This window comes from Cannabis sativa, chromosome 9 (assembly GCF_029168945.1).
Source record: "Cannabis sativa cultivar Pink pepper isolate KNU-18-1 chromosome 9, ASM2916894v1, whole genome shotgun sequence".
In the NCBI taxonomy this organism is placed as follows: domain Eukaryota; kingdom Viridiplantae; phylum Streptophyta; class Magnoliopsida; order Rosales; family Cannabaceae; genus Cannabis; species Cannabis sativa.
In genome coordinates, this window is record NC_083609.1 from 30,792,729 (window position 1) to 30,864,817 (window position 72,089).

General features: G+C 33.3%; 4 protein-coding genes and 3 non-coding genes across 9 annotated transcripts; 2 read left to right on the forward strand and 5 right to left on the reverse strand.

Annotated features, from left to right (window-relative positions):
* Positions 1–3,448: 3,448 nt before the first annotated feature.
* On the reverse strand, positions 3,449–3,856 carry LOC115723714 (histone deacetylase HDT2-like). The gene has a single exon (XM_030653192.2). The coding sequence runs from the start codon at positions 3,854–3,856 to the stop codon at positions 3,449–3,451; it is 408 nt and encodes a 135-aa protein (XP_030509052.2).
* Positions 3,857–6,087: 2,231 nt separating this feature from the next.
* Positions 6,088–11,968, forward strand: LOC115722543 (uncharacterized protein At3g49140). Of its 2 annotated transcripts, none has more exons than XM_030651782.2 (12): positions 6,088–6,355; positions 6,611–6,737; positions 6,955–7,180; positions 7,301–7,403; positions 7,500–7,564; positions 7,933–8,046; positions 8,254–8,352; positions 8,923–9,076; positions 9,169–9,278; positions 10,341–10,490; positions 11,414–11,509; positions 11,654–11,968. In XM_030651782.2, exons 1-12 carry the CDS (start codon positions 6,313–6,315, stop codon positions 11,762–11,764), a joined length of 1,398 nt encoding a protein of 465 aa, XP_030507642.2. In that variant the 5' UTR covers positions 6,088–6,312; the 3' UTR covers positions 11,765–11,968. The 2 variants fall into 2 exon arrangements, with proteins under 2 accessions (XP_030507642.2, XP_030507641.2); XM_030651781.2 differs by having other exon boundaries at positions 6,089–6,355; positions 6,641–6,737.
* Positions 11,969–15,575: 3,607 nt separating this feature from the next.
* LOC115724289 (small nucleolar RNA R71) lies at positions 15,576–15,682 on the reverse strand. The gene has a single exon (XR_004013087.1). It is a non-coding gene; the product is annotated as a small nucleolar RNA R71 (small nucleolar RNA).
* Positions 15,683–18,735: 3,053 nt separating this feature from the next.
* On the reverse strand, positions 18,736–24,793 carry LOC115722968 (uncharacterized). Of its 2 annotated transcripts, none has more exons than XM_030652360.2 (12): positions 24,643–24,793; positions 24,312–24,507; positions 23,667–23,761; positions 22,643–22,700; positions 21,927–22,121; positions 21,566–21,642; positions 20,980–21,062; positions 20,476–20,527; positions 20,026–20,094; positions 19,638–19,724; positions 19,467–19,528; positions 18,736–19,076 (listed from the first exon to the last, which is right to left on the reverse strand). In XM_030652360.2, the coding sequence occupies exons 2-12, from the start codon at positions 24,427–24,429 to the stop codon at positions 18,884–18,886; spliced, it is 1,089 nt and encodes a 362-aa protein (XP_030508220.2). In that variant the 5' UTR covers positions 24,430–24,507; positions 24,643–24,793; the 3' UTR covers positions 18,736–18,883. The 2 variants fall into 2 exon arrangements, with proteins under 2 accessions (XP_030508220.2, XP_030508219.2); XM_030652359.2 differs by having other exon boundaries at positions 24,619–24,787.
* A 34,768-nt stretch (positions 24,794–59,561) lies between these two features.
* On the reverse strand, positions 59,562–59,668 carry LOC133031636 (small nucleolar RNA R71). The gene has a single exon (XR_009684737.1). It is a non-coding gene; the product is annotated as a small nucleolar RNA R71 (small nucleolar RNA).
* Positions 59,669–68,026: 8,358 nt separating this feature from the next.
* Positions 68,027–69,310, reverse strand: LOC133031356 (uncharacterized). The gene is made up of 2 exons (XM_061104841.1): positions 69,175–69,310; positions 68,027–69,057 (listed from the first exon to the last, which is right to left on the reverse strand). Exons 1-2 carry the CDS (start codon positions 69,308–69,310, stop codon positions 68,027–68,029), a joined length of 1,167 nt encoding a protein of 388 aa, XP_060960824.1.
* A 666-nt stretch (positions 69,311–69,976) lies between these two features.
* LOC115711854 (small nucleolar RNA R71) lies at positions 69,977–70,083 on the forward strand. Its single transcript, XR_004010722.1, has one exon. It is a non-coding gene; the product is annotated as a small nucleolar RNA R71 (small nucleolar RNA).
* The last annotated feature ends 2,006 nt before the right edge of the window (positions 70,084–72,089 follow it).

Here is a 72,089-nt window from a genome sequence, read left to right on the forward strand (position 1 = left end):
TTTCAATATAATCAGATTTACTTATTGATAAAGATCAGAAATAACATTTAATGTTGCATGGTTCACATGATTTATTTCATGATTATTTACATAATGTATGAATTCTATTTAAGTCCAGAACATATCAATTTGTTAATGATTATAGTGTTGTCAACACAGTGGAATATAATCTTAATTATATGTTCGAAAGTTTATTCCCTGATTTGTCAGTTCACTAGATTTAGACTGACATGATAATCAGCGATAGGTATTCTTACACCTTGGATAAGTGTTATGTCCTTTCCAAGACATTGGCAAAGTTTACCAGCATCGGATGTACGGAGTATACATCGGAAGGGACCGATATTGTACTTTGATTAGATATATTAAAACTTACCGTAATATCTATTCAATTCAATATCACCTGTTGATTCTAGATCAAATGATCTTAATCCTGATATGATTAGGTTAAATCTCAAGAGTGTTATTCGTGTTCTTTGATTTGTTAGTTAAGCCTACTTTTGGGTCAGGGTGATACGTACATTTTGGGAATACGGTAGTGCAATTGAGTGGGAGCGCTAACATAAATATGGAATCTATAGCTTCTATTTGGCGAATAGAAAGTAAAGGATGATTTCCTTCGAGCTTAACCAAACGAAAATAAATGGTGGAGATCTCATTTCACTTAGCTGAAATATCATTTATACAGGGTTAAGTGTTTTAAGGATAAAATACATTGTAGGGTGTTACGGTAATTTAATCCCTTTACAGTGTAAATCATGTATATAAAGGATCATTGATCACATTAGGATTATAACAATAGATAACTAATGACGTGTCTATATCGTGGAACATATAGAGCGTTCTATGTACTGAGAGTGCAATTCTAAGTTCTATGCGTGGATTCAACGAAGAATTAATAAGTCAGTGAATTTAAGATATAAATTCTTGATCTGCTTATTGGAAGCTCGGATATATAGACCCATGGTCCCCATACTAGTTGAGACCATACTGCTTGTGAGACTCAGTTAATTGATTTTAATTAATCAATTATAATTCTAAAGTTAGACTATGTCTACTTTATGAATTTTCACTAAGCAAGGGCGAAATTGTAAAGAAAAGAGATTCTAGGTTTGTTTATTAATTAAGAGACTTTATATGTCTAATTAATAAATATATTAAATGACAATATTATTTAATAATTAATTTTTAGTTATTAAATAATTAGAATTGACATTTAAATGGTTGAATTTGAAAATTGGCGTTTTTGAGAAAATGAGATGTAGAAATGATAAAACAACAAAATTTCATAAGTGAGGCCCATTATCCAAGGCCCATGGCCGGCCACACTTATAGGCTTTTATCATTTATTTTTTCATTATTTAAATGCCAAATAATTCTAACCTAAACCTAGGTGGTTACCTATAAATAGATAGTGATGGCTCTCATTCACACTTGAACTTTGTCAGATGAAAACTGAGCCTCTTTCTATTCTCTATAGCCGAAACCTCTTCTTCTCTTTTCTTCTCTAAATTTCGAAATTCTTGAGTGAATGAGTGAGTGCCCACACACATCAAGTGGTATCTCAATCATAGTGTGTAAGACTGTGGAAAATCAACCAACAAGAAGGAGATTCAGCATCAAAGGAAGGAGAGAAAGAGATCCAGGTTCAAATATTGATAAAGCTCTACTACAGAAAGGAATCAAGGGCTAGATATCTGAACGGAAGGAGTCATTATATTCCGCTGCACCCAATGTAAGGTTTTCTTAAACTCTTATGTGTTTATTTCATTGTTTTAGAATTCATATTAAGATGTTAATGAAACATACTTGTTAGTAAATCTAGATCCTGGTAAAATATTTCCAACAGTCCAGCCCATGGATAAGATGATTTGCTTACTAGGCGAATCAGAATTGGACTGATCTGGTCAACACTGCGTACACTAATCGTAGACAATTAATCTGAATTAATTGCACAATATTTATTATAGGAAGTTTCCCCTTTAATCTTGATATGATACTCTGTTGTGATCTAATAATTAAAATTTCCTTATTTGTGTGCATGAATATAAAGGAAAATCAGAAGGGTCTTTCGAGAACGTCTGTCTTTCCTCTCCGGTCTCGTGGTACAAGACATGTCTTTCAGGCACAATTTGCAAAGGGCAGAAGGTTTTGCAAATGCAGAATCATGGTGTGTTCCTAGAAGGTAACATCCCAATGGCCTTGGCCCACTTTACCTTAACTGAAGGTCCCACTAATGGGTCTTGATGTTGATTTGGAGTCCATGTGTCCAATGCTAAAAATGTGGATAACAGTTATCATAAACAAGATCTCGTTCTAGTTATGGTTGCTAGAACGTGGCTGAATTCATTAAAAATATATAAAAACAATTTATATAAATATTTTATAGTATTCTCATCCCCACCACTCTTCTACTAAACACCCTATTTGAATAAAAAAACTAACATATAAGTGTTACGGGTTTCATTTGGTTCCTGCTTAATGTTCGTCAGTGAGTTGACTTCCGTATCAAAGTCTCTTCTGGCCATGAACTATTTTTTGAACATGGACTAAAGTTGTTGCCAATTTTCTACTGATCTAGGCTTCAGTCGTTTCCACCACTTTTCAACGAATTTGGATAAGGTAAGTGAAAACATAAGAACTTTCCATCATCATTTGCATTTTCCACTTTTATTAGCCAATTGAACTGAGAGAAATGATCCCTCAGATCCGTCTTTCCTTCATAGTTGACTACGAAAGGTAACCTAAAACACTCTGGTAGGAATACATCCAATATATGTCTAACACATTGCTTTGAATCTTCACCTTCTAAGTTAGACCCGACTCCATTTTGCTTATGAACCAAGCGATCCATGACCTTATGTAATGTGGCTATTTGTTTCTTTAGCTGTTGAGTTTTGTCATCACCAACATCACGACCCCAAATTTGGTCATTGATGTTGCTTCTCACGTTGCCTCCATGAGATTGTATTCTCTCACGACATACCTTTCCTCTACACGCGTTCAAGTTTTCCTAGAGGTCAACGGTTGAGGCACTATCCTTGAAACTGAGTTCTTCATATTTGTCTACCTTGTTCATAGAAGCGCTCGGGTGGTGTTTCCTTCCCTGGGCTTTAGGTCTTGAAGCCTGATCTTGAATCCTATTGCCCTGAAGGATCCACCCTTGTGGATTGGTTGGGTGACCCTACCTTGGAGCTTGGTCTACCCACTTTTTATTGCGAAGGATAGTAAGATACACCCTGGTTATGGGAATTGGAGGACTTGAAAGATTTGGCCTTGTCAGATTTTCCATCTTTTAGGGATTGCTAGCTATGACTTTCCCTTTGTCACTTGCAGGTTGTGAGGGTACAACTCCAAGATGATTAAATTTTCCTAAAGGGGGTCTCATGTTGGTTTAAGTTTAGACTCCAACGGCTGGGGTTTGATTGACGCCAATGGGGCCTCCAGATTAAGACCTCTTGATGCAATGAGGGCTTGAAGCTGGATCAATCTCTCTTGCATTTGGTGTGGCCTCTTTTTGTTCAACCATCTTCGCTTCTTGGTCTAAGACTTTCTGTCTTAGTTGCATTACTTCAGGATCTTTTGGAAGGTCCTCCTCCATATTTTCTTGATCATCTTGGTCGTTTGGATCAACCGTGTCTTCCTCCTCCACGTCATAACCACCTCCCCGTCCGTCCTCATAGTACCCGTCATGGTTATCTTCATCGTTGGGGTTTTCTTTATTATTTTCCTCAAGGGGTTCTTCTGGTTGGTTGAGGTTATCAAGGTGACCACCACCTACAACAAAGGCTTCCTCTCTTCCTTTGGCTGCTTGGACATTGGTCTGAGGAAGGGGGTTTTGGGTTTTTTTCACCATTGCTTCTTGCTACTTGGCCAGGTGGCCTTGTAGCTTGGTTTCTAGTGGCTACCATTGTTGTAAATGACAATAACTTTCTTCAGCTCCCAATGAATGTACCAAAATATTTACTGAGATTTTTAAAAATCGATTTAAAGAAGATATTTAGATCTTAAAGAAAGATTAAAATGAAATACACAAGAGATTTTTATATAGTTGGGACATTAATGAGACTTAGTCCACGAGTCAATAGTATTGAGCTTTCTGACAATGGCGTTCTTACAACTTTCATCTTAAGAATACTCATAAAAAATTATGAATATTTGAACCCCTTTCATGATGATTGCAAGATCCTATTTATAGACAGTCATGCACTGTGGGTCGAACGGATCTAGGCTCAACTAAGGTTTGTGAATAGAAAATGGCCCACTAATGGGGAAGATACAAGGTAAATGCTTAAGTTAAGTGTAGGCGTATTGGGCCTAGTAGGTGAAGCCTAATTCTTGTAAGTTATAGTTGTTGCTATTCATTGTACTGTTGATAGTGACAGACGTGCATGAGCCGTCGTTTGGAGCATGGGGAAAGGTTATGTTAGAGTAGTGGATGTGACAATCCCAAAGGGGATTGTATCCATTTGTCGTGGCCTTTTGGCGTGTTGGTAGAGGGGACATAGATTTCTTGGAATTGTGTCAGTAGTGTGACATGTAGATATTGTCCGAAATGGTAGACATTGTCAAATGCCCCTTCGGGTTCCATTCCTGGATAGCCTTGTAGAAGGTATCTATGTAAGTTGGGATCCCCTAAGGGGTTTCTAGCCAGCTTCCGAACATCTATGATAGACCAGAGGACCATGGCATGTTTGGATCGGGGGACTTTCCCAGATACAAGATCTGGGTATTTTGATACTTGATAAATACTATTATCTTTACACTTCTTTTGGATCGAAAATTGGGTCTAGCATCCTTTGGAATTTTCTAAAAAGGCTAAATGTTACTCGGAAGAAAACGCGTACAACAACTTAATCTCCTAAGTAAATTCTTTGTATAAATAAGTTTCATCTCTAATCTCCAATGAAATGATACACAATTTTTCTAACTTCAATTCTTCATTTATTTTTTTCTCTTTATTACATTCTAAATTTAATCTTAATTTTACGGTTCTTTTATATTAAAGTTGAATGTACTTTATCTTTTTTTCTTTTTTTTTGAAAGGTTGAATGTACTTTATCTTCAATTAAATATACTTCGACTTCCAAATAATTAACAACCGTTAGAGATAAACATAATACCTTCAAAAAGAAAACGATCATCATCTTTGCTTACTAATGTTGTTCTTTTCAAATGAATGTAGACAAAGTAAACGGCTCAAGTAAATTACTTTGGAATGATTCAAATTTTTTATAACTAATAGTTCTATAAGTTTTTCAATGGAAGTTAAATTTGAAAAAAAAAAGCTTTTTTATTTTTACACTTCAAAACAATTTTCTTTGCATTTTTACGAAATTCTATATATAAACCCCTATTGCAACTAGCGCTCCAACTAGGGATGCACATTTTCCCCATGGGGATGGTGCCCCGCGGACCCGCCCCTAATGGGGCGGGAATTCCCTGTTTAAATGGGGAACAGGACGGGGATGATATTCCCCACCCCGACGGGGACCCGTTTAATTTATTGCTTATTTTTTATTAATATTTTATATTTTATAAATACGTTTGTATTTTTTTTAGTATATTAATATCATTTTTACAATTTTTGAAGTTGTATTTTTATATAATAATTACTATATTGAATAGTAAATAATATGTAATATTTTATCTTTTCTGTAATTTAATAATTTTATACATTTAATTTTTTAAAATAAATTTTATTTTTACAATAGGAAATTTCCCGCCTCGTCCCCGCCCCATCCCTGATGGGGAATAAGTGGGGATGAGACGGGGATGGGGATTAAAATCCTTAACGCTGATGGGGACGGGGAGAGCACTCCCCGCTAATTCCCTACTCTGTGTGCATCCCTAGCTCCAACTTAAATTGCAACAAAAAATCGTATAAAAACTCCTATTACAACTAGCACTGCAACCACCTTAGAAAATCCAAACTAAAAATTTAAAAAAAAATTAAAAAAATAATATATTGGATAATTTAAAAAAAATAAAATAAAAACAATTGGATTAACAGGGGAAGTAATAGTAGTAGGGAGTGATATGATTATATAATAATATTATATATATTATTATATATTTATTTGAAGGTGAAGGTGAGGAAAACAAAACAAAATCTATGTGGATGTGGATTATATCTGCGACATCGTAACCCCTCTCCTCTGACTATATCTGTGTTACTTTCCGCTGTTCTCTCTGACAACATAACATCTCTCTTTAATGGCTTAATCAGATCTCACATCACGCCACGCTCCATCCAACATAAACGACAACTCTCAACTCAAACTCACCCTTCTACTCTCCTTTCTCTAACTCATGCCTATGGCCGCATCGCTCACACCTTCCTCACTTTCCCTCGGTACTCACTATTTGCCACCACTTTTCCTTCCAACTTTTCACGCCATCTTTTTACATCCACTGGATCATAACTCTTTTGGGGTTTTCTCATAGATTTTCGAATTTGATTGATTGATTGATTCCTTCATTCATTAATTCATTGGATGAGGTTGTAGAATAGAGGAAATGAAATGATTTTGAGCTCAATTTGATTGCTTTATTTATTTGTTAAGTTGGTTTCTTGTGGGGTGACTCTCATTGTTACTGTATTTTTCAGCTCATTGTCATTCGAATTCGTGCTATGCAGAAGGGTTTTATGGTTATACTTCTTGTGGGATTTCAAGCAAATTCAAGAAACCTCCTTTAGATGGTCGAACGCTTTCAGGGTGTTCCGGCAGCATAAGGTTGGTATTCTAGTTTGTAAAATTAACAACACTATCGTTTTATTCTAAATCTTCCTTCTTATTCTTTCTTTTTAATGGCGATTCAAAGAGAAATTATAACCATTATTTAGCATTGCATTTACCTTTAGTTCCCATGTTCACCTTTCTTTCGTAATGAATTTGAGTCCTATTTTCTGAATGGCGAAGATTCATTTTCATATGTTGGTTAAAATCTTAGATGCAGGAATCCGTTTTTGGGGTCAACCCCATTTCAATGGTTGTCTATTGGACACGATCTTTCCCTCTTCAAAGTTTCAGTTGCTGCTGATTACTCAGATTCTGTTCCGGATTCCTCGAATTACATGACTAATAGTGGTTATCATCCTCTCGAAGACTTGAAAGTGTCCAATAAGGTCTGGGAGACTAAACTCACTTCTGCTGAAACTGCGAGGACAACGGTTGAGGTATGTTGCATTCACTGTGTTTTTGCAGTTCATTACTTAGGGAAGTTTATAAGATACTTTGGGTTTCATCGTGTATGGTTAAATGTTTTGTTTTGTTCTTTCTTGATTTTCTTCTTTCAGGCCAACGGCAGTGCTTTGCTGATATTTCCTGGGACAGTACATTCAGAACCACATGAACAAATATCATGGGCCGAGTTTCAATATGTTGTTGATGATTATGGAGGTCTAGCACAACATCAATGTGCATTAGTATAGTGTTTCTATGCATTTTGATGTGCATTATGATTCAAATTATTTTCTTTTTTTTCTTTATTTGTAGACATCTATTTTGAAATATTTGATGATGCAAACATCTTGGAAGACCCTGCAGCTAGTAACCCCGTGGTAAGGTTGAGCTATTTTTTAATTATCAGTTCTTCATTTTTTACTTGAATGGAAATTTGTAAATGACTTTTGTGGCAAATAAACTATCTTACTGAAGATTGAAATTATGTCCATATTATCTAACTGTTAAGATAGAGAAGCTGATTTCAGTTGTATCATAATAAAGCAGAATTGGTTTTTTTTTTATTCTGTTGGCGTGATCTTTGGGCCTTCCATTTTCAACGTTTCGTGATCCAAATCTATTGAAACTCAATTTAACATAGTCCGGGAGTGTCTTTATTTTTAGTTCTGTTTTTGTTTTGTTTTACTTCTCTATAACTAGTTGAATTTCTTCTTATGTATATTTAAACTGAACATTTATCCTCCAGAATGCTTTGATTGGGATGGATATGCCAATATACGAGAACAAAAGGATAATTGGTGAATACAACATTTTCGACAGTGATATTGATGAACTGCTCTTTGATGATGACTATTTTGAGGTGACACATGAAGTACTCTTGACTTTTAGAATCAATATATAGTCCTTCAGATGTATTCAATTACTATTATATAGTCCTATGCCATTTACAGTCTTATCTATTCACATATACCTATATCTTGAAGCTTGACCATTTTTAGCAAAAACAGTTGCAAATTTTCACTTCTGTATTTTAGTTTTCAAGGTGGAAATTTTCTTTTGGTTATAGGTGGTAGATTCGGAAGTTTCTGAAGTTCCAGTAGATTGGGAGGCTCCACATGCTTCTAGTCCAATTCATCCTATTTACTTTGCCAAGTGCTTGACAAAAGTATGCAAAACATTTCTTAAGTATTACATAAATTCATGATGTGGAGATTTAGGTAAGATTTTGTTGCTTGCTAATGTAGCTGCAGTGTTAACACAACCATTCATCTAAAATTTAAAACAATTTTAAGTTTTGTTCTGAAGCACTTATTGCATGAATTTCTCTATAGTTACAAGACTACATTTAAATTCAGTGGTACATTTATCAAAGAAGGTTCTTTTAGTGTCTCAGGTAGTTTAATCTCATTTCTAAACTTTACTTGTGTGCGTGTGTGTATGTATCGAGGTACATATATTTTTGTTTTCCTGATATCTTCTAGACTTTTCCTTGTACATTGAAATTTACTCTGGCTCACTTTTCTATGTGCGTCTGTTCCAACAACGATGACATTTTAATCTAATAAAAATTTTAAAAATATATTGTGTAGAATGTTTATTTTCTACTTTAAAGGTTACCGTTGTTTCATGTTTTAATTATTTAATGATATTATTACTTGTTATCTTCTTAGTAATTCCACAATTTATTCATTGTATGCTCATTGAAATTATTTACTTTCAATGTATTTTCTTCTAGGTTGTTAATATGGAATATGATAGGGAAATGGATCATCCATCAAATGGTGTTTCTATATTGGGATGTCTCAGACCAACTTTTGCAGATGAAGAATCATATATAAGAAGATTATTTCGCCACGTAGACGGTGATGAATACTTATCTGATTGGTCAGGTATTGTAGAGTGTGATACTTAAAGTAATAATGAAATGAAAAAGTGGATTTCACTCACAAGATACTGAGAGGTTTGTTATTGTGATGGCTAGATGGTGAAATTTTAAGTTTGGACTCAAAAGGTGATCGAAGCAACAATGGATCAACCCTATACAGGTTGGAGATATTGAGAATAGAGCTTTTCTCTGTATACGGCTTTCAGGCATGTATATTTTACCTTTTATAGAACATTTTTTCAATCGCTTTATTCAAGTAGCCTGGAAAGAAAATAGAATTCTTTAGACGTAATTATTATAATGGGAATTATGATTAATTTACCATTTCAGTTACTTTTTTATTAGATAATTCCCACATTGTCTTCAGGCACTGCAATTATGTATTCCTAGTAACTTTAATTTTTCATAGTATACTATTCTCATTTTTTAAAAAGGATGGATAATTATACCTTGCATTTTGACATTTTGTTCAGTATAATCATGTATTTTAAATGAAATCAACATTAACCTTTATTGCTTTAGAAAAAAAAAACATTAACCTTTATTTTATGAAATTCATACTCAAATATCAATTTTAACAATTAGTTACCAAAATACCATTTGTAGAATTTTAACTCATATAAATATATATTTTAAATAATTGAATCTAAATCCAATATATGCTTTCCCTCTCATTGATCTCTTTCTCTTTCAACTTATTTTGTCTTCATGTCCAACTACCAACCACCAGCTTAGGCCTATGAACAAAACTATTTTCAATTCGAACAGTATTTTCCTCTCCTCTTTCTGAGTTTTTTCTCATTCCCACTGTCTACTTTCAGTCACGAATTGAGAATTAGGGACTCCAGAATTTTGTGGCCTATGATGATGATTATGTTGAGGGACCTAGAGGTGGCAATGGAAGTAGGATTTTTTATTTTGTATGTGTGTTACCATTTTTATTTTAATGAATGGTTTACTGATAGATTATTACCAAGTAGCTGTTTTAGGTCTCAGTTCCAGAAACAGAAAGAGGAACAAGTCAATATTGGAGGAAATAGAGGGGAGGAATGTGTACAGTTTTTTAAGATGGATTTTAAATACCTTATCATTTTAATTTATTTTTAAATTAGACTCTTAACTTTGAATATATATATGTTGAAATTTGAAAATGGTGGTAATAAATTGGTCAAAATAGATGTACAAAATGCAAGGTTTTAGTTATATAAATTTCAATTCCCTTGAAAATGTTGGACTAAAGCTCATCATTTTTGTTTTGCATATTGCAGTCTGCAATTAGTTTGCAAGACTTTCAAGATGCAGAGCCTGATTTTCTTGTGCATTCTACTTCAGCAATTGTAGAGCGCTTCATTGAAAGAGGCATTAGGTGTGATGTTGCTCTTAAAGCGCTTTGCAAAAAGAAAGGTCTACTGGTTGAGGTAAAACACTGTGCTGGTCGTTCTTGTATGATAGAGGTGCACTGCCAGTTGTTTTATTATGCTTGATTTTCATACAGGTCATTTATACGCTACAGGTTTTCCTGTTATCTTTTTGTTTTGACCTTATTACTGTATATGTGATAAAGTTGACCACTCAGCTGCCAGCCTATTTCCCTATACTTTAATTAAGGTTTGCGGCTGTTTGTGTTAAAATCTGAGATATTTAGCAAAGCAAAGCTAGATTTTTATATCATAGGATTATTGAGAAGCAAGACGAGTAGAGTTCAAAATAATGATGGTGTTTATACTCTTAGTAGAGGACCTAAACTGCCAGACTTGGATTATTTGATCTATGCCCTCAAACTTTTCAAGATGGATCTGTTGAAGAAGTATAATTTCATCCAGAAGTTGTTTTATATGGTTTGGTTTGGTCATTTCCTTTTAAAGAATAAAATGGATTCACACTTGTAGTAAAAGTAGGATTGTAGTGGATGAAATAATTAATGTTGATTTAGGCCTCTTATAGCTTGAACAAGTTCTAAATATATAAGCTACAAAAATGGGAACATGTGTGATGTGTTCATGAATTAAACATGCAATATGTGCTAACCTTAGAATTGTGCTGCATTTTGATAAGTTAGTCTTGAACTACAATTTGCATGTATCTGAAGTAAATCATTCACAAACTTGACTGAACATCTTAGGAAATCAAAGAGACAATGGAGGAAGAAAATTGGAAACAGTTAAATGTAAAGAAAGCTCAAAAAATGCCCCATCTGTATCCTTAGAATATTTCAATTAGACAACTTTGGAAAGAACTTTTTCTTCTCTATTAGGTTTCTGTAAATGAACTGAAAAAATTGGTCAACATCGACTACTTAGCGTAACACTTTTGATACTGAACAAGCAATCTAATCTTGTAGGGAGCTGGTTTGATTGGCGTTGACAGTCTTGGAATGGATGTTAGAGTTTCTATTGGGCGGGAAGTACAGACTCATCGTTTTCCCTTCAAAGTTCGGGTAAGTACTTTCCAGTAGTCTTTAGAGGAGCTTTGCAATTTGTTTCTCAGAGTTCCTGTACTGTTTCCTAAGCATAAAACATATGCCCATTTTAGATAGGAACAAAGTGTTAATAGATTTGTGTGAATGAACAAACAACTACAGGCCACTTCTGAAGTTGCAGCAGAAAAGCAGATTCAACAACTTTTGTTTCCGCGGTCTCGTCGTAAGAAATTAAAAAGTCACGCGACTAGTTTTAGAGACCCTGCTTTTTAACTTAATTCCATCTTTTGTATTGTTAGAATGGAGAATAAATCTTCAGAAAAATCTCCCGAGGCATGAAACCATTTATCTCTTTTTTTTTTCTTTTACAAATACCTTTTAGGGGAGGGGGTTGAAATCCTCTTTTGTACATTGGTATTGATATTGTATAGCTTTTAATTTTCCAGCAAATAAAGAAGAAAGGTACCGGTTTTCATCTGCCATGTTTATCAGAAAAAATAGTTTTGTATTTTGTATTTTTTTTAATATAATAACTAATTTTATTGTTGAGAGTCAAATAATACATTAGTTATTAAATAAGGAAAAATATCTTCCAACTAAGAAATCTTGTTTTCCATTTGTAGTGCATATCATACTTATTATCATTTCGCATTATATGTTGAAGACATACATTCCGAAAGACCGATAACAAGAACCTAAAGATCTTACAACAGTTCTACTCAGAGACATTCTCAGGAAAAAAGAATGGATAGATTTCATAACAACTCCAAAATCACTCTTTATAAAAGAAACAAAAACCTAGTAACGAACAACTCTGGGCGGTAGGAGATTGTCTAAGCAACATGAAGGTGAGGAGCTTGTGCTCATGAAAATTGACTCCTTCGAAGAGAAATTTTTTTAATTGCAAATAAATAAAATATACATTAGTGAGGGAGAAAAATAAGAAATAAAAAATAGGGGTGTTCACTAAGTATCCGATCCAATCCAATCTGCATGATCTAATCCAATCTAATTTGCAAAATACGGATATCTGCACTTGCGCAGATTGGATTGGATTGAAAAATCTAAAATCCGCACTTGTGCGGATTTGATGTTGTTTGACCTTAAAAAGTAAGTGTAACGCCCTAATGCTAAGGCACGCTACAGTGCTGTCTTTGCTAATAAATTTTTTTATTGAAAAACGTGTCAAATTTAAAATTTTATATTAATTAATAAACTTCATAATATACAAAACTATTTACAAGTTTCGGGATCCCGCTCTCAAACTTTTAAAACATAATACTCCAAATATATATTATCCAGGTCGCACAGCGACTACAAAATACAATCCCAGATGTCCCGAGACCGAACACTCCAAGTCCCGCTACTTCGACATGTACAACCTCATCCCACCTCAGGTTCACTCCTGTTCAGCTTTCGCCTTTCCTTTACCTACACATGGAAGCAGAACTGTGAGTCGACAGACTCAGTAAGAAAAACATATAACATATCATATAATTTCCGACTTGTATTTAGGCGCCCACACACCTATCTACAAGGCTCTACAGATGAGTAAGAACGTTCCATACTAGGGTATAGCCACTATACCACATACACTACGTACCTCACTGTACAAGTGTTGGTAGGGTTTGTTTCAAACCCTGAGTACCACTGAGTGATATACCACACACACTCAGTACTTTCCCGTACTTGTGCTGGTATCACTGTAATGTACTCTCAAATAATATTCACTATGCCAATGCACTCTATACCATAACTGTACAAATGTTGGTAGTGCAACTAACATTTTAAGCATGCATATACACATAACATATACATACACTCAGATATTGATATCACACATTATATACAGTTCTTACCTTCTTTCCGGATTCAAGTGTGCTGGCCGACCTGAACGGAAAGTCTCGTGCTAGATGGATGCCCTAATCACATTATGAAACCGGGTAAGTTACATGATCAAAACCCTAATCCCAGGAAACCCGAACCCACAACCTTAGGTTCTGTTATACTCCCTAGAGGTTACTCAAACTCTGGAAATAGGGAAAAACCCAACCACGACACTAAAATGGACGAAAATCGAGAAAATGAAGCATTTGGGGACCCTGCCAAAACCGGCTAGTCGATTTTATAGATCTGGTAAAACCGGCTAGCCGGTTTGTGTTAGGCAATTTTTAGCCTATGTTCAGGTCATAATTATGTTCGCTTTTCGATGTTTTAGGACAGAATTACGCTTGTTTTTGATGTTTTCAGGTTTCTCGAAGCTAAGGAAGCTCCGGGCCACAAAAGTGCAGCAAAAGACAAGTGGAGACAAGAAAAACGCAAAATTTATGTTCGGTGCACTTTTGGCCGCAGCGACCCTACTTGTGGTCGCGGCTAAATAGTCTGGGTAGAGAGACGGTTTTGGGTTGAATCAGTAGCCGCAACGAGACGTTCCACCGCCGTGGCCACGTCATCACTCGCCGCGGCGAGGGAAGCTATGGCGCGACGAGAGCCCGTACAAGTGAGGGCAATTTTGTCTTTTGAATCCTGAAAATGAGAAATAAAAAGAAAAGTGCGATTGGAAATGAAGGGAAGCGATTTGGAGACCTAAAACGCAGTCAAGAGCGGTTGGAGGAGCAAAGTGGAGATCCAGATTCATTCCACCAACAGTTTCTTTCTTCCTTCCTTTTTTAATTTCTTTATGTTAAATTCTGTTTTTGGAATGGTTATGGATTTGAACATAAGCTAATCTTCCATTTAGGGAAGATGATGAATGTTTGTTAAAGTTTGCCTAGTTAATGTTAATTGCCATTCCTGTTCATTTTGATTGTGAAATTATCCTTATTTGTGTTATTTCCATGTTTAAGCTTGATCACCTTTTGCATGTCTATGATCTCAATTCGAAATCTGAAAAGTGAGAATTGAGAATGCTAAAATTTGGATAATCTAGGTTTATGTAAAACGAAGGTATTTGCATGACTTATGTGACGATTTAGATTATTGTTTAATGCAGATTTTATGTGATTCTAATTAAGAGATTAATTAGAGAGCATGAGATTTAGAACCTAGAAGATCTGAAAAGAGCTAGGTTAATTTGAATAATCTGTCATTCACAACAAGAACTAGAATAGTAATTAGGCATTAACAATTGGGTAAACCTATCAACATAATTCTCTTCCCTATCTTCTCATCTTGATTAATTTTTATTGTCTCTTTAAGCTTCTTGAATTTTTATTCAATTATTGAACTCGAGAAATATTGATTTGCCAAATAGAAACATAGATTTAATCAAGTGGTACTCAATCCAATTTCCTGTGGTTCGACCTCACCTGTGTGAGCTTACTACTTAATTACGTGCACTTGCGTACTATTTACAAAATTTGTAACAAGTTTTCGGCGCCGTTGCTGAGGAAATGTTTAAAGATTGATATTACATAAGATTATATTAAATTCTACTTTGGTTTATTTTTTTCTTGCTAATTGCTAGTCTGTTTCTTTCAATATTGTCTTTGTCTATTTCAGGAATTTTAGGTGTATGCGCCGTCAAGGACAAGTAGTCATAGTGCCAGTTGATCCTGAAATCGAGAAAACTTGTAGGAAAAACAGAAGGAACAAGAGGCAAGAAAGAGTTTCAGCAACTATTGAAACACTAGAAATTATGGCTGAGAATGCTAATGCTGCTAATAATGGAGGTAACAACGGTAATAATGGAGGTGCCGTTGAAGATCAAGCAAATGGTCGTAGTCTGAGAGATTACATTCTCCCAACGCTTACGGGGGTTCAATCATGCCTCATGCCGCCCGCCGTAGATGCCAACAACTTCGAGATTAAGACTGGAATACTACAAATGGTGCAGTCTTCAGTCCAGTTTGGTGGACTCCCTTGAGAAGACCCCAATTTGCACCTATCAAACATCATGGAGTTATGTCAGACTTTCAAAGTCAATGGAGTTAGTGATGATGCCATTCGTTTGAGACTTTTTCCATTTTCGCTGAGAGAGCGAGCCAAGAGTTAGTTAATCCCCTTGCCACCAAATTCTATAGCAACATGGACCGACTTGGCAACATAGTTTTTGTCCAAGTTCTTTCCTCCAGCAAAGTCTGCTAAGCTGCGAGGAGAGATTAATAACTTCTGTCAGCTAGATAATGAGTCTCTCCATGAGTCCTGGGAGAGGTTCAAAGATCTTATCAGAAAGTGTCCTCATCACGGAATTAAGAAGTGGATGCTGGTTTACAATTTTTACAACGGGCTGGTTGGTAACACCAGAACACTCATAGATGCTGCAGCCGGTGGAACAGTTATGAGGAAGAATGCAAATGAGGCTTATGATTTGCTAGAGGAGATGGCCCTGAATAATCAGTAGTGGCCAACTGAAAGTAGTCAATCTAAAAAGGTGGCTGGTATGCATGAAGTAGATGCCATCACTAAATTGACAGCCCAGGTAGAGGCCCTAACAAAACTGATAGCTCTGCAAGCAAAACAAGCTTAGATTGTCTGTGAGCTATGTAGAGGTAAACAACATGTTAAAATAATGATTCTGTTCTATAACATTTTATTCCCTTTCATTTCTTCCATTAGTTTATTCTGATAACGATTATGCTTTAGTAAACATGCCATAAGTATATTACATGTGTTCTTTCACCTGTTTGTTAAAGCTAACTAAGTAGATTGGCACAACACTTACATCTTGAGAATTATAGTAGTGCAATTTAGTGGGAGCACTAATCATAGATATAAAATCTATAACTTTTTTAATCACATAAAAGTGAAACGATACTTTCCTTAGAGGTTAGCTAAATGAGTTTAAATGGTGGAGTACTCATTTTAGTAATTATATTAATTTAGTGGAATATCATTTACAAGTACTAAGTGTTTTAAGGATAAAATACATTAAAGAGTAAAACAATAAATTTCTCCCTACTCATCATCCATAAAGGATCATTGATTATTTAGATTAAAATAATGAATAATTTATAGCGTATCTATACTTGGTATAGAACTATCTATTGAATCAACTGTGCAATTTTGAATTTATAGTGGAAGCAGGAGAAATTAATAAAAATAGAGAATTTACTTAGTAAATTCTAATACTACTTGTTGGAGCTTGATTATATATGCCCATTGTCCTTACACTACTTGAGATAATATTATCTTGTAGACTCAATTAATTGATTTTATTAATCAATTAGAATTCTGAGTAAGATTATGTCTTATTTATGAGTTTCACTAAGCAAGTGCAATTTTGATAAGAAAAGAGATTTTAGGATTTATTTCTTAATTAATGGTCTAATTAATGAATATGCTAAATAGTAATTTTATTTGATAATTAATTATAATTATCAAAAAGACAAAATTGACATTTATAAAGTTAGAATGAAAAATTGTAATTTTGAAAAGAAAGATAAAATTTTATTAAATGGCAAAATTAAAACCTATGAGCCCACATAGTATTTCGGCCATAAGGTTTATTCTATTTAAATTCTAAACCTAACCTTAAAGTTACTATATAAATAGAATATGATAATTTTTATTTTCATAACATGATTGACTCTATTAGAAAAAGAAAAAAAAAAATCAATCAGAGCTCTTCATAATTCGAATTCTCCTTTTCTTCTCGTAATTTTTGAACTTTGAGTGATTGCTCACATATTTCAAAGCAATACTCAAGATAGTGGAAATATTGTGTAGTCTTTTTATTACTTGAAAGATAATTCAGGTTAGATCTTAATCATACTCTGCAACAGAAAGGATCAAGGGTTAAAGATCTGGACAGAAAGAATCATATTATTTCGCTGCCATCAATTTAAAGTTTTCTATACCTTTATGTGTTTCATTCATTATTTTTAAGAAATTCATATTTAGGGTGTTAGATTATAGAATTATAATCCAATATACATGGTAGTAAATCTAGATCCTGGTAAAATATTTCCAACAATTGATGCATAGCTTCACCAGCAGAGGTCACTGCAACATCAATTTTCTCATCCTTCTTTGAATTACTCACTTTAGCCCCTTCATTTGTTCTTACAGTTTTTTGCAAATCAGTTAGGATTGGCCTTGTTAGTCTGAGCTTTTTTCACTCATCCCTTAATTCCATTTTTCCTACATTGCGCCATATTGTGACCATAACCACAAGCGTTACCACATTTGATCAGGAGCCACTCATATTCAACAATTTGATCTTGAATTTGCCCCTCTCGTTCTCAAAATAGATTATGAAAGGAGGATCATCCGAAATTTTCATTTCCACTAAAACTCGAGCATATCTAATCATAGACCTCTCTTTGGTGAATTTATCAACCATTATAAGCTTTCCAATTGTACTCACAATAGCACTCAAAAAATTGTCCCTAATATTGTAAGCCTAAATTAGGTAATCAAATCCACAAAGGGACAAATTTGACTAACATTATAGCATCAATATCTTGCGTCAAACCAGGTCCCTTGTAGCTTCATCGTTAAATTTTACTATTTTCAACCCCATATGCATATGAACCACACGGTCGATCCCTAAATGACCCCAAATTCTCTTGACAAACCCTTCAAAAACTACACATGAGGGGTTTTGCCCCTAGGAACATACAAATCAATATTGTATTCCGATTCTAAGCTTGTTCTTTCACATCTTCCAGGTCCAATTGAGCAACTCTCTTAACCTCTTTCACCATAGGTTCTGCATAGTGCAACTTCAGATCAACACTAATTTGCTATTTTCCTCAAAACTTTGCCCATTTTTCTTGAGCTGAGTTATGAAATCGTCCTTCTCAAAATCTTCAGCCCAATTAGTCTTGATCTGCAAACCTTCCTCTTGAATTGGTCCTACTCGAATCGATCTAGAAATAATCGTAAAAAGTGAACTTTTCCCTATTATCAATTATCTCCGTAAGTAAATCTTTCACATGACTGCAACTAATCTTCTCCTGAGTATCATTAATCTCTGAACCCTCATCTTGAATCTGGTTTGAAGTGGGGCTCCTCAACTTGAGTGCAGGTTCATATTAATAAAACACAAATAATAACATTTTTTTTTGAAAAAATTTAATCGAGAGCTTTTAAGTGAACAACAGAAAGGATAACATGTAATTTCAAGTGAGTTTTTCTCATTATTATCAATTATCTCAGTTAAATCATAACCATAATGGCTGAAGATATTTTCTTTCCATTAGGATGTATGTTTTAGCTGCCAAATTTCGCAAGAAAATTGCACATATATAAAAATAGGACATTTTCTAATAGGAACTTCTCAGATTTTGGCTACGAAGAAATATCAATGCTGAAAACATTTCTCAGCCCCCTAAGCACCTTCCATTGAATAGATTGTGATATAATTATAGATATTTGAGTTCACAATAATTACAACTAGAAGAATGGGTTAAAAAATGAATTACTCATAAGTCATGATAAAACTTCTAATCATGATGCAGCAATTGGTGTTCTGTAAGGATCGTGCTGAACTAGTTTGTTGTCCTTCTCTCCAACTCTCTCTAGAAAGCTATTAGAAGTCTCACCTGTTTTCAGGCTCCCTTCCATTGTTCCATAGTTGCAGCTTCCGGAACCAGCTTCCTCATCTGCAACACCAGCATGAGGATTCTCTTCTTTGTCACCGCTGCAGAAAAAATCCAAATGACAGATGATGATCATAAGCATTAATCAAGATGCTTGAAAGGAAAGGCCAAAACATTGAGCAGATGAAAAGTGTTGAATCAGAAAGCAAAAGTGGCGAAGCAAGCACATGGCAATGCCATTATTGCAACTATGATGCATTGGTACATTAGATAAGCATTATCAATGATCATCGTTTGTTCAAGTTGACGGTCAAGCCAAAATAGCAGATCAAGGAACCCAGTTTAGGGGAGAGTTAGGAGTCTCTCGAACACCCACGGATTTACTTGTATGAGTTTTGATTAGAGTATTATAGTGGCTGATTCTATTCTTGTTTTATGGGGTTGTTCCTGTTGTGTGTGTAGGAACTCTATCACAAGTAATAAGAACTTACCCTGAGTAGATAATAAGCCCAACAGAAACAGCAGCAAACGCCAAGAAGTACATCCAATCAACCTATGTAATTACACAGAATAATACCAAAGTTTTATAATTCATAATGTTAAAGAAGGTTATTACCAAATGAAGAAAATAAATAAGGAACCAATTTTAACAGATCACAAACCTTCTCATGGTACGCGAAGATGCGAATTATGACAGCCCACATGTCCGATGTCAGCAAAGACAGGTTAAGCATCGTAGACCCATTTGTCTGCAACACATACAGATTTCACTAATAAATAAACAGAAGAATTTTTCCAAAGTTGCTTAGACTATATCAATTAGATTGTTACAGCTACTTGGATAGAACTAACTCCCAAAAGACTAGCCTAAGAGAGGAGGGTGCCCAAATAGTTACAAACCACCAACCAATCCCACAGTTAGTCAATGTGGGATCCTAACATAGATCAACCAATGCTCAAACAATAGTTTGAATTTATTATCAATAACGATAAGCAGCATATTCTTTCATAATTATTGTGTTGAAATCAGGTTTTGGGTTTGAAACATACCTTAAGCAAGATTGGTACTAATGAGTAAAAGAGAAACATAGCCACTGAGAATCCAACAAAAGGAAGAGCCTGAAATTAACAGCATCATCAACTTCATTAAAAAGAAAAGAAAAGATACAAAACTCATGCAACTAAATACAAAGAACAATGTTTTATTTATCACTTGCTCCAAACTAGAAACTCAAACCTTTTCTTTTCTTTCAATAAATTTTCTATGCATCAGCCTATCAAGACAACTTGCAATGAATTTTCCAACATGCTCAATTTATTTATTTATTTTTATATAGTTAGCTGCCAAATTTCGAGACTCTTAGTCAAAATCTTAGTTGTTTTCATCTATAACAAACTGGAACTTGTCTCACAGACTGACTTTGCTGTATGCCAATACAACTTTAACTGGTATGACTAATGGTAGAGAAACTAGCACATGGTAGAGAGAGAGAGACTTACAGCCCCAGCTGACCAATGAATTGATTTGAGATTGTCCCGCTCTAGAATGCTTCTGTGCAAATCATTAAGGACTATACTTGATAATAGAATCATATATCATATTAGATATAACATTTATATTGCATTTTTTCTAATGACATCAAGGATTCATAGGGCGTTTGATTCGAAGTTGACACAATCCATGGTCAAAGGAGATCATACAGATATCACAACAAGCAAAATGATTATCTCCTAAAATCTATTCGATCAGGATAATTGACAGGGTTTACAAGGTAAGAGCTTATCTATGAACTATGTATGTCCGTTTTCATGTTCAACAATTGAAGATGTATTTCTATCCCTCTTGGAATCTCTTACAACTTATAGCATTCTCTCTTACTGTAAAATCCCTATTTCTCTATCACCTCCATTGGAACAATTAATAAACAATCTTACTGTATTAAAAGGATCATAATTCTCTAGATGCAGCAAAAAAATCACATTGAAAGTAAGACTTAAGGATACACTTGTATAGCACTGATAATGGCACCAAAGAGGCCCAGCATTGACATGAGCTCAATTCTGTCAGCAGTCTTTACAAAAAACTCCTGCAAACATATAAAAATCAAGAATTAACTACTAAGAACATGTTCTATAAATCACCTTGAATAAAAGAAAACTATTAACCAAATATTCTTGAAATTGTTAACAAAACTTATATTTTAAAATATGAAAGAGAATTCTACACCTGATGAAATTAGTCAGATCACAAAAATTTGTAATTAATACAAAGATTAGTATTTAAATGAATATATATATTTTTTTATATATATATATATATATATTTTGTGGGAAGCATATCGAAAAGCACAACATAAAAAGAAATAGGGGGTGGAAAATACAGCATAACTTATTTGTTACTCTTAGATTAAGAAATCGGTCAGTACAACATGTGCACTATCACTACAATTCCCATAATTCTTTTACGAGTAACTAAAAATTTCTCTATACCATGTGCACTATCACTACAACATGTTCCTTTTTGGTAGCACAAAAACAGCGGTAAATTAACAAAACACCCAATAGCCATAGATGAGGTAAAACCACTTACCTCACTGACATTACTGACAGCATAGAGTGTGGCACCAGCTATAACAAGCACATCCCCTTTACGTGGGTTACTTCCACCTAAAAGCAAAAACAGTGAATTTGACAAAAGAAAGACATATATGTGTTTGGAAATATGAACATTATAAATATAATAGATAGTTAATAAACATGTTATTTTTACTATGCCTCAATATTGTGTTTGTTCTCATGTAATGAACAGGGTAAAACCACTAAGTAACTTGGACTACTGCTCATAGATTTTACTTTAACCAATGAGATTTTTGCAGTACTTTGGAAGTAAACAGATTAAATAATTCAAAAATGAACATGAAGAATACAGTTAGCAACAAAAAAAAATTTACCTGCTCTATCACCTGCATGTACATCTGAAAATACAACAGTAACAAGGCCAGCAATACAGACAACCACACCAGTTATCTTTCTATATCTATATTTCGTTTTCAAGAAAATCCACGTGAGAAGCATTACAGATGGAATAGACCAACAATCGAGCAACATTACACTTGTAATAGCTGTATACTGATAAGCCTTGACCACTGCACATCAAATGAAAGTAAATCAGGTCTTCATATTGCCATGACATCATAAAGAATAAAAATACATTTCAAGGGTGCAAAGAGAAAGACAATATAGCAAACACAACTCTATCCTTGGTAAGAGAGAATTATAAATAGGTTTCATACTTGTTTAGTGGTTAGTAGCTCTTTTAAAAAGTAAACAATTGCAGTTACATGTTACAACCAAGAAAAGGATCAAGTTGGTTGGTGTGCTAGAAAACATCGCTTAAGCACATTATATTTTAAAGCAGAAAGCATAGTCTCATACTTTACAATGAAATACTGAGAGGATGCAATGTATGATGCACATAAAGGAAAAGAAAATCAAATGGGAAAAATATTTATTTGACTTCAATCATTTAAGTTGGGTGATTCAGTTTTAGTATGTGCAGTACATCATAAATGTATTGCAGACCCACACATATTCCAAAACATATAAATGAGAAGAAAAAAAAAAGTAGCTGTAGGACATGCTAGGACAGAAATTCAAGTTTACTCACCTAGAAAATTGGCCTCAACGTCTACCAATCCAAGAAGTAAATAATAATACCATTTTGACTGCACATAATGAAAAGGTAATATAGAATGGTTATATGACATTTAATATACAGCAAAGATAATAAATGAAAACAAAAGGTAGAAAACTATTTGTATTCTGTGCTGTAAATAAATATACATATTTATATGTACAGAGATATGTATCTTCGTGCATGTGTGCGTGTATATATGGGAGCTGACATCATGCTAGGTAGGTTCCCTTGAGAATATGAACCCAAAAATTTGTGAGAGAAAACATAGGGGTGACCACTCAAGCTATTCAGAGAGCAAATACCCTGAGAGACTAAACTATGATTTAACTTAGCTTCATCGGTTCCTTCTATCACAAAAGATTGATAAAAAACATGGACAACCTCCAAAGTCATGGTTACAATTGACATAAACACGAATGCAACTGTCAAGTGTATGAACAAGTAAGAAGTACTTTATGCCTATAGTTGTAATATGTCTCAACTTTTTACATGATCCAATTAAAGACACTATACACGATCATTTTGAATCATCTTTCAAAAGAAGACTGTCACTTTAATTGCACATATCAAGTCATAAATTACCAATCCAATAGAATCAGCAAACTTTTTCTTTTCTTTATTCAATTAATGTGATTGCTGAAGCATCATGGAACAAAAAACTTTTCCTTTGATAGTGAGCCATAATTTGGTAGGTTACTTAAGAGGTCTTTAATTATTCACTTTTACAGGATATCATCTAAATTTGTCATAATCACTAGGTCTTCATCCACTCAACTAAGTTATTGTCATGATAAGAAAGGGTTCATGTTATATTTAAAGGAAATTAAAATCTGTCAAATGTAGAAACTGCAATCAAACTTAACCATTTATATTCAAGAATACCTAAAGCAGCTACCAAGCCTGGTTATTGGATAAATGCTGTATTTGGTGCGATTAAATTTATCGAAAACAAAAAAAGAGCAAGGTAAAGCAGCTAGTGGATGCAAGAAACAACCTTAAGTGGTTGCCTTCGATAGAGCATGATGCTTCCGTATACAATCGCCAAGAGCACATAATTTAGAAATGACTGCGAAGTTGGTGCATCGATTCCTACAAAAGAGAGAGAGAGCAGATAATAAATTCAAACAATTTCTCAATATAATATTTCCTTGTTCATTTGATCAAACAAGTGAAATTTTTTGAATATTACAAAGAAAAAAATTCAAGGCTAAACACAGTAATATTATAATTTTCTTTATTTGCTTTGAGTGGTTCTCAAAGAACTCAAAACAGAGGTAACACAAAAAGTGAGACATATGAACGTGAATCATATAAGCCTATACCCAAGTTTCACATATAAATTCATCAATAATGACTTAAAAGATATTATTTTCTAGTAATCAAATTCTCAAGTGTGTGAAAAGAAGACCACAAAAGTTGCTACTGTCAAAAATCAATCATGTATCCAGTGCACCAATTCTATAATTAACCAATTCCAAATGTTTTTCTATTTTTAACAACAAAATTTTGAGAGATAGAAATCTGTTGAATATCGCATTACTACTATGTTCTTCAGAAACGACTCACTACAATGATCAGAGAGAGAATGAAGTAGAAAGGTTTAAAAAACAACCGAGACAAAAAAGGAAAAAAAAAAAACCTTTTTTAGAGAGTTCCGAAGATGAGAAGCCAGTGGAAGTGATCAAAAGGGAGAGAAATTGCCCCAGCCCAAGACCTATCAATGTCTTCTTAGTCCAAAACTCTTTGGAGGTCAACATTATTTCTTCTAATGGCTAAAACCCTCCACGCAAAAGGCAAGACCAAAATGACCCACAAAAAGAATGGCCTTAAATAACCTAAGAACAAAAGAGCAGAAAGATCCTTTTACAGGTACTCCATTATTGAATATTGCTTAAAATATCAAATCGGAATTTTTAATGGAATTAAAAGTGAGTTGAGTAACAAACAGAGGTTTATCTGTGAAAACACACAAGGGACAATAAACCAACGGTAGAGCAGAGTTCCCTAAAATTCCACCATGAGAGTGTTTACGGCCGTTCAATGTTGGAGAATGTATTGGAATTTGACAATACAATCTTTTATTTTCCCTGTTATTAATCATTCAAAACCAGAAAAGAAAACAACAAATTATTTTAATATAAATAAAGCTCTGAGGTCAACTCAGGTACAGACCGACCCACCATAAGCTAGATATGCCCAATTATTAGTGTACACTTGTCCAGTCAAATTTGTTATTAAACTTATCCATTATTAAAACAAGATTATTTTTCTTCATATTTTGAAAAAAATACTAGCAGATTTTTTGGGATGAGAATACATTCATTTGAAAAAGATTTTTATTTCAATTTTTAAAAAAGTAGTTAAGTTTAAGTGAGGAAGATGCAAGTGCAAGTGAATTGGGTGGTACCAAAGTAAAACCCTATGAAATAAATAGTATATAGAAAACATCATTGACAATCTGACATTGTGAATGAAGTAATTAAAAATAAGCAATATGCAATGCATTGTGTAAGATGTGGGTCCTGCACACACCTACTTCAATTTTGACTTGATTCCCTTAAGTTGTAAGTTGTGCGTATTGATGGTGGGCACTGAGAAGAGCATAAATATAATGAGAGATAAAAGTTGCATCCCCACTAGTAAAACCCGGAGAAAAGGACACAACCCCTCTTTTCAAACTCAGATTACGTGTTATTGAGTGATAAAGGTGAATGCTTCCATGTCAACTCCTTTGCTGCATACTCTGATTACAACTTTTTTCTCAATATTTATTATAGTTACTGTTGAGAAACGTAGCAAAATAATAAATAATAAATGGCCAATTATGTAATCCCTCACTAACTTTTTGAAGGATTACACCCCTCAAATAAGACAAAATAACTATAGGTTGATAATAGTGAATTACATGTTAGAGATTTTATAACAATGAAAGAAAATCAAGATATTACAACTCTATTGTAAAATAATACAAGGACTAAAATAAGAGGTTGATTAAATATATGTTACAATACATATATATACACTATATATTATATATATATGAAAGGTAGAAGAGAAGATTACAACACATGCAATATAAAATATGTATATATATAATAAGAGAATAATATATATATATAAACACTCACTCACAACCTTGAGTGTAGATTAGTGGGGATCACCATAACTTGAACAAGGTATTACACCTTTGTCCAAAAGCTTATTTCCCCCTATCTCTAAGCACTAAGGGAACTCTCTAGGAAATAGCTTTGGGAATTATCAAGCCTTAGGGTTTTCTAGCAAAGTGCTTTCTTGATAGAAAACTTCATCTCTCAATGAGCACATTAGACTCCTTTATATAGTGTTTAGGTGATCACTCTTAGGATTCAAACACACCATCTCATTTCTCTCATAAAATGAGCATTAATATAGTTTGTAACAACTATATTTCAAACCATTTGAATCCTATCATCAAATTGTGTAACATCTCTTTTATTACACAATATTATGATCAACCAAAAGAAGTTACAAAAGCAATTAACTTTGTAACTCTTCTCCATGTTATAAAGTGTAGGTTACAATTTTAGGTTAAATAAATTATATGTTACACAATTTATTTACTAAACACCTAATACATATTATTCACATAATAATATATATTACTACATTTTAATCTACACTTATTATATTATAAAATAATATAACAATCCCCCACTAGATTAAAATGTGTAACACACTTGTAACACACTTGTAACATTTATTTAATCAATCAAAATATTATATCAAAATATAACATTCCCCCACTTTGATTGAATAAATACACACTTTCAAAGAAGTCTTGCTTAGGTGCATTAGGTAAAATGTCTTTCGACTTGAATTTTACCTTAGTGTAGTTACCACAAAGTTTGATGAAATTTTGGTTGCCGTAGCATTGAACCACTATTTCTTTAGTACAAACCGGTGATAACACACACACCCTCGCTAATGCTCACTTGAGACCGCGTGTCTCGCTCTTGCACCGTTAATGGCCATGTGCAAAATTCCAATTCATAGACTCTCTAGAGAATACTCCCAATTCTCATAAGAGGCGGCACCACCTCTAGTCCATATAGGTGGAGTTTTAGTGTCTCACCACTCGTTAGACACTTCTTAAGCTTAAGTGAGTTTTCTTAAGCTTAAGCTCCATTAAAAAACCTTTTGGTTTTAACCCTCAATTTTACAACATGTACTCATCCATAGATGGGACAATTGAGTACCACATTCACTCTATTGACTTGTTATTACCTATTGAACTTAAGACTAGATTTTTACTAGTGTTAAGATAGGTTACCATCAATGAGCAAAACGCTAAGGGAGTTTAGGTCCCATCCCTCGAAAATTCATGCTTTAATCTTGTACGGAGATTAAGCGATTTGTTATAACCTCTCACTATTGATTCCATGTGAATCATGCATGCATGCCAAAAATATAGTGTTCACTTTGTGACCACTTTTCTCCTTAAGTACTTAAGCTTTGAAAATTTAATCATAAAAGATTAATTTTCACACAACTCAAATTCTCAATAATTTTGATACCATGCATATCAAAATTAAACACTAATTTAGACACCAAACATGTCTAAATTATACTTTATTTTAAGACACCAAACATGTCTTAAACTTTTCATATTGGAGTATCACCCCCACACTTTCACATTTCACTATCAAGATAATATCTTGATTTTAAAAAATAGAAGACCACCTTGTCTCTATAATTTTTCTTAAATTTAATTTCCTTCTTGAAATTATTTTTACCAAAAATTTGACACCAAATATGTCAATATTTTCACTTATGCACATAGCCAAACTTGATTTAGAATTTGAATTCAAAATCAAATAAATTAATCAACAATGTCTCAACACATTGTGGCTCACCCCCACATTTCTAGCATAGTGTATATAAAATATCACTTTTGTGTATTTCCTCTTGAAATGACTTTTTAAGGTCACCTTAAAAAATATCATTTGACATTTTTAGTTTTCTCAATAAATCTAAAATGTCAAACTCACATTACTACTCATAAAATAATGTGATTATTTTTACCATAATTTTAAAGCTATCTCCTCATTGAGATTAGCCCAAAATTATACCAAAGTTAACAAAATTCTCATCAATTTTGTTCACAACTTTGATTATTTAAGATTCCAAATTGCTTCACTATTTTTTGAATCCACATTGATTCATTTACTTTTGAGTCCAAAATTGCTCTTCCAATTTATGGCTCATTTCACAAGTTTGGATTCACTTTTAATCCATTTGTTCTTGTTTATGACAATGCAAGTCCAATAAAAGTGTAACTCTCATAGTCCACTTTTCCTTATCTCAAATATGAGATGCTTATCTCTTATAACCCAATAAAAGATGTAACTTCTCAAAAGTCATCTTTTATTATCTCATAAAGTGAGATGTTCACTACCAAATTGAAAAAGAATTTAAAATATTCTTTATTCACAAAATAGATGATAATAATTTCCACATCAATAGCAATAAAAAATATTATATTATTACTATCAACATTATTATCATACTATATAACTCATACATTAATATATTATGTATGTTACTAATCAACATCTTATATGTAACATACACATGAGATCAATATTAAATTTATAATATATATGTTACATATCTCATATATATATAACATATATACTATAATATACATATATATCATATACACATAATTTATATATATATATATTTATTACACAACTATATATGTTACATACCTCACACATATATAACATATATATACACATTAATATACATGGTATATATTATATACACATATGTAACATATATTATATATGCATGTCTCACATAAATACATAGAAGTAATAATTTCTACATATTTAATCTCACTAATATATATTATATCACATGCTCTACATATATATAATATATATTACTCATATATATACATGTTATATATTATATATCTCACATATATACATAAAATAACATGATATAAATTTCAAATATCATATATATAATATGATATAAACACATGATCACATATATATATAACTCTTATATATATATAATATATATTACTATTATATAAAATATAGTAAATCACATAATATACATCACCATGCTCACCCATGAATGGTTTTTACATAAAATCTCTTATCCTTGTATTCTCACAATCTTGATTTATCACCTCTTCCATTGAAAAGGGATAAGCTTTTGATTGTTAGAGATTTTATAACAATGGAAGAAAATCAAGATATTACAACTCTATTATAAAATAATACAAGGACTAAAATAAGAGGTTGATTAAATATATGTTACAATACATATATATACACTATATATTATATATATGAAAGGTAGAAGAGAAGATTACAACACATGCAATATAAAATATGTATATATATAATAAGAGAATAATATATATATATATATAAACACTCACTCACAACCTTGAGTGTAGATTAGTGGGGATCACCATAACTTGAACAAGGTATTACACCTTTGTCCAAAAGCTTATTTCCCCCTATCTCTAAGCACTAAGGGAACTCTCTAGGAAATAGCTTTGGGAATTATCAAGCCTTAGGGTTTTCTAGCAAAGTGCTTTCTTGATAGAAAACTTCATCTCTCAATGAGCACATTAGACTCCTTTATATAGTGTTTAGGTGATCACTCTTAGGATTCAAACACACCATCTCATTTCTCTCATAAAATGAGCATTAATATAGTTTGTAACAACTATATTTCAAACCATTTGAATCCTATCATCAAATTGTGTAACATCTCTTTTATTACACAATATTATGATCAACCAAAAGAAGTTACAAAAGCAATTAACTTTGTAACTCTTCTCCATGTTATAAAGTGTAGGTTACAATTTTAGGTTAAATAAATTATATGTTACACAATTTATTTACTAAACACCTAATACATATTATTCACATAATAATATATATTACTACATTTTAATCTACACTTATTATATTATAAAATAATATAACATTACATAGATAGGAAACCGGTTGATAATTTAAAATTTAAATATTGAAAAATTAATAAAGTACATTTTTGAGGTCAAACATGTCATTTTCAATTAAGTTTGAGTAATATTGAATTATAGAAAATGGTATAATTGTAATTGTATACTATTCTAATATTTTATTGTTTGTATTTGGCATAGAGTAGTTTGTATTTTTATAGAAGTGTTTTGTATCAATCACTACAAAATATTGTATCAAGCCATTTCACTAAGGAAAAAAATTACTATAATATTGTATGAAGCCAAATGTGACAATAAAAGAGATTATGCTACTTGAACAAAATTAAAATTTATTTAAAATAGATTTTAAAAATGCAAAAAAGAACAATAAAAGGTGTTGTTTGGTTACACTTTACTTTTTTAATTTTTTAATCACAAAATGAAAATAAAATTTTTATTTTTAAAAATTTTATTTTTGAAAAACAAAAATGCGTTCTGTAACTACTTTTGTTTTTCAATTTTAAAAATACAAAACAAAAGTGTGCTCTGTAAAGTTTATTTTTATTTTTATTTTTTAATTTTATTTAAGCTGGGTCTAGATTCGGGATCGGATTCGGGTTCGAGACAGAGGTCGGCTTCAATGTCAGGGCAGTGGCGAGGATTTGGATTCGGGTCTGGTCGGAGTCTAAAATATTGATTAAGAAAAAAAAATTGTTTAAAAATATATTGAAAGTGATTTTTTTCTTTTTGTTTTTAAAATATTGATTCTCAATTAAAAAATTAAAAAGTAAAAACAATTTTATAGAACATGTTTTTGAAACATATTTTCACTTTTCCAAGTTTAAAAATAGAAAATTGATTAAAAAAGTGTTACCAAACGCCACCTAAATAATTAACTTTTTTATTTATTGACTAAATCAATAAATGTAAATAATATTGTAATGCTTTTTTGTAATTTATTTTTTAATAAACTTAATGTTTATTAATACGATTATAAAAACATATTAAAATGATTAATGTATGTTTAAGTAATTAATGAATTATTTAAAAAAATTAAAAAATATTTAGTTAGTTGAAACCATTACTTTACTTATTTCTTCTTCTCCTTCAAGTTAAAGTTAGATTACAAAATTCACAATTCATTGTATAAAATATACTATTTTTTTTTTTTAATTTAAGACTTTATATAAATAAAAATACTATTTTTATAATTTAATTTAATGGAAACAAAAAAGTTTAAATTTGGATTTATTTCTATTATAAAGTGAACAAATATTAATCTACTTTATATGTTATTTAGACGCAATTTTTTATCAACATATTAGTTGACAGTAGAATCTTGTGAACTAAGTTATTGGCTAGAAAATGAAGAAATTATTAGAATTTTATGCTCTAAATAAAATTTGTTTTAATATAATCTTATTTACTAATTAATAAAAGATCAGATTTTATTTTATTGATTTAATTAACAAATATATTAAAATAATAATTTTGTTTGATAAATATTTATAATTATTAAATAGATAAAATTAATATTTAAATAAATACATTAGATGAATGGTATTTTAAAAAAAAAAATAAGTTTCTTTCATTTAATGAAATAAAGTGACAAAAATCAAAGCCCTAAGGCCTTAGTGTTTTTCGAGCTAGGCTTATGGTTTTGGGCTCACTATCTTTTTTCTAGCCCACATAATATAACCCTAGTCCAGTAGAGAGCATATATAAGGAAATAGATGGAGGCTTTGTCAGATAAGTGAGAAAATCTAATTCAAGTGACTTGACCTAAATTTGACTAGAAAAAACTCTCTCTCTATATATAGATTTATGAATTCTCTCTCTACCATCTCTCTAGAAATCGGCCCTATATTGAGTTGAGTACCGACCCACTCTATTTAAGATGGTACTCAAATCTTTGTGAAAGACTGTGTAGAAAATGAGTTTGCAAATTCAAGAAAGAGACTCAAGTTTATTACTTGGCAATAACCATGCTACAAAAGAGAATTAAGGGTTATAGTAATTGAATAGAAGGAGACATTTAATTTTGTTGTAACCAAGATAAGGATTTCTAGTATCTTATCTGTTATTTAATCATTTTATGAATTTCATATTTTAGGATGTTAGATTATTTATGTGATAATCAAACATACATGTTAATAAATTAAGACCTTGGTAAAATAAGTTCTAACAAAAACTTGTAATGAATATATAGAAAGTATGAAATAACTTATGAACTTAAAGAAGACAAATGATTTGTAGAGAAAATGGTGCTTGTATTGATAATATGATGTTCTCTTGCTACAAATTTTTCATCCCTCTCTTTAATGGAGTGAATAGGCATTTATAGTTGAGCTCTATTAGCCTTTCTTACAAGCAGAAGCCTATGTGCTCCCAATGGAAGACCATGTACTACTCTAATGGAGTCAGGTGGCAGTAGAACAGAAGTAGTGGTGGTTGGGTGTCAAGTCGTATGGGCACCACTTTGTGAGCCCTTGGGCGAGGCACCTCTTTGTGAGGCCCTCAAGTGAGGCACCTTTAGGTGGTGCCCTTGAGCAAAGCACCTCTTTGTGAGGCTCTCGCGTGAGGCACTCCTAGGTGGTTCCCTTGAGTGAGGCACCTCTAGGCGGTTCCCTTATGTGAGGCCCCTCTTTGTGAGCCCTTGGGTGAGGCACCTCTTTGTGAGGCCTTGAGCGAGATGCCTCTAGGTGGTGTCGTTGGGCAGGTGACTCATGGTAAGTTGAGGGAGCTCTTAGGCAAGCCTTAGGCTACTTGGGTGAGCCTTGGGTCTCTTAGCGAATCTTGGATTTCTTAGGTGAGCCCTTAAGTGAGACATGGTATTCTTATGGCGAGTTGATAAACTAGCTTCCTCTAACAGACATGTAGACGGTCTCAGCAGGAGATGGTGAGGCATCAAAAGTGGAGAACTACCCTCCTCGAGATGGTCACAAACTGGAGGAGAATCATGACGAAAACCTTCTTGAAGAAGATGACCAAGAAGGTACTGATGAGGACGAAAGGGATGACTACGATAATGACTATGATGATAACTAGAGTAATTTGTGACATAAATATCTAAGTTTAACTCTCAGTTGCAGATAAATACCTAAGTTTAATTTTTAACGGTAATAATACATATTGACCTCATTTTTGGTAAACAACGTGGAGTCAAATAAACGACAATATAAGTGTTTGAATAATGAAAATAAGAAAGAGCAATAAACAACACAGAATTATCTTTTTTAGGATTAAGATCAATTGGTCTAAGATCAACTAAGTAATATTGTAAAGACCACTTAATTTTAATATGAAAATTTAGCAGATAATTAGGACTTAAGTATAAAATTAGATTCCTAATTATGATTTATGAATTTATAGAGATTTATTTGAATTCTAGGTGTGTTATATATTCTATATATGGAATTTTATGTTTTTCATATTTTATGTCCGACAACATTGGAATGTGATGTTTGGACAATAGAATCATATTTTCTTATGGTTTGGCATTTTAGTTTTAGTTAGGCAATATAGTTAGACATTGAGAATGTCGAGATTAGGTGAGGTATTGTGAAGTGACTATTTTACCCCTAGGCCACTTTAGTTATTAAGCTTTATGTAAGGGGCATTATTGTCATTTTATTTAAGTGTTGAGGGTTAGGTGGGTCCCTCTCATGTTGGTTGCTGGCCACTTAGGGATATCGGCATTATTGAATTTTGTTTCTTTAGTTGGAAATAAGAAGATTTATCAAAAAGAGGAAAAACAGAAAATTGGATTTTTAGCTCTCTCTGTCTCTCTTACTTTTGTTTAGCTGGGAACTAAGGAGGAAATCAGTTTTGTTCTGCAATTTAAGGGGGAAAATAGCAAGGTTTTAGTGATTCTAATCCAATGTAAGCTCCCATGCTCACCCTTTTGTGATTTCTTAGGTTTCAAGTTAAGTTATGCATGATTTTAGAAGTAGGGTTTTGTGATGTTTAAGGATATTTGATTTTGTATATAGAACTTAAATTAAAGTTATTTAAGTTGATTTACAATAGGTTTGATGTTTGGTGTGGTGATTGAGCAAGGTTTGAGTTGATGAGCTTAAGCTTTGCTCTCTAATGGTGATTTTTGCTTCAAGGGTTATTCGTTGGTTTTATTATATGATTTCTATTTATTATGACGTAATTAGATGTTTTGGAGGTTCTTGTGAAATTTGGGGTCGAATTGAATTATTTGCAAGGAGTTTTATGTTTCCTGCATTGAACCGGTCGACTAGTTCAGTGGGACCTGTAGGAACTGGAATTCTGGTTGGTCCCCAAGAAACCTCACAGAACTGGACTTTCAGTTGGGGAACCGGTCTGCTGTTCGGGGCAGTTTAGGGAACCCTAATTTTCCCCCCTTTTGTAATATTTATGGTATTGCCATGTTATCCATCGATAGGGAAACTTTTAGTTTCGATTTTAAGTCTCCGAAAAGTAATTTAGCGTGTCACTCATCAGTTTCACAAATATTGTGATTTAGGGGCCTATAAATCGTCGAGCAGCAGTTCCACTCAGGTTGAACGACAGACTTGAATTCAGAAACGAGGTAAGACTAGTGTAATGATATGCATGTGTGTTTACATGTTTAGCGTACATGTTTATTAAGCCTGTTAGATTACATCGATAGCGGTATCAATATACGTAGATTTATATTGGATGCTGATAGATGTATGTTTGGCTTAGATACCGATCGACGCTATCGCATCAGTATGGCTAGAGTATGACTAGCGTACCGAGTGTAGGTTGACAGTATTATCGTACGAACGTTTTAGCTAGACTCAGTACCGTGTTGGGCACTGGAATAGGGTTATGGTTGGGTGTATTGGCGCTTGCTTATAATTTGAGTTATAGTTATGTTATTGATTATGCTTTTCTTACTCAGTCTGTCGACTCACAGATATTATTTGCATGTGTAGGTAAGGGCAAGGCTAAGGTTGAGCAGTCGTGAAAGCGAGCAGATGAAGATTGTGCATGTCGAGGCAGTTAGACTTGGAGCGTACGATCTTTGGAACAACTAGACATATTTTGTATAGTCGTTATGTGGCAACTTTTGTATTAAATACCAGAAACGGTTGTAAATATTTTATACTCGGGATCTTGGTTATATATATATGTTATTTATTTTGGTATTTATAAGTATTTAAATAAGGTTTTAAATATTCACAATTTTCAATAAACTCGTTGATTAGCAACGAGCTGCAAAATTATGTTAAAATCACGATAGCACGCCTAAACTAGTAGGGTGTTACAAATATTGATTTGGAAAAGATATGAAGCTAAGTTTATGATATTTTTTCTACTTTCAATATCGGTTCAGTCCAATGTAAATCTTATATATCTGATCCAAGTTTAGTTTGTTAATGCCTTGAAAATAACATTCCACTTAGCCAAGTGTAAGTGAACCACATTGCTAATTATCACGTCAGTGTAAGTATAACTGAATATAATTTTTTAGAAAATAATAAAAAAAGCAAGTATACTTTTTCTTTTAAACTAAAAATATATACATATTATGTTAAAAAAAAAACAAAATTGGGATGCTTCAATAAAATTTTGGAATATTAATATAATTTATTTAATTATTTTTACAAATATTTAAATTTGCTCATATTTTTCTCATCAATATTTAGATTTGATTATAATTTTTCCCCTATAATTGTTCATTTTTTTTACCATAAAAATTGAAGAAAAAATATAATTCACATATTTTTGTAAATAGGTGAGAGTCATAAAGATGAAAAACTTCTCTATAATCAATCATGTTACAAATCCCTAAAAATAACGTGAAAGTGATTTTTTAAGGTTGCATTTGGTAACATTTTAATTTTTTAATTACAAAATGAAAGTAACATTTTTGTTTTTAAAAATTTTGTTTTTGAAAAATAAAAATGACATCTGTAACCACTTTTGTTTTTCAATTTTAAAACAAAAAATAAAAGTGTGTTCTATAAAGTTAATTTTTTTTTTTATTTTATTTGAGACGGGTCTAAGTTTGTAGTCGGATTTGGGTTCGGGTTAGAGGTCAGGTTCAATGCTAGGGCTGTGGGGAGAATTTGGATCTGGGTCTGATCGGAGTTCAAAATATTAATTAAGAAAAAAAACTATTTAAAAATGATTTTTTTTTTAATTTTTAAAATTTTGATTCTTAATTAAAAAATTAAAAAATAAAAGCAGTTTTATAGAACATGTGTTTAAAAAATATTTTTACTTTTTTAATTTTAAAAATAAAAAATTGATTAAAAAAGTGTTATCAAACACCACTTAAATATTTTTAAAATATAAAATATAATATCCTAGTGTTTGGTTTGATAAATTCAAAAATGTTAACAAAATATACGAGACTGGTTTTGAGTTTAACTATTAATTCGTTATTAATAACATATAACCAACAAAATGAGAAAGTGATGATCATTATTTTATTCTAAATTTATAAGATACTATTGTTATTGAATAATCAGAAGAGGAAGAAAGTAAGAAAGAAATAAAAAATATATATTTAATATGTACTGGTGATTTCAGTTGCCTGTTTTGAAATAGTAAATGTCCCTATATATCTATTCTAAATTGATCAATGGTCAGATAACTATTAGTTTTATTTGGATGGCTAAAAATGAATGAGGGATTACATCTTTCATTTTGAACTGAGGAATTACATAAGACCCCATAATAAATAATCCAAGTAAAGTAATTTTAATTTTATTCCACACTAGTAGTGTTAGGGTTGGATTTAGGTGTAAGTAGGCTAAACTGGTGCTTAGAGTTACGCTACTACAAAATAAAATTTTTTTATTTAAGTAAAATTAAGTATTCTATAAACAATAAATATTCATAACTTAATTAGCTGAAGTATATAACATATTATACAACATCATGAGTTTGAATTTCATAACACTTTTTCTCAATATTTTTTTTTTATATATATATATATATTTCTGAAGGCTCCAAAATCTAATTTGCCTTATGCCCATTTATTCTTAGGGTTGCAGTGCCTAGCACCTTCTATAGGTAACACCCTTACGATTAGTTAGCGATATTCTTATATGGACTCGATACTTAATCACACAAATAGTAGTATGACACAGAAGAGGAAATTGGGCACCAATAGTACATTTTAGCAATTCGCATTTGATAATACACACTTTGTTTCTTTTTCACTTTCATCACTTTAACAACTCTCTATTCCTCTCACACACAAAATACACATATACATAGGAAAATAAACTTAGGCACCAAGACACTTTAAACTTGGTCACCAAGATACCCTAAACATGGCTACCAAGAATCTCCTTTAAACACAATTAACATTACCAAAAAATTACAACTTTACAAATATAAAAACAAAATTAATTTGAGTAAATACTCCAACAATATCCACCCTAACTCAAATTCTCTAAACTAACAAATCAAACAATCAATAAGAGTATATATGCATCGAGGTCATACTCGCATTAAATTTCACTTGAGCCCTTGTTGTTGTTGTGAAAAATTGTATACACAAGTGTACGCAATCGTAACAAGTAATAAAGTGATAAATCGAGTATCGTCTCCACAAGAATTGAAAATTGGAAATTAATTTATAAAACTAATTACTCACAAATTAGTTTCAACAATAAAGAAAATAGAATAAAGTGATGAGAATATGTAAAAAAATTAACAAACACAAACTATAAAAAAAACAAGATAGAACTATTAAATTGACCTAAAAATGCAAAGTTGATATAACAATGGAAATGAGTATTGTTGTAAATTAATGATGTCAGCTAGGAATTTAAAATGTCAAAATTTTGTTTCCAAAGTGTTTATGGTTTGATTCTCTAATTAATTAACATATTCCTATGCCCAATTAATTTTAAAAATACCAATTTAAGCACAATTCCTTCAAGTCATACAAGGTGAATAACATGTTCCTATGCCATTTATAAATTACACTTTTTCAATGTGATGATATTCATGCATCATTCAAGTAATTCCACTAACTCTATTTTTTTCAAAATAAGATTATCTAGTACTTACTAATCGTGATCAAACAAAAGTAAACAATTGCACAATAAACACTCTTGAATGAACAAAATCAATTCACTAAACATAGTAACAAAATACCAAACCACAATAAGTCAACAAAATAATTATAGCTAAAGAAAAATTAACTCATAATAAATTGTGCGAAAATTACAAAATTAAAAAAAAAAAGAAGAAAAAGATAAAAATAAAACCTATTTTACAATTGTCACAAGACTCTAAGTTTTTCTTCCAAATTCCTCTTCTCTTCCTCTTGATTTTTGCCAATGCTAAAAAAATTAATACACAAAACTAAAAACTAACGCTCAAATAACACTACTATTATTTTCTTCTTTTTTTTCTTTTTCTTTTTCTTCATTTTCCTTTTTTGTTTGTTGGCGTAGGAACTCCTCTAGCAGCGCCTCTCCTTCTCTATTATGCCTCTGCTCTATTTCTCTTCACATATGTAATATATACTAGTAAAAAGTTACGTGCGATGCACGTATACTAAATTTTATGCTAGTTTTTTTCTACGTTATTAAAAAGTGATACAATTAAAAATTAAAAAAATATTATTAGTTATTAGGTTCAACATCATTACCCTGTGTTCATTTTTAAGGAAAAAAATATATATAAAATAATAATTTATTGCAACGCGAGTACAGGCAAAATTCAGAAAATATAGCATTTATTAGTAGAGTATTGACAATTTCAACAATAAATTAACTGATTGTATACTTTTTTGTCTGCTAACATGCGCTTTTGATATTTGAGTGGTGAACTCTTATTTGTCCGCTTTTCAAATTTTTCTAACACTCTCATTTTATTCTTCCAACTTTCTGTAGTTGGAGTGATGTCCTTAATTGCTGTATATAGTGTAGTCATTTATTCACATGTTTTCAAATAAAACAATAGATATACAAAATAAAATTAAATATAACTAAGCTTATATTAAAATCAATCTCACCTTTGAATATAGTAAAATGTTTTTAAATTGATTCATTCTCACTTAATAATAATTGTGACAGACCTAACGAATAATAATATTATGTTACCTAATAACAAAATAGGAATCCACCAAACAACATTATGAAAATTTATTCCAGGTATAATTATATAAATCTATTACTCATTGAAGTCTATAAGAAACTCTCTAAAAAGCTCACAATACGAAATTTCACATCAAAAATCTAAAAATGATCAACTATGTAGCAGGAATAATAATACAATAACCAAAATTGCCTAGTCATATACAGTCTTAAAACTTAAAAGAGTGGCATTATTCATTCAAGTTTCGACTAAGTGTTTCTGAGTTTGAGTTATAATATTGTGTCATGTGTTTATGTCCAAATATTATGTGTCTCTGGCTAATCTAGTGAAGAAGATTGAAGTTTTGATTCTCAATAAATAGAATGAATATAAGTGTATACTTTGTAGTAGGTCATTATTGTGTCATTTTTAAGTTAATGTGTCAACTTAAAAATAATTCATTTAATAAACAGAATGGAGTCAATCTAAAAATATTTTTCTACCTTAATAAGTAGAGCTATAGAAAACAAACTCAGTAACTTTTTGAGTGTTAAAAAATTGTAAATGGTTATAAATTCAGAGTAAGTAAGTTGTGTGTGGCAGCTGGTTAAAGAAGCCAAAATTGAGGTTTATGATTAGAAAGTAGAAGCACCGCTAGAACTTTCCTTTGTTTGAAGTAATAGTATAATAACTAATATTTTTTATTACATATTAATAATTAATTCAAGATGAACTTTTCAAAGTATTTTTGAAACATCGTGGGATATATAAAGAAATTTTTACATGAAAAATCCATTTTACACAATTTATTACAAAATTACTCACACACGCCTATGACTACATTTTTACTTACAAAGTTGCTTTTATTACACAAATACCACTTAGTCATCATTCCATCCATCATCAATCAAATCCTACTCTCTTCCCTCTCTTTTTTCATTTTCTATCAATCAATCCATCATTTCACTCTCTTTTTTTTTTCTTTTCTTTTTATTTTTAATGTTATTTTAGTTTTTAATTTTTTTATTTTTAATTTTATTTCAGTTTTTAATTTTTTATTTTTAATTTTATTTTCAGTTTTTAATTTTTAATTTTTTTTCCATAACAATTCTTCTTTTCTTTTTATTTTTAATTTTTAATTGTAAAGCTAGTTTCTTATATATTGTTGCTTAGGTCTAGGATTGACTTCTATCAATCAATCCATCATTTCACTCTCTTTTTTTCTTTTTTTCTTTTTACTTTTAATTTTATTTCAGTTTTTAATTTTTAATTTTTAATTTTATTTCAGTTTTTAATTTTAAATTTTTTTACATAACAATTCTTCTTTTCTTTTTATTTTTAATTTTTAATTGTAAAGCTAGTTTCTTATATATTCTTACGAAGAAACGGACCTTGATAACATATGGAGCGACTGTGTAGAGAATAAAGCCAGAAAGAGTATAGAAATCATTGTGCTTCTTATGTATGTTTGCTTAACAAATAACGCAGAGATTTCATTGTCAATGTTTCTGGGAAAAAAGCTAATGTTGGTGCTGATGTTCGAACCGAGGTTTGTTTTCGGTTTCTTTTTGGTTTTCTCCCATATTTGAAATTTTACACCTTCTGTATGTATTTTTTTAATATGTTTTTTATCTAGTTGTTTCCTGTCCATTTTTATATCATCAATGGGTAACAATGAGATTTATCATGGATGTTGATGTTCAAAGAGTTTTTCCTGTATTTTAGTTTGTATACAGTTGTTTTGTAGTTTTATTATAGTTTTGCTACTTGCATATGTTATTTCACTATAAAATTAATATGCAACTATTTGCACAAAACTTACTATGTATAACTACTATTTTTTAGTCCCCATCAAATTAAATTCTTGCATAATATATAAACTATCATAAAACGATAATGCAACTATAAGGCAACTATTTGCACTTGCATACAGTTGTTTTGTAGTTTTATTATAGTTTTGCTACTGGCATATGTTATTTCACTATAAAATTAATATGCAACTATTTGCACAAAACTTACTATGTATAACTACTATTTCTTAGTCCCCATCAAATTAAATTCTTACATAATATATAAACTATCATGAAACGATAATGCAACTATAAGGCAACTATTTGCACTTGCATACAGTTGTTTTGTAGTTTTGTTATAGTTTTGCTACTTGCATATGTTATTTCACTATAAAATTAATATGCAACTATTTGCACAAAACTTACTATGTATAACTACTATTTCTTAGTCCCCATCAAATTAAATTCTTGCATAATATATAAACTATCATAAAACGATAATGCAACTATAAGGCAACCAAAACAAAAAATAAATCAAAATGCAACTGTATATAACGTAGATGTATTATTCATGAGGTTTTTTTTTAAAATTTTTCACATCATTGTTTTGGATTTAGTGGGAGCTCCAGATCTGTTTGTTACAGATCTACATTTCATGAATATAGATTTCGATATTAGGGGGAGTTATTTTGATCGAATAAAATAGAAAACAAATGTGTAATTTCAGTTTCTTCACAGTTTTTCTGATTTTTTTTTCGTCATTTTCAGTTTAGATCATTGCAGGTATTCTTTTCCAGTTGATTTTGCCAGAATTAATAGTTGTATTTTTCTCGTTTTGGTTTCATTTTGGTTGTTTTGCGGTTTTGAAACGAGCGCGTATTTTCATCTTCATGGTTCGCTCTGTACAGCTGAAGGCTTAGTGCATGTGGTATTTTTGTAAATATTTGTATGTGGACTGTATAAATGTTTAATGGGCCGGCCCAAAGTATTTTTGTAATTTTTTTTCTTTTTTTGTATTTTTTTGTTTTTTTCCCATATATAAATGCAATACTTTTGCATCTTTAGCAATATATATATAATATATATAAATAGTAGTAAATTCTTATTTAATTTTTAATTGTATCATGACATAAAATTTAATATATAGCTTTTTACTTACCATGCATGGTCGACACCTCAATTGAATAGAGTCCTATTCAATTAGTTTCTGTTTTTCGTGTCTTGATTTCAGATTATAAGAAATTATTATTTTTCTTTGGACCTTGACCACTTAATCTATGATCGTATAGTTTTAGAATAAAATTCTTATATGATCGTAGATGTATATTTATGGTATTGTTTATTAATAATTAAGATATCAAATTAAATATTTTAAACCATGAATTTCTCATAAACCATTTTATTTTTATTAATAAATCATTTTATTTTTAATATATATATACATCTACGATCATAAACTATATTCGGTTCCCTACTTATCCTTTCAACCTCAATTATCTCTTTGTGATTTACAACTAATTTTGTCATTTTTTTCACCTACAAAATTAAATTTATTTAAAAATTCACCCCATATATATCTATTATCAAACTGTACATATATACAAAGGCTTGATTAGTTTAAAATTCAAAAAAGTTTTATGTTTCTGAAAATTTAAAAGATGAGTCCACACAAAATTTTTTGATTGGTTGGTAGTTTTAAAAAATCTGTTTGGTTTGGTTTTGTTTTTACTTTTTAATTTTTAAAATTGTATTTTTAAAATTAATAAACCATTTTATTTATATTAATAAATCATTATTTTTTAATATAAATAAAAAGTCACTTATGAATTTTTCATAAATCAAGAATTATGTTATATAGGCACACTTTATATAGAATATAAATAATTATATAATATTCTTCGCTTTTATTTATTTATATATATCACAATTGGTATTCTTTTTTTTTTCCTCTCTCAATGCGATTCTTTGAGTGTGTTTACTGAGAATATTTAATGCTTAATAATCTCTTCTCATTCTTTCTTAGTTTACTATGATTTTGAACTACATTTGTGTTTTTGCCACTTTTTCTGTTCATTGTGATCTTGAACCACAATGAATTATTCTAAATAATATAAATAAAATGGACGATTATTTTTTTTATATATATATTTTTAATTTCTAGAGTTATAGTTGTGATTATATATAGAGTTGAAATATACTAAATATCAATTCAAATATTAATAGGATTTATTTTATTATTATTTTATTATATATAAATAATATTTTATTATTTTATTAAATAAAAATAAAAAGTCACCCATAAATTTCTCATAAACCAAGAATTTTAGTTATATAGACACACTTTATATAGAATATATATATATATATATATATATATGTCCTTTTCTTGATTTGTTTTTCATGCCTAACAAAACTCTTAGTCCAATCTTATTTTCTTGTTCAACAAAGCCCACATGTGGCCCATTACTTGATGTGTTTGTAGTTTGGGCTATTTTCAAAAATATGGGAAAAATTAGAGAAATTTACATGGTATACTAACTTTTGCTAATTTTTTACAAAAATATTGTTAGGCGGTATTTTTTACTTTTTTACTGTGTTTTTTTATAAGTTTCATACTGCAGTATACTGTGTTAAGTTTTCACTGGTGTTCTACTGGTGTTTTGTAGTTGTTCTACTGTTGTTTTGAGTTGTTCTGCTTTGTATTTTACTGGTGTTTTACAAAAAACACAGTATTTTTGAAAAAATTTCCGTGTGACAGTATTTTTGTAAAAGTTAATCCAAATTACAGTATTTTTGTAAATTTCTCAAAAATTATTAAGGTTATGATAAATATGGCATAAAAAGTAAATGCTACTAAATATGGCATTATCTAACCAATCAAACTAAAAATATGGTTTTTTTTTTTTTAAAAAAAAACTATATAAAACATTGAAAAGAAATCTGAATTTAAAATTCATCAAAAATAAAAACTTAATTAAATTACCATAAAAAATATTAAAATTCCCTTCATATTTATTTTTTTTAAAAAATAAAATAAATAAAACTATTGTGATCTCCGAAGTTGTCACTCGTGCGGAAAAGTCACCGAAGTTTACTGCCGGTACCGAAAAAGTCGTCGGAGTAGCCGCCGGTGCCGAAAAAGTCGCCGGAGTTGCTGCCGGTGCTGAAAAAGTCGTCAGAATTAGCATTGTCGCTGGAAAAGTCACCAAGAAACTGGTTTCTTGATGAAGAAACCGGTTTCTTGGAAACCGGTTTCTTGGTGATTTTTCTGGTAATTTTACCGGTGACAATGCCAAGTCCGACGACTATTCTGGAGTTTGATGTCGGTACCGGAAAAATTGCCGGAGTCAAAAAAATCGTCAGAATTGACATTGTCGCCAGCAAAATCACTAGAAAAATCACCAATAAAGTAGTTTTTTCATTAAGAAACCGGTTTCTTCACCAAGAAAGTGGTTTCTTCATCAATAAACTAATTTTGTTACAGAACAATAATAAAGATTGTGAAAACAAAACAAAAATGATATACACTGAAAATAATTGAAACCAGTTTCATCAATCAACCAAATAGAGAAAAAAATAAAAAAAAAATTACCAAGAAACTGGTTTCTTCATCAAGAAATTTGTTTCTTGATGAAGAAAAAAAAATCAGTTTCTTGGTGATTTTTCCGACGACAATGCCAATTCCGACGAATTTCGAAGAGTTTACTGTCGGTACTGAAAGAGTCACTGGAGTAGCTGCCGGTGTATTAGTCATCAAAGTTGCTACCAACGCCAGAAAAGTCGTCAGAATTGCCATTGTCGTCAGAAAAATTACCAAAAAACTGGTTTCTTCATCAAGAAACCAGAAACCAGTTTCTTGGTAATTTTTCCGGCGATTATGCCAATTCTGATGACTTTTCTGAAGTTTATTGTCGATGCTGGAAAAGTCGCCGGAGTAGCTGCTAGCGTCAGAATAGTCGTCAGAATTGGCATTGTCAACGGAAAAATCACCAAGAAACCGGTTTCTTAGAAACCAATTTCTTGGTGATTTTTTCAGTGACTTTTCCGGTGAAAATGCCAAATCCGACGAATTTTCTGGCACCGGCAGCAACTCCGACGACTTTTCCGGCACCGACCGCTACTCTGGTGACTTTTTCGGCATCGGCAGCAACTCCGATGACTTTTCCGACATCAATGACAAATAAAATTTCCTAAACAAATAAAAACATTAAATATGGGATTTGAAAACCTAATTACATATATATGACATATCAAATACCATAAAAAGACCTAAAAATAAAAAAATACCATATAAATTGGTCAAACTTAAATGTGCCATATTTATCATAAGAACTTTTAAAATCCCATAGTAAGTGTAATTTCCTCTTGTAGTTTTCTTGTAGTCATTTGACCCATTTAGTTTCTTCATATTATCAACACTACAAACAATGCATACAATGTAAACTTTAGTGTGTATAAATACTTTGTACTTCTATGAGTTTATGGACTTTAACATAATTTCTCTCAATTTTAACAATAAGTTTAAAATATACATTTAATCTTTTTTTATAAAAATACACAATATTGAGAATAATATTTTTAAAATGGACAACTAAAAAAAATTGATAAAATATTACAAAAATAAACTAAAACTAATCTATAAATACTAAAACTAATATTTATGCAAAATTAAGTAAACCAAATAAAAGTTCTAGATTAAACTAAAAATTCTTGAGAACAAAGCTAATTTAATGCTCAAAAAGATATAAATAACTCTATTTTCTTAGAGTTATCACTTGTCTTCACATTCTTCAATCTTTTACTGATGTCATCTTTCTTCAAACAACTTCTAATTGAAATTACTCTAACTAAATGTCTTTTGTGACTTGACTCAACCTTCACAACTTCACCTAAAATAGTCTTCCCAGATATTCTATACAAATTTCGCTCTTTCTTACCCTTCACAACTACCAAGTCACTTTTCTTGATAGTTATTTCACCATCTTTTGCAAAATAGTCACAACCACAAGTATCTAAAGCTCCCAAAGAGACTAAGCTCCTCCTTAATGTTGGAACATGTCTCACATCAGTCAATGTTCTCATAACACCATCAAACATCTTCACCTTAACAGTTCCTATTCCAACAACTTTAGAGCTAGAATCATTGCCCACCAAAATAGTACAACCATCATATTCCTTATAAGTGTCAAAACATTCCTTATATGAGCACATGTAGAACGAACAATCAGAATCCAAGATCAAAGAGTCAAAAAATTTTCATCAACTATGACAGAGAGAACATTAGAGTCACTTGCAAAGCCTTCACCAACAACATTTGTGGAACATGATGTGTCTTTGCATTCTTGATTCCTCATTGCTTTAAGATGCTTGATCAACTCTTCACAATTTCGCCTATCATGTCCCTTTTTTTGACAATAGTAGCACTTCCCTCCAAGAGCATGAATGAGCACGATTGTCTCTTTTATCATCATATCTTCCTCTCGATGTACTCCTACCATGACTTGATTCTGATCTTGTCACAAGAGCTTGATCAGTATGAGACATACTACTTGGTTGCTTGATACTATCTATCTAAAATAGTTGTTGACACCTCATTCACAATTAAAATAGTATTTGTTGGGATTTTATACCCTAAATAAAAGCTATTTTAATATAATCAGATTTACTAATTAATAAAAAATCAAAAATCATTTTATGTTGGATAGTTCACATGATCACTTTCATGACTATAAGTTTAATATATAAATTCTATTAAATCTAGAACATATAGTTATTCATGATTATAGTGTTGTCAACACAGTGAAATATAATCATGATTATATATTTCAAAGTTTAAGTCCTATGATTTGTCAATAGACTGAATTTACACTGACATGATAATCAACAATAAAGTTTACTTACACCTTGGATAAGTGTTATGTCCTTTCCAGGACATTGGCAAAGTATGCTAGTATCGGATGTATGGAGTATACATCAGACTAGACCGATATTAACATTAAAAAAGATATCATAAACTTACCGTTATATCATTCTAAGTCAATATCACTTAGTTGATCTTAGGTCAATAGATCTAAATCCTAAGATTGCTAGGTTATGGCTTAAATGTATTATTTGTGTTATTTGAGTTGTTCATTAAAGTTAACCAATTGGATCGGCCCAATACTTACATCTTAAGAACATGGTAGTATAATTGAGTGGGAGCGCTAATCATAGATATAGAATCTATAGCTTTTATAACTTCTAAAAGTGAAACGATGAAATCCTTCGAACTTGGCTTAATGCGAGAAATGATTGAGATCTCATTTAAGTAATTATATTAGTTTACTGAAATATCATTTACAATTAGCTAAGTGTTTTAAGGATAAAATATATTGAAGGGTAGAACAGTAAATTTGTCCCTACTCGATGTATATCATCTATAGAGGATCTTTGACTATTTGGATTGAAACAATAGGTAATTCAAATCGAATCTATTTTTTTTGGTAATAGAGCGTTCTATGTAATTAAGAGTTCAATTCTAAATCTATAGTGGAGTCAGGAGAATTTAATAAGTTAGAAAATTTACTTGGTAAATTTTGAATCTACTTATTGAAAGCTTGATTACATAGGGCCATGGTCCCCACACTAACTGGGATAATATTATTTTGTAGTTTCAATTAATCAATTAGAATTCTAAATAAGACTATGTCTTGTTTGTGAATTTTCACCAAGGAAGGGCTTAATTAACAAGATAAGAGAATTCAAGGTTTATTTATTAAGAGACATTGGAGGGTCTAATTAATAAATATATTTAAATAGTAATTTTATTTGATAATTATCTATAATTATTAAATAAATAGAATTAATATTTAAATAATTAGAGTAGAAAAATTATATTACTGAAGAAAGACAAGTTTGTTTCATTAAGAAAATAAAATAATGGCAAAATTTTAACTCATGGGCTTCACTAAGGGGTTTGACCATGAGATGAATTATAAGCCATTGGATCTTTCTAATCATCCCATTAATTAAGCTCTAACCCTAAACCTAATGAATTCCTATAAATAGAGAAGCATAGCTCTTATTTTTAAATAACAATTGACTTCAGTGTCTTTTTTGTCTAACAACTAAAAAAATAAAGAGAGAGCTTCTTCTTCTTCTTCCAACTTTGAAATTATTATTCTTATATACTGAATATTTCAAAGCTCATGGTGATTGAGAGTATGCCCATTCATGTCAAAGTAATACCTTACATAGTGTGGAAGAATGTGTCTAACCAAACTGAAGGAGAGAAGATCCAGGTTCAGATCTTGATAATTCTCTACTACAGAAAGGAATCAAGGGCTAGAGATTTGAATGGAAGGAGTTATTATTATTCTGCTGCCATCAATATAAGAATTTCTTAATCTCTTATGTGTTTATTTCATCGTATTAGGAAATTCATATTTAGGGTGTTAGATTATAGAATTATAATCAACATACGTGTTACTAAATCTAGATCTTGGTAAAATAACTTCTAACAACTGGACTCAAAGCCATAGTAATGATTTACTTTTATAAAATATGGATTTAAAATGAAATTTTTTTGATTTGGGTGTGTTCATATTGGTTTATGTGCTTTATTGATGAATGTTTATAAATTATGAATTTTCTTTGAAAAATAATTTTATTTTCATTTTAAAAATAATTTATTTGGATTCCTTGTGAAAAATTAAGCAAGTTTTATTTTTATGGAACTGGATTCTGATTAAAAATGCGTGAGATATGTGGTTTTGAAAATTTTGGTCCATTGGGTGTCGAGCATGGTGCTTAATGCGCACCAGATCCTTAGACAAGGTGATTCGCACACGCAGAATTTCAACATTTTTATCTGAAGCTTGGTCGCTCGCCTCGTTCAAACACGATCCCTCGCCCATGACTCTGCAAGCGCTGAGAAACCTCGGTCAGGCACCCTGCATCATCCAAACTTCACGCACGGAAAAGGCTGCGTGCAGCCTCTTTCTCGGCCAGGGGTGATTTTCACCCCAAAAATTCCATTTTTGATGAATTTTTCACCGAACTTTGAATTTTCCCATTTCAAAACCCTACATATCAATATAAAATATCATTTTTAATATTTGAACCTAAATATCAAATTTTGAAATGAATAATATTTTATTATTAGTTTTTGATATTTTGAAATTTAAATTTAAAAATTGATTATTTTATATTTGAATTATGATTAGATTTTAAAAATTTGTGAATTTCTTAAAATTTACAGATTATTTAATAATAAGATTAGATATTTTAATATTAGATATATTTTAAATTAAAAGATATTATTATACTTTTAATTTTAAATATTTTATTAAAATTATCTTATATGATAAATTAAATAACAATAAATTTAAAATTAACCTAGATATTTTCAAGGATATCCTAACCATAATAATTTGAAATTCATAAATTAGTTATTTTGTGATATAATTTATTATTTATAAATAATAAGTTAGAAAAATAATATTTATTATAATATATATATCATTTCACTTATCGAAAATTCATAAATAATATTATATATATTTAAATAACTTATATATTTTTTGTAGAAATCTAAAAAGGCTTAATACAAAATATTTTAACATATAATTTTGAAAATTATCATTTACTTATTATCACTCCAATAGTGACTGCTAATAGTAGGGCTTACAAAGTATGAACCAATGGTAGAAGCTCATGAAATAGAATGACCTTGACTCTCGCCTAAATGGGACAACGTCAGATTCTCATTTCGATCGAAAAAAAGGTTGTTAAAGTGGTGTCTATTTTAGATGAGTTGACAACTCTATTCAATGAATGATATCTTTGACTCTCGCCTTAATAGAACACTGATATCGATTTGTTGGAAACCTTAAAAATTATTTAAGATATGATTGTTTTGTATTTTCACATGTCTTTATTACTTGTTAAATGCTTGCTAATTTCTGAATTGTTTATGAATTTATAATGAACTAATTGTTTTATGTTATTAGTCATGTAGTATAAATTTTGAGTCTTCATTGTTTGTCTAACTTAGTTTGTTATTTTTAATAGGAAATTCCCCAAAAGATTGTCATCTGTTAGACAACCATAATAGTGTTAGATCTCGACAGATAAGTATTTGTAAATGCAACATCTAGTTGAATCATCCCTAAAGATGATAACTTAAAATAGTGTTTACAATATGAAACAATGAAGAAGTTTATAAAATAAGAATGACTTTGACTCTCGCCTAAATGAGACATTGTTGGATTCTTGTTTTAATCAAAATTATCCTTTAATTTTCCTCTTTGCTTTTTCAAGAAATTGCTTAGATAGTATAACAATGGACAAAAGGTTTATATATTATCTGCTTATGATGTCACTTTATTTTCTTCTATAAAAATGAGTGGCATAGATGATTATATTCCAGATATTCTATCCCGAAATGATATAAATCTTCGATCTTAGAGAATTTCCTACTAGTATGTGCTTACTGAAGGCGACTTGAACTTAGAGTTAAAATAGTAGTGATGGTCCAAGCTAGAATAATTACTCAAGAATATTTGGTATAAATTTATGTCTTTGACTTTAAATTTTAGATTCCAAATAGAAATTTTAAATTTTAGTTTCCAGAATACATTGGATACTACAGAAAACTTTCACAAGTTGTTAATATCCATTTTCTAACAATGGATCCGAACTGTTGTTGTGTAAAAATTAGATACGCAAGTGCACGTAGTCACAAACAAGTAATACAGTGATAAGTAATGAGTATCGTCTCCACAAGGACTGTAAAAATAAAATTTCTATAGCAAAAGTTAATTACCAAGCAAAAATGCCTAAAAAGCAAAATGAAATGAGTAATGAATCAACTAAATAAACGAGAAAACAAGTAAATTAACTCAAAAGTAGATGCAAGATGAAAATAAAATTGAGTTGTAAGCTTTTGAAATGTGAACGGCTTGAACTATTGAATCCCCCTATGTTTAGCAAAAACTGTGCGTTTTGCTGCAGCAAAAAGTTAGCAAATCTTTAGCAAAAATCCCAGGTTAACAAGAACTCCATTAAAGTGCACAAAACTCTTCCAAATTTTATGCAATCAATCCTTGGACCTGTTCAAACATATTCCTATGCCAAGCAAGCTCAAGAATACCATTTCAAGCATAGTTCTCAATTGTTACACAAGGATATAACATATTCCTATGTTATTTCAAATCTAATCTAAAAAACAGATTAAGAACTTGTGTCATTCAAGCTAAGTCCATTATATTTAACCTTTCCAGAATTAAATATAACTCAATAATCAAGCTATTGGTGGCCAAACAATATTAAGAAACTAGCACTACACACACTTGAGTGAACATGAGAATTTTTACTAAATATTTGCATAAGAAAATTACTCAACTAAACATAGGGTTCTTCAACAATTCAAACCATTAAAAAGTTTAGCTCATAGCTAACTTGAGAACCACCATTACAAGATAAAATTTAGACATGGAGTTTGAATGTTAAGTTAAAGAAAATAAAAGAGAGAAGAAATAAATAGCAAACAATAATAGAGGAGTTTTCCAAAAGGATGGATGTTGAATCTTGTTGTGCTTCTCCTCTTTCTCCTTCTTCTTCCTCTTCTTTCACTCTTCTTTTTTTTTTTCTGTAGAAAAATGGCAGCCCAGCTCTTCTCACGTCCAGCCCCCCTTTCTTTTCTCTAAATGGAGGCCTCATTTTTCTCCAATCCCTTAGGTTTTGTCCTTTTTTGTCCCAAATAAACCCTACACATGGCATGTTGATAACCTCTCCATGTAATAGCTCCAGCCACCACTCTTATATTGCCACGTCATCTCCACAAATGCCACCTCTTTTAATGAAATGCCAACTCACCATTTTTCTAAGAAAATAAAACACATCAGCCACTAACCTGTTTACTGCAGCAAAAACTTCACAGAATTTCAGCAAAATTAAGAACATGACTAACTTGCTATTTTCTTTGCCAATTGATGCACAAGAGTTATTGATTTTTACTAACAACTTCAAATTACACTCACAAACATAGAATACTGAAACTTTCACAAATTAAGAGACAAACATAACTTAAATGACACACAATTACATAAAAAAAAAATGCTTAAAGTGATATCAAATAACTCTTTACTCAAGAGTTATCAACTACCCCCAAACTTATGACATTGCTCGTCCTCGAGTGATGAGAACAAAACCACAACAACTAGAACAACAAACAACCCACAGAAATTCAAAACAAAAGTCACTGAACTGAACAAAGATATTCAACAAAAACAGGATGCAACTTGTCTTGTCAATGCACACACCTAGGGGAAATAGCTCTCAGGAATAATGTTTTGCAAAAGGCAACTGAATGAAGATCTTGCTCAAGCGTTAAACCAAATTCTTTAAGTTTAAATGTCGCTGCCCAAAGTAGGTGTCAAGTGCCCCTCTCTCTTCTTCTTCTTTTTTTTTTTTTTTTTTTTTAAGCATAGCTTTTCCTAAACAATTTCGATCAACTAACATTGGTCCTCAAGTTCAAATGATGCCTCCATAGGTTACCTAACAACTTCCTCTCCACTAATGTAGACACACACCACTCCAAGGATCAATAGGACTTTGCCAAGCTTGTAATGATAGGCTAGGGTGAAGGTAGGATAAGGAAAATTAATTTCGGTTCGAACCACCCTAAACACATTGATCTTTATAGGACCTAAGCAATGCACAATAAATTTTTCCCTAAAGAAACCCCACAAACAAAATGTAACTCTTGCCACTAGCTTTAATTCTTTCCTAATATATATATATATATACAGGCATATATTTTTTTTTTGGCACCCCCAAACTTATTTTTGACTTTGATCTCTCTCTCTCTCTCTCTTTTTTTTTTTTTTTTTTTTTTTTCAAGAAACGGGGGACAATTTCTAAGTACAATTTTTTTTTTTGGTAATAAACTTATATAAAATAAATAGAAATGGCATAAACTAGCTAGATAGCAAGAGAACAATAAAGGTGAGAACCACTCCCCCCCCCCAAACTTAAAGAACAACATTGTCCTCAATATTTAGAAAAAGAGAAAAAGAAAATTGACAAATACTCACCCAATTGACACTCACTCACTACGCTCCCCACAACTCCCAAATGTGCAATAAAAGTTAGTATCTTATAAAGACCAATGCGCCTTGGGGTTAGGTGAAAAAGAGAATGTATCTCTAGCTAGGCTATGTAGTGGCTAAGAAAAGAAAATGTTAATATCAAGCTCAAGGGGGAAAAACTAGGGATAAAATATTTAAGGGTAGGCTTCAAAGTTCAAACGTTCCAAACACGGCCTATATCACGTCCTCGGTGTAGGGATGTCTAGGATTTCGCCTCAGGGAAAAATTGCTAAGTAATTCTACAGGCTTAAACTTTCACAAAGGTTTAGTTCGAACTAATTAGTGACACAAACCATTTAGTCAAGCTATGAGCACAATCAAGAGAGGCAACTTTCAACAACGAAGGGCAACCAACATGCGAACTTAAAGCAGGCAGCTTAAAACTCAAAAAGAAAAACATTCAGTTTCAAGAACTAAGTGTAAACACGACATCGTCATCGAGCCCCCCTAGGCAACACTAACAAAGACAAAATACAACCCAAACATAAAACAACAAGACAAACAACAACAACTATAACAGAAAAAACAAGAACACAAACAGAAAAGACAAGTGAAAAATAAATATTGAAGCTGAAAGAAAAAGTACTCCCTTTGTCTATCCCTCGGGGTCGTCTTCTAAAGCGCTAGAGTCTTCCGGAGTTTCTGGATCAGCCCATCGAGCAAACATTTCTTGCGGGAACACTGGGAAGTCAACTATTGGCCTTGGCGCCATTCGCTTTAGAGATTTTGCTAATGCAGTATCACGCGCCTGAACATAGCGAAAGTAGGTAAGTTGCTTCTCCTCAAGGTGTGCTAAGCGATTCATGATTTGTTCTTGCTGAGTGCGAGGAAGATTGGCAGAAGTCGGTTGACTGCTAGATGTCTGGTGACGTTTGGGAGGAGCAGTCGAGGGTGTGGAATGAGTGGCAACACGCTGAATCGAAACCAAATCAATGCTGATCCACTCTCTCAGAAGTTCTTCATCGTCCCTAATAGCGGCATTACCCGCTAGGCAAATCTGAGTGATGAGAGCTAGGAAAAATAACTTGCCGCCTTTTTTCTTAAAACACTTCCAAATTTCCTCATAAATGATCTTGCCCACATTCATTTTCTTGCCCGCCAGGATACAATACAATAAACAGAGGCGTGTCTGACTCACTGTGGTGTCATGTGTTGTGATCATCAAAGAGCACTTAATAAAAGCAAGCCAAACACTTGCTTCAGGCCGTAGAGATGAGTGTAACAAAGTGCGGTGGCCGGAAGACGAGATAGACCATTTAGAACCCGGGTGAGCAACAGCACGAAGCACGGCGTCATATGGAATAAAAGCTGGGTTAATCCTCCAAATAGCAAACTCATCCTCAAGCGGAGCTGTCAATCCATATAAGTCGTTAATCACATCAGGAGACAAGGGGACACTCTGACCCCTCACTCTAACGACATCAGGATACTTTGGATCAAGTGCAGCATAAAATGTAGGGGCAACCGAGGCCACAACAGGCTTAGGAATTGCACAAAATTTCTCCCACTTGTGCTTCGCAATCAAATTTGTAATATATGCAGGTAAAGCTTCCGAGGCAGGGAGAAAGCCGCGCTCGGCCAATTGGCTGCGGGTTTGCAATATCTCAAATCGCTCTTGATGGCGGACGGGGTCGGCTTTTGCTCTAGGACGAGTAGTGGGGTTGTGTTTAGGTGGTGGAAATGTGGAAGTGGTGCGCTTAGGCTTTGGTTGGCCCTTGGAGGTTGAGGGAGCTGTTTTGGCGGTTGGAGCTTTGGGTTTAGGTGAGGAGACTTTACGGGGACGAGTGCGGGGTGGTGAGTGTGTAGGTTCAGGAATGGTTGGTATTGGAGAGGAGGAAGGAAGGGCAAGGGTTAGTGGGGTTGTGTTGATTGGTTGTTACGGGGGAGGTATGGGTGATGTGTTGGCTGGAGCTTTACGCTTACGAGACTTGGATTTAGTGGTTGCCATGGCTCAATCTCACAACAATAAGCTCGAAAATATCTGCTACACAATTCACAACTCAACAGAATATTATTAACCAAAATTAATCACATCAAGTTCAGCAGCATATCCACCAATAGACTCAAAATCAGAAGTTAGCACGATTAGCCCTAGAATATGCAATCCTCTAAACATCATAGATTCGCAAAATGCAATCACCCAACACTAAAATTATCATCATTAATCAAAAATGGGCAGCAATGACAAGATTATTTACACCACAGAACAAAGATTTATCCCAACAATATCACAAACCAAATCTTGAATAGAAATCTCACCACACATGGTCAATGACAACTCCAATTAAGCACAAGAATCAAGATAGCACAGCATATTTCAGACTCATTTTCAGATTTAGCATGTATCTAATCAAGCTCATTGTATTGCAAAAGAATTTTTTTATTTTTTTTTCAAAACTTACAGAAATTTGAATGAGCACTTGCCCTGAAAATTACTTGGCGGACTATCAATGGTGCGCGAGATTGGGTTTCGGAGATGTTGTTCCTGAGATGGAGAAGTTGAATGTGGGTTTTAGGTGAATTGTTTATGGTCGAATGGGGTTTTCAGGTTGTTTCGGGTCTGGGGAAATTGAAGCAGGGGGGGGGGGCGGCGACTGGTTCTGGGTGTGGCTGGGGTTCGAGGATGGGCTGAAAGAGGTGACTGGGGTGGAGGTCGAAGGGGGTTCTGGTGGGAATGGTGATGGCTGGGGCAGGTTCGGGTCTGCTGGGGGTCGACGGACGGAGCTGGGGTCTGGTTTTTTGGGGAGGAGGTCGAATGTGGGGGCTGGTCACAGGTTGAAGAAGGCGTTGGGGGGGTGAAGTCGGGTTATGGTAAAAATTTTTTTGAATTTTTTTTATGTAATAATAATATATAATAAAAATAAAACTAATATTAATATACAAAATTTTTTTTCTTTTTTTTTCTTTTTCTTTTTAAATAATAGTAATAATATATATAAGTAAAATATGAGTAATATGTAATAGATGGACCTTTCATCTCGCAATGCGAGTGATATTACGCCTGCTGTAGCAAAATTTCTACAAAAGCTCAGCAAAAATCTTGCTGAGTGCTCTTTGAACAGTTATCACTTTTGCTAAAATTTGGCTAGAAAAATGCTGCAGCAGGCGGAGGTTCTCCACATGAATGAAAATTTCTTTTGTGCTTCACAGAGATGCTGCAGCAAAATTCCATCAAAATTTAGCAAAATCTCTCAACTTCCAAATCACCTCCAAGGCTCCAAATTGTGTTCCAAAACCACCTGAAACATCAAACCAAGTGTAAAATCCACCCAAACACTTAAAATAAAAATGAACAAAAAATAAAATAAAATAAAATAAATATATATATTTTTTTTCTTTTTTTTTCATATTTTTCTATATTTTTTTTTTTTTTTTCAAAAATATTTACAATACTTGTTCTTCTTCCAACATTGGGTTGCCTAAAAAAAGAATTGACAATTCGAACACAAGGCAACCCAACCACCTTCCGCTTCATGCATCCTCCAAAGTGATTGAGGTTTTTGCTCGATCGACCTCACCACCAAAATAATGCTTTAGACGTTGCCAATTCACTTTAAATTCCTTTCCGGATTGCTCATTACAAACATCTATAGCTCCATGAGGATAAACTTTGGTTATGGTGAATGGGCCCGACCAACGAGACTTCAATTTACCCGGAAATAACCTCAACCGCGAGTTAAAAAGCAAAACTCGCTGCCCCTTCTCAAACACTCGAGGTTGAATTCTTTTGTCATGCCACTTCCTGGTATTTTCTTTATAAAGTTTGGCATTCTCATACGAAAACAACCTCATTTCCTCAAGCTCATTCAATTGTAACTTTTGAGCTTCCCCCGCCGCTTGGAGATCCATATTCAACTTCTTCGCAGCCCAATAAGCTTTGTGTTCCAATTCAACGGGCAAATGACAAGCCTTACCATAAACTAAACGGTAAGGAGACATGCCCAAAGGAGTTTTGAAAGCGGTTCTATAGGCCCAAAGAGCATCATCCAACCGTTGAGACCAATCTTTTCGAGTAGGATTCACCACTTTCTCCAAAATTCCTTTGATTTCTCGATTGGAAATCTCCGCTTGGCCATTTGTTTGAGGATGGTAAGCCGTAGCTATCTTGTGCTTGACACTATACTTAGCCAAAAGAGCCGCCAACACTTTGTTAACAAAATGAGTTCCCTCATCACTAATAAGAGCTCTTGGAGTCCCAAAACGAGTGAAGACATTCTTGTGTAGAAATTTCATCACCACCTTAGAGTCATTGGTGGGACTTGCAATTGCTTCCACCCATTTTGACACATAATCTACAGCCACCAAAATAAATAAATTTCCAAAGGACGGGGGAAAGGGTCCCATGAAATCGATGCCCCAAACATCAAACAACTCTTCCTCAAGAATAACTTGCAAAGGCATCTCATTTCGAGCAGAAATATTACCAACCCGCTGGCATCTATCACACCGTCTAGCAAACTCATAAGCATCCTTGAACATGGAAGGCCAATAGTACCCCGATTGAAGTACTTTTGCAGCTATTCTTTGGCCTCCAAAATGCCCCCCATAAGGTGATGAGTGACAATGCTCAAGAATGTTTTGAACCTCTTCTTGCGGCACACAATGCCTTATTACACGATCAGCACACTGCTTATAAAGAAAAGGTTCATCCCAATAATAAGACCTCACATCATGGAAGAACTTCTTGAGCGGTTGCCCTTTTAAATCAGATGGAGTCCTCCCACTCACTAAGTAGTTGGCAAAATCAGCATACCAAGTGATAACTCTAAGATTTAGAGTTATTTTCATATCTTTAAGCTTGAAATTTAATGTGAATTGTGGAGCAATTAGTGTCTAACCTATGTAATTGTGTTTAGTTTGTTGTGTCTTTGTAATAAATGGAAATGTGTGTTAGTAAGTGTTAAATAGACTTATGTTATTGTTTTTATGTGTTTTAAACAGAAAAAAATACAAGAATAGGTATTTGGAAATATTTGGGACAAGGAGAAAAGGAGCAGAAAAATGCTTATTGCTGACTGGCATTGCTATAGCAATCATCGTGTAGCAATTTGTCAGCCCAGTAAGTTTATTTTGGCAGATAGTCCAGCTGACTTTAATGAAGAAAGAAAGGAGCTGAGGTGGCAGAATTTGGCTATTGACTCAACAAACATGTAGAAAATGAAGGACAAGTGGGGTGGTGACTTGGATTTCAAATTAGGGTAAACTTTGGTACCCTAATTGGGGGGCAAAAGGAAAAGAAGAGGATATTAGAGGTGGCTGGCTGCACTTTGAAAAGTGGTACGAAAATTACAGCAGAAAATATCTAAGTACAGAGAAAAAAAAAGTACAAAGAAAGAAGAAGAAGATTGAGAAGAAGGAGAAGAAGGCAACCTACAAAGAGAGGACTTGAGCTTCAAACTCATTTCCCTTGCTCTCCTCTTCATTTTGTATCATTTCCTTCTCTCTAGTTTTCTTTTTAACTCCATGAACAATTTATTTTCTGGTTTGTTGTTTTTAATTTCAGCTATGAACTAAACTCTTTGAGATTTGGGTGATTATGAACCCTTGTATGGACTAGTGTTTTGATTTTGCAATGATGAAGTAATCTTGTCTTAGTTCAATTAGTTGTGACGAAATGTTGATTGAATGTTAATTTTTGGCCATTTTTAACATTTACCAAGCTAGATCTTACTTGGAAAAGCAAGACCTAGTTGAACCCCTCTAATTGATGCATGATTTTTACCTTTTCTTTTAGGTATTAATTAGTAGTGAAATAGGAATATTTTGCTACCATGCATAACTAAATATTTGATGCTTTATTAGGCTATTTGTGATCTAAACTGATGTAGGAATGCATTGTGAGATTGTGAATGGTTTATTGCAAGTTTTGGAAAAAGCTTGCTGGTTTTTTTGAAATCTGTTAACTCTGCCAGGATTGCTGAGTCATTGCTGGGTCATTGCTGTATCAACTGGGACATACAAGTGGAAATTAATCACCCAAGTCTATTTTCCAAATCTAAAATTACTACCACTTTAATCACTTTTAGTTTCTTATTTTTAGTTTATTTAGTTTAAAAAGTTAGTTCTCAAGTTTAGAATCAAGGCTATAAATTTTTCTCGTGCATTAATGTGTGACTTTATTTTTATTTTTATTTGAAATTCTTTGAATTACTTTTTGTTGATTCAACATTATTTAGTAAAAAGTCCCTGTGGAGACGAACTTTGATTACTTATCATTGTATTACTTGTTTGTGATTGTGTACACTTGCGCAATTATAAAGCAATAAAATTTTCACAACAAGTTTTTGGCGCCGTTGCCGGGGACTTTAAGTTCTAAATTTTGTTTTATCAACTAATTGACATTCTAAGAATTTTTGTGCTTTTAATCTTGCTGGTTTTTTTTTCTTTGAAATCTCAGGTATCTATAGTGTATGAACCAACAAGAGGACTTTGAACTTGCTCCTATTGATCCCGAGATTGAACGTACATTCCGAAGAAGAAGAAGGGTTCAAAAGGCTAAGGGCCGAGACATCATGGCTGAGAATTTTGATGATGAGGGGATTGCTCAACAAATTGTTAATCCCATCGTATTAGCAGATGATCGAGCAAGGGCTATAAGAGAGTATGCAGCCCCCATGTTTAATGAGCTCAATCCAGGCATTGTGAGGCCTGAAATACAAGCACCGCAGTTTGAGCTCAAGCCAGTGATGTTTCAAATGCTCCAAACCGTGGGGCAATTCAGTGGGATGCCAACTGAAGATCCTCACCTCCATCTCCGTTCATTTTTGGAGGTGAGTGATTCTTTCAAGATCCAAGGAGTGAGTGAAGAGGTGTTAAGGTTGAAGCTATTCCCATTCTCACTACGGGACCGAGCTAGATCATGGCTCAACACTTTGCCTCCTGATTCTGTGACCAATTGGAATGACCTTGCTGAGAAGTTTCTGAGGAAATACTTTACTCCTACTAGAAATGCAAAATTCAGAAGTGAGATCATGTCCTTTCAGCAACTTGAAGATGAGTCCCCAAGTGATGCGTGGGAGAGGTTTAAGGAACTTTTGCAAAAGTGTCCACATCATGGCATTCCACATTGTATTCAGATGGAGACTTTTTATAATGGTTTGAATGCAGCTTCTCGAATGGTGCTAGATGCATCAGCCAATGGTGCTATTTTGTCGAAGTCTTACAATGAAGCATTTGAGATTTTGGAGACCATTGCAAGTAACAACGACCAATGGTCCAACACTAGAGCTCCAACAAGTAGAAAAGTGGCGGGAGTCCTTGAGGTAGATGCAATAACGGCTTTGACAGCTCAAATGGCCTCCATGACGAATGTTTTGAAGAATTTGAGTATTGGGAACGCTAAAAATATTCAACCAGCTGCTGCCATTCAAAGTGATGATGTCTCACGTGTGTTTTGTGGAGAAGGGCATGTGTTTGAGAAGTGTCCATCTAATCCGGAGTCCGTTTGTTACATGGGAAATCAGAATTTTAACAGAAACAATGGGGCATTCTCAAACTCTTACAATCAATCTTGGAAGAATCATCCTAATTTGTCTTGGGGAGGTCAAGGAGCAAGCTCAAGCACCGCATCAGCCCAAGGAAGACAAGCATATCCACCGGGTTTTTCACAACAACCGCGACATCCACAACATGATCAAAATTCCCAACCAAATTCTTTGGAGAGTCTAATGCGGGATTATATGGCCAAAAATGATGCGGTGATACAAAGTCAAGCTGCCTCTCTTCGAAACTTAGAGTTGCAACTTGGACATTTGGCCAATGAATTAAAAGCTAGGCCGCAAGGGTCTTTGCCTAGCGACACAGAAAATCCAAGGAGGGATGAGAAGGAACAATGCAAGTCCATTCACTTGAGGAGTGGCAAGCATCTGAAAAATTCTGAGGAGGAAATAAAGGGTAGTGGGGAGCCCACTTCAATCAAAAATGACGAAAAATTGAGTAAAAAAACTGCCCAGGAAATTGCTGATACCAGACCAGTTGATACAGCATCGGGTCAGCAATCTGACAGTCAGCAATCCGCACCAGTATGTTCTAAACCACCCCTTCCATTTCCTCAAAGATTTCGGAAACAGCAGCAAGATGAGCAATTCAGGAAGTTTTTGGATGTGTTGAAACAGCTCCATATCAATATTCCCTTGGTAGAAGCGCTAGAGCAAATGCCGAATTATGTCAAGTTCTTAAAAGATATTTTGACAAAGAAAAGGAGGCTTGGGGAGTTTGAAACGGTCGCTTTGACTGAGGGTTGTAGCGCTATGTTGAAGAATAAAATTCCACCTAAATTGAAAGATCCGGGCAGCTTCACAATTCCAATTTCTATTGGGGGACGGGATGTTGGAAGAGCTCTTTGTGATTTGGGAGCTAGTATTAATCTCATGCCCATGTCTATTTTCAAGAAGTTGGGAATTGGAGAAGCAAGGCCAACCACTATCACTTTGCAATTAGCGAATCGTTCCATGGCTCATCCAGATGGAAAAATTGAAGATGTTTTGGTACAAGTAGATAAGTTCATCTATCCAGCGGACTTTATTATTCTTGACTATGAGGAAGATAGGGAAGTTCCAATCATTTTAGGGAGGCCATTTCTTGCCACGGGAAGGACTTTCATAGATGTTGAAAAAGGAGAGCTCACCATGAGAGCTCAAGATGAGCAAGCCACATTCAAGGTTTTCCATCCCATACGTGCTCCGGATGCAATAGGAGAATGCTTAGCAATTGGAGATATGGATCCTAACATGGTTGAGGAGTCCAAATTCAAAGTTAGTAAGAAGGTGAGAAAGAAGATTCTCCTTGAAGAAATTGCTAAGGATCATGAGGCACAAGAAAGCAAAGACAAAGCATCATTTGACTCTAAAAAACCCCCCAAAAAGAAGAGAAGGAAAAAGAAGCTTGGTAGAAAATGTCGGTCTCAAATGTTTGAAGTTGGGCAACAAGTAAGTTTTTCCAACTCTTTAACGAAGGCTACTCATGGACGACTAGATTCAATGTGTGATGGATCTTTCTTGGTGGTAAGAGTATATCCCGATGGGGTGGTGGAACTTCGTGATGCACTTTCAAGAAGAAAATTCTTAGTGAAAGGCCAAGGAGTGAAGTTTGGGGGTGGAGAGGTCAACCGAGAAAAGACCTCTATCACCTTGAAGGATGCTTGATGTTGTAATTTTGGGGTGCTAAAAGAAAAAGAAAAAAAAAAAGAAAGATTGAATTGAAAAAAAAATGAAAAATGAAAAAAGAATGAAAAGAAAAAAAATTCTCAATGAAGGCACCCCTAGGAAAAAAAAAAGCAAGAAGAAAAGTAAAAAAAAAAAAAGAGAATATATATATATTATATTATATAATTAGTAAATAATTGTCATGGTGAAATTGAGAAATTATTTTCTTTCTCTGTGCAGGAAATCAAGTGAAGAAGGTTGTGGAAGTGAAGAAATTTCAATTTGGGCAATGAAACTAAGTTTGGGGTGAAAGATATATGCCCAGTTGCTATAGCAATGGCTTAACAATTTTATTTGACAGCAAATGTATTTTGATACTGGGCTGATCAAAGGAGTTGTTCGGTTGAAAACAATAAGAACATTTGATTGAAAATTTGTTGAATGAAGCAATCATTGGGTACATGTTCTTTTGTGTGTTCAGTCCAATCATTTGGGCTGATACATTTCAGTTGACTAGTGTACTTAAAAAAGAGATTGATTTAAGAGAGATTGGGGCTTAAATTTTAATTTTTAGTCAACTGGGCCCTTTATGTGACAGCCCATTTATTGGTCAACCCAAAAATTACAACCCTACCACATTCATCATCATTATCTTCATTTCCCTTCACACTCAACCCAGCCGCCTTCTTCACCAACACCACCATAACCTCCGTTCACCTCCATCCGTTACCAACCCGTAGCCACCACTTCCAGTCGACCTTCACCAGAAATCACCAACCTAAACCACCCAGCCACATCCTTCACCAACGCAACCCAAAACTAACCCGCACCACCATAACGCTCAACTCCGTCCATCCCAACTATGAACCAGTGGATCATCCTCACCATCTCAGTTCGCCCATAACCAAGAACATCCAAACAGTAACCCAAATCACACCTCCCAGCTGCTAACTCGAACCAAATCCCAGCCGAGAGTCATCTGTCGAGCCAAGTTGCCATCACCAGCACTGGAGTCAAGTTTCCCAGCCGAGAGTCATATGATCCATCACAACAAATCCCACTGGTTTGTCAAGAATAAATTGCTAATAATTTTTTCTATTTTGATTTGTTCTTGGCTGTCGAGTAGTGAGTGTTTATGTGTGGATGTTGCGATTTGGATAAAGCTGATATTTTGGAAATTGTTGGGAGGGTTCTGAATGATTGAAGTAATGTTGGGAAATTTTTGGAGGTGATTTTTGTGCGTGCAAAAGGGTGCCGTGATTTATAGGTGCTGATTATTGGTGTGAAAATTTTCAATTTGAATTAGTGATCAAGTGTTGGGGTTTGCCGAGTGACATATGTGATCAATTTGAATTGGGGCTTGCTGATTGTTAGTGTGGTTGTTGAACAATGGGCTGCTTGTTGTGTTTATTTGGTTGAAGTGTTGAAATCTTGGATATATGGAATTGTCAATCATATATACAGGGGGAATTTGTTGTGTTGGGGTAGTGTGCAATTGAAAAAAAAAAGGAAAGAAAAAATGCCTAACATTCAAGAGGGTGACGCCACGCATTTGTTGTGGCTGCCAAGTTCCCACAGATTCCCTCAGCAAGTTCTAGACCCGTGGGGTGGACCATCAGCTTCGAATACGGAGGAGCCCCATGAGGACTCCGAGTAGAGGGAGTTTTCTAATGCCTAAACTATTTTATATTTTTCTGTTTTATGTCATTTTTTTTTAGTTTGTATTGTGCTCATTGTGTGTTGTCTTTTGTGTTTGAAACTTTTATTTTATGTCGTTTATGTGATTGTTAGTTTGACATTGAGAGATTTATGAGTTTTTCTGTGGCCTAGTGTTCTGCTCGATGATGATACTTTTCGCTCATTCCATTATTGTTGCTGCCTAATTTTATTTGTTGCCTTGTCATGCTGAATTGTTGGATATTATAGATATTTCTCTTTAGTCTCTCCTCACTAGTTTATACTTTTATTTTTCCACCATGCTTTGCATTTCTCATACAATTACTTCACATGTAATTTTAGCATCTAGAATTGGTTAGTGCATCTCCTTGAAGCGAAATCCTAGTTAGACTTGTCCCTTAGAAATGATTTAGACCATCCTTGGACGTTTGAGCCTTTCTAACCTTCCCTATAAAATGAATTTTTCCCTAGTCACCCAAGTTTGAGCCGTTTAGCCTATTCTTGTTGCCCAACCCGATCATACATATTACGTCAATCCTAATTTGCATTTCCACATATGTCCTAACTTAATTGCTCACTTGTCAAGAGCCAAGTTTCACATTAAGTTTGGGGTGAGTGCGGTGAGTGTAATTTGTGGCGAGCTAATTCAAGATTTTACTTTTAGCCACATTGGGGACAATGTTGGGTTGTAAGTTTGGGGTGGGGGAATTAGCTCACAAGGTATATTAGTATGCATTTTTAATTAACTTTCTCTTGCTATATATAAGTATAATATAATAATAAATTCTTTTCTAACCTATAAAAAAAAATATCAGCAAAGAAAAATATATATATATATATATATATACTTGCAACTAAATTTGGGGTGTTCCACCCATTTTAGTTTTTTTTTTTAAAAAAAAGAAAAACATAGCAAGAGAAGTCAATTTTAATATCAAGTACTTGTGAGTATTGAATTAGGGAAATGAGTCAAGAAAAAAAAATCATAAGGAAGAGGCTCGGTTTTTGACAAGTGAAGTGGTTAGGTGTTGAGCTAGCTTAAATACATCCTTTAACATACCCTAACCCAAGCCTAACATTACAAGCCTAATAAAGTCCTATTGATCAAGGGGATAAGTTAGACTACATTAGTGGAGAGGAGTGCACTAATCCAACTTATGGAGCTGAAATGGAAAAAAAAAAAAGTTTAAGGTAGTTGTAGAAAGTTCAAAGTTTAGGTGGAATATACTTGTATAAATTGGTGATTAGGTGGCTTTTGGGACATATTAATGTTATCCAATGACAAAAACTTTAAAGGGGCAGCATATAAAGTTACGGCAAGAAATTTCCTATTCCATTTAATTCCATTTTTTTTTTCTGAGAGCATCAACGTTCGCTAGGCCAACTTGAATTTCTATGAAATCTCTCATTTGTCTTGTATGTTGAGTTTTTGTGTAAAAATTTGTTGTTGTGTTTTACTTTGTTTATTTTGTGTTGTCATTGCTCGAGGACGAGCAAGATTCTAAGTTTGGGGTGTTGATAACTCTAAGATTTAGAGTTATTTTCATATCTTTAAGCTTGAATTTAATGTGAATTGTGGAGCAATTAGTGTCTAACCTATGTAATTGTGTTTAGTTTGTTGTGTCTTTGTAATAAATGGAAATGTGTGTTAGTAAGTGTTAAATAGACTTATGTTATTGTTTTTATGTGTTTTAAACAGAAAAAAAATACAAGAATAGGTATTTGGAAATATTTGGGACAAGGAGAAAAGGAGCAGAAAAATGCTTATTCCTGACTGGCATTGCTATAGCAATCATCGCGTAGCAATTTGTCAGCCCAGTAAGTTTATTTTGGCAGATAGTCCAGCTGGCTTTAATGAAGAAAGAAAGGAGCTGAAGTGGCGGAATTTGGCTATTGACTCAACAAACATGTGGAAAATGAAGGGCAAGTGGGGTGGTGACTTGGATTTCCAATTAGGGTAAACTTTGGTACCCTAATTGGGGGGCAAAAGGAAAAGAAGAGGATATTAGAGGTGGCTGGCTGCACTTTGAAAAGTGGTACGAAAATTACAGCAGAAAATATCTAAGTATAGAGAAAAAAAAAGTACAAAGAAAGAAGAAGAAGATTGAGAAGAAGGAGAAGAAGGCAACCTACAAAGAGAGGACTTGAGCTTCAAACTCATTTCCCTTGCTCTCCTCTTCATTTTGTATCATTTCCTTCTCTCTAGTTTTCTTTTTAACTCCATGAACAATTTATTTTCTGGTTTGTTGTTTTTAATTTCAGCTATGAACTAAACTCTTTGAGATTTGGGTGATTATGAACCCTTGTATGGACTAGTGTTTTGATTTTGCAATGATGAAGTAATCTTGTCTTAGTTCACTTAGTTGTGACGAAATGTTGATTGAATGTTAATTTTTGGCCATTTTTAACATTTACCAAGCTAGATCTTACTTGGAAAAGCAAGACCTAGTTGAACCCCTCTAATTGATGCATGATTTTTACCTTTTCTTTTAGGTATTAATTAGTAGTGAAATAGGAATATTTTGCTACCATGCATAACTTAAGATTTGATGCTTTATTAGGCTATTTGTGATCTAAACTGATGTAGGAATGCATTGTGAGATTGTGAATGGTTTATTGCAAGTTTTGGAAAAAGCTTGCTGGTTTTTTTGAAATCTGTTAACTCTGTCAGGATTGCTGAGTCATTGCTGGGTCATTGCTGTATCAACTGGGACATACAAGTGGAAATTAATCACCTAAGTCTATTTCGAAATCTGAAATTACTACCACTTTAATCACTTTTAGTTTCTTATTTTTAGTTTATTTAGTTTAAAAAGTTAGTTCTCAAGTTTAGAATCAAGGCTATAAATTTTTCTCGTGCATTAATGTGTGACTTTATTTTATTTTTATTTGAAATTCTTGGAATTACTTTTAGTTGATTTAACATTATTTAGTAAAAAGTCCCTGTGGAGACGAACTTTGATTACTTATCATTGTATTACTTGCTTGTGATTGTGTACACTTGCGCAATTATAAAGCAATAAAATTTTCACAACACCAAGGAGTGGAGTCTTGGTTTACTAAGCTCACCATCAATAAAGCTTCATCGGGGAACATCTCTTTAATTGGCTGCTCGACTTTCTTTATCTCATCATCACCTTCTAGTCTAGAAAGGTGATCAACCACTTGATTCTCAACTCCTTTTTTATCCCGAATCTCCAAATCAAATTCTTGAAGAACCAACACCCAACGAATCAGTCTCGGTTTGGCATCCTTCTTGGCAATGAGATACTTGATTGCGGAATGATCCGTGTACACCACCACTTTGGTTCCAACAAGGTAAGCTCGAAACTTGTCAAAGGCAAAAACCACAGCCAATAACTCCTTCTCGGTAGTAGTGTAGTTCAATTGGGCGTCAGCTAATGTTCTGCTTGCATAATAAATTGAGTGGAACACCTTCTCTCTTCTTTGACCAAGAACAGCACCTACTGCAAAATCACTAGCATCACACATTAGCTCAAAAGGAAATGATCAATCCGGGGCTACAATAATGGGAGCGGATACAAGAGCTCTTTTCAAAGTCACAAAAGCTTCATGACAGTCTTTGGTGAACTCAAAAGATCTATTCTGCTCAAGTAAAGAGCAAAGAGGCTTTGAGATTTTTGAGAAATCTTTAATAAAACTCATATAAAAACCAGCATGCCCCAAAAAACTTCGAATTCCTTTGACATTGGTAGGAAGTGGTAGCTTCTCAATAACTTCAACTTTCGCTCTATCCACTTCAATGCCCTCGTTAGAAACTTTATGACCCAAAACAATTCCTTCTTGAACCATGAAATGGCATTTCTCCCAATTGAGAACTAAGTTCGTGTCTTCACATCTTGCTAAAACTTTCTCCAAGTTAACTAAACAAGTGTCAAAAGACTCCCCAAATACCGAGAAGTCATCCATGAAGATCTCAAGAATGTTTTCCGCCATGTCTGAAAAAATCGCCATCATACACCTTTGAAAAGTGGCGGGAGCATTGCATAACCCAAATGGCATTCTCCGAAAGGAAAAAGTACCATATGGACAAGTGAATGTTGTTTTCTCTTGGTCTTCCGGAGCTATGGCAATTTGATTATAGCCAGAATACCCATCAAGGAAACAATAGAATTCTTTTCCCGCCAAACGATAAAGCATTTGATCAATGAATGGCAACGGGAAATGATCTTTCCGCGTGGCCTTGTTCAACTTTCGATAGTCCATACAAACACGCCATCCCGTCACCGTTCTTGTAGGGATCAACTCATTGTTTTCATTAGCTACCATCGTGACTCCGCCCTTTTTTGGAACACATTGAACTGGGCTTACCCAAGAACTGTCTGAAATGGGGTAAACGATGCCAAAGTCTAACCACTTGATTACCTCCTTTCTAACCACTTCCTTCATGATGGGGTTTAGCCGTCGTGGCTGCTCTACAGAATGGTTGCACAAATCTTCCAACAGAATCTTATGCATGCAAATCGAAGGACTTATACCCTTGATGTCCGCCATAGTCCAACCAATGGCTCTTTTGTATTTCTTGAAGACATCAACTAACAAGCATTCTCTTTGGGCACCCAACATAGCAGAAATAATTACCGGCAAGTCTCTCCATCTCCCAAATAAACATACTTCAAGTGACTAGGCAACGGCTTCAACTCCAACTCGGGTGGTTCTTGAATGGAAGGTTTAGGAGGCTTGAAATTGTTCTCTGACAACTCCAAAGACTCAAATGGCCTCCTAAACTTAGTGAAAGGCTGCTTTGACTCTACCCAAGTAACTTTGGTTTCTTCATCTTCACTTAAAGCTTCAAGCTCTTCAAGAGAACTTACCATCTTTTCCTCTTTCGAAGCTTCCTTGTGAAATTTTTCAGCCACAATAGAATCAATCACACTTATGCGAGAGCATTCCTCAATCTCATCCGGAAACCTCATGGCATTGAACACATTAAAAGTCACTTGTTGATCATTCACCCGCATAGTAAGCTCCCCTTTTTGCACATCAATCAAGGTCCTTCCGGTAGCAAGGAATGGCCTTCCCAAAATAATAGGAACTTCTCTATCCGCCACATAATCAAGAATGATGAAATTGGCCGGAAAAATAAACTTATCAACTTGCACCAAGACATCTTCAATTTTTCCTTCCGGATGGGCCATGGAACGATCGGCCAATTGCAAAGTGACGGTGGTTGGCCTTGCTTCTCCAATTCCCAACTTCTTGAAAATAGACATCGACATTAAATTGATACTAGCTCCCAAGTCACATAAAGCTCTACCCACGTCTCTTCCGCCAATGGTACATGGAATTGTAAAACTTCTGGGATCTTTCAACTTAGGAGGAATTTTGCTCTTCAACATGGCGCTACACCCTTCTGTCAAAGCCACTGTTTCAAACTCACCTAGCCTCCTGTTCTTTGTCAAAATGTCCTTCAAATACTTTACATAGTTGGGCATTTGCTCCAAAGCTTCCACTAATGGTATGTTGATGTGGAGCTGCTTTAGAGCATCAAGAAATCTTCGAAATTGACCATCTTCTTGCTGCTTTTTAAATCTTTGAGGAAATGGTGGGGGTGGCTTGCTAAGTAACTTTTCTGCTGCATTTTGATGAGGAATTGCTGTAGCATTTTCTTCAGGTTGCTACTTTGCCATATTAGAAAGTTCAACATTTTTCTCTTCTGGACTTTGGATTGAAGTGGGCTCATTTTTATCCTTAGTTTCTTCCTCGTTTGACTCCAAAATTTTACCACTCCTCAAGATTAGCGCCTTGCAATGCTCCTTTCCATCTCTTCTTGGATTTTCAGTATCACTAGGCAAAGTACCTTGTGGCCTATTTCGAAGCTCATTAGCTAGTTGCCCAACTTGATTTTCTAGAGTTCTCATAGAGGTTGCTTGACTTTGGATGCAGTGTCATTCTTCGCCATATAACTCTCAGTTCTTGTCATGAAATTTTCTGTCTTCACCATGAAATCTCGCATCATACTCTCAAGAGAACTTGTTTGGACACCTTGTTGTTGTCTTTGTTGAAAGGCTTGTTGAGAAAAACTAGGTGGAAAGTTAGGTCTCGGAAGCATAGATGAATTGCTAGTACCAGCCCCTTGATTTCTGTATGCCAAGTTTGGGTGTTGCTTGTATGTTTGGTTGTAGGCATTCTGACTTCCCATGTAAAACATAGATGCAGGATTGAATGGGAAATTGTCAAAGGTATGAGCCTCACTACAAAAAACACAAGAAACCTCCTCAAGTTGTCCCACAGGTGAGGAAACACTCTGTTGACCCATGCTCATATTTTTGATCATATTTGACATAGAAGCAACTTGGGCAGATAAAGCAGTAATGGAATCAACTTCAATAACACCGGCAACCTTCTTCCCCAAAGGTACTCTAGTAGTGGGCCACTGATAATTGTTGTTGGAAATTCTCTCAATAATATCATAGGCCTCATTATAGGACTTGGCAAGTAAAGCACCATTTGCCGAAGCATCAACCACCATTCGAGTATGAGCATTGAGACCGTTGTAAAATGTTTCCATTTGGATGCAATGAGGGATACCATGGTGAGGACATTTCCGCAACAACTCCTTGAACCTCTCCCATGCCTCATACAAAGACTCATCTTCAAATTGTTGAAAGGAAGTTATTTCCTTCCGGAGCTTGGCATTCTTAGTGGGAGGAAAATACTTCATCAAAAACCGCTCTGCTAATTCTTGCCAAGTTGTATGGCAAGCCGAGAAGGCAAGGAGTTCAACCAAGCTCGGGCTTGATCTCTCAAAGAATAGGGGAACAACTTTAATCTCAAGGCATCCTCCGTAACTCTGGGCAATTTGAAAGAATCACTCACCTCCATAAATAGACGAAGGTGAAGGTGAGGATCTTCGGTGGGTATGCCACTAAACTGTCCCACAGTTTGAAGCATCTGGAACATAACTGGCTTCAACTCAAACTGTGGAGCTTGAATTTCTGGCCTCACAATGCCCGGATTGAGCTCATTGAAAAGAGGTGCTGCGTATTGTCGGATGATTTGATCTCTATCATACGCCATAATCACTGCATTTTGACCATTATTAGGGGCCATTTCCCCTTGAGCTCGTCGTCCATCTCCTTGGTCATCCATCATTTCTATTTCCCCTTGAGCCCTATGTTGAGCTCTTCTTCTCTCTCTGAATGTGCGCTCAATTTCGGGATCAATAGGATATAGATCAATATTAACAAATTCTTGGTACTCGTTCATATAAAATTTTCACCTGCCAATGCACAAGAGTCACCAAAAATGAGTACAAAATAATAGACTAAATTGCAAGCTAATTGACAATTACAACAAAATATATTTACAGTCGCCGGCAACGGCGCCAAAAACTTGTTGTGTAAAAATTAGATACACAAGTGCACGTAGTCACAAACAAGTAATACAGTGATAAGTAATGAGTATCACTGTATTCCACAAGGACTGTAAAAATAAAATTTCTATTGCAAAAGTTAATTACCAAGCAAAAATGCCTAAAAAGGAAAATGAAATGAGTAATGAATCAACTAAATAAACGAGAAAACAAGTAAATTAACTCAAAAGTGGATGCAAGATGAAAATAAAATTGAGTTGTAAGCTTTTGAAATGTGAAAGGCTTGAACTATTGAATCCCCCTATGTTTAGCAAAAGCGTGCGTTTCTTTGCGGCAAAAAGTTAGCAAATCTTTAGCAAAAATCCCAGGTTAACAAGAACTCCATTAAAGTGCACAAAACTCTTCCAAATTTTATGCAATCAATCCTTGGGCCTGTTCAAACATATTCCTATGCCAAGCAAGCTCAAGAATACCATTTCAAGCATAGTTCTCAATTGTTACACAAGGATATAACATATTCCTATGTTATTTCAAATCTAATCTAAAAAAAAGATTAAGAACTTGTGTCATTCAAGCTAAGTCCATTATATTTAACCTTTCCAGAATTAAATATAACTCAATAATCAAGCTATTGGTGGCCAAACAATATCAAGAAACTAGCAATACACACACTTGAGTGAACATGAGAATTTTTACTAAATATTTGCATAAGAAAATTACTCAACTAAACATAGGGTTCTTCAACAATTCAAACCATTACAAAGTTTAGCTCATAGCTAACTTGAGAACCACCATTACAAGATAAAATTTAGACATGGAGTTTGAATGTTAAGTTAAAGAAAATAAAAGAGAGAAGAAAGAAATAGCAAACAATAATAGAGGAGTTTTCCAAAAGGATGGATGTTGAATCTTGTTGTGCTTCTCCTCTTTTCTCCTTCTTCTTCCTCTTCTTTCAATCTTCTTTGTTTTTTTTTTTTTTTTTTTTTTTTTCTGTAGAAAAATGGCAGCCCAAAAGCTCCTCATGTCCAGCCCCCCTTTCTTTTCTCTAAATGGAGTCCTCCTTTTTCTCCAATCCCTTAGGTTTTGTCCTTTTTTGTCCCAAATAAACCCTACACATGGCATGTTGATAACCTCTCCATGTAATAGCTCCAGCCACCACTCTTATATTGCCACGTCATCTCCACAAATGCCACCTCTTTTAATGAAATGCCAACTCACCATTTTTCTAAGAAAATAAAACACATCAGCCACTAACCTGTTTACTGCAGCAAAAACTTCACAGAATTTTAGCAAAATTAAGAACATGACTAACTTGCTATTTTCTT

What these genes read in the sequence shown, in the direction of transcription:
- LOC133031356 (XM_061104841.1), bottom strand. Translation starts at nt 69,310, where the DNA reads ATGAGAACTCTAGAAAATCAAGTTGGGCAACTAGCTAATGAGCTTCGA. An exon ending in GGCGCTAATCTTGAGGAGTG is followed by an intron (nt 69,058 to 69,174) that starts GTAAAATTTTGG and finishes AGCAACCTGAAG; the next exon opens with AAAATGCTACAGCAATTCCT.
- LOC115723714 (XM_030653192.2), bottom strand. Translation starts at nt 3,856, where the DNA reads ATGGTGAAAAAAACCCAAAACCCCCTTCCTCAGACCAATGTCCAAGCA.
- LOC115722543 (XM_030651782.2), top strand. Translation starts at nt 6,313, where the DNA reads ATGCCTATGGCCGCATCGCTCACACCTTCCTCACTTTCCCTCG. An exon ending in GGGTGTTCCGGCAGCATAAG is followed by an intron (nt 6,738 to 6,954) that starts GTTGGTATTCTA and finishes TTAAAATCTTAG; the next exon opens with ATGCAGGAATCCGTTTTTGG. An exon ending in ATACTTATCTGATTGGTCAG is followed by an intron (nt 9,077 to 9,168) that starts GTATTGTAGAGT and finishes TGTGATGGCTAG; the next exon opens with ATGGTGAAATTTTAAGTTTG.
- LOC115722968 (XM_030652360.2), bottom strand. Translation starts at nt 24,429, where the DNA reads ATGTTGACCTCCAAAGAGTTTTGGACTAAGAAGACATTGATAGGTCTT. An exon ending in TTCGGAACTCTCTAAAAAAG is followed by an intron (nt 23,762 to 24,311) that starts GTTTTTTTTTTT and finishes TCTCTTTTGTAG; the next exon opens with GAATCGATGCACCAACTTCG. An exon ending in GGGCTTATTATCTACTCAGG is followed by an intron (nt 19,077 to 19,466) that starts GTAAGTTCTTAT and finishes TTTTTTCTGCAG; the next exon opens with CGGTGACAAAGAAGAGAATC.